The following is a 72089-nucleotide window of genomic DNA, read 5'->3' as shown; positions in this document are numbered from 1 at the left end:
AGATCAGTATTCCTTTTTAAAAGTATTTTTAAAAATAGTATTATTTTCTGGTTATCCTATTGCAGTCTGTTTGTGCCTATCCTTCCTTATGAAAATGGACAAAAAGGGAGTTTGTACAAGAAACAAAGAATGATTCTCACTGACTTCCATTTCAGTATTTCAATTTTCAAACCGCAGGCGAAACAGCAGTGTGTTTTGTATCTTTGTTAGTCTCCTTGAAAAGAAGTGCAGGGTCAATCTGGAGTTTAAACTTAAAGCTTCCTGAACAGGAACACCAGCTGCAGATAATGCAGTATGTACTTTCCATTTCCCTTCCCCAACCCTGTTGGGGGAGAAATCGAAAGATAGATTTGTATCCTGAGTTTGTGTGCCAAATTTTATTCCAACCCATCAGCATGCAAGAGAATGTTACCATTTTACAAACAAACCGAATGCCAACTGGACTAGCTAAACCAGTTATAAGTTGTGCTTAGCAAGAGGAAGGTGTATGTTTGACAACCTTCACCATAGTGGCTGGGGTCAGTCCACCACCCCCCCCAGCAAGTAACAGGTAAGAAAATTGGAAAAAGTGATTTTTAACAGAAACATGTACAACTTGCAACCTTTTCTGAGGAATGCTCAAAACCTTGCTGCTGAAAAGGTGGAGCTTAAAGATGCTCAGCTTTGGTTTGGTTATGCCTCTTGTTTGTCCGTGTGAAAATCAGTTGTTTAGAATAGCAAAAGCCACCTTGTTGGGAAGGGGGATCCTTCCATTTGGGAGCTATCTGCTGGCCAAATGAATTGCCCACATCAAACTGGGTTTCTTTCAATATTCATTGCTATCACCCTTAGCCACAAGGCATCTCTTCAGGCCCTCATAAATTTAAACTTTATATGTGTTTGTAGTATATAGCTGATATTATTGGCCTGACCTTTCTGTCTAGTTGAAGTTTCCTCACCTGTAAGGTGGGGTTTTCCCCACAGGGGACTTGGAGGCCTGACCTTTAACTCTTCTTCCAGACATTCTTTAATACACAGAACAAGTGAACCCATCTCTAACCTTTTTATTCTGAGTCACTCTTTATGTTTTGACAGGCGTATCGTTACCATCAGAGTGCCCAAGACTATAAAGGCAGCATCTTCACTGTAACATTTGTAGAATTTCTGACATAGGTAACATGCCCTTGGAGGGGTGTATAACTTCATATGTCCATTTGACCTTTTCTTCAGCTTGAGTCAATAAAGTTCATTTCTATAGATCACTTGCAAGTCAAGAGCTTCTTTTGCTCTTTAATTTCAGTGCTTCTTTCGTTTGGTTTAAAAAGTATCTTAAATACAGAAGAAGAAGCTGGGGACCTGCTAAGACTTTCAGGAAGCTTCTCATTTTCCCCTCCTCCACTATTTGGAGCCAGCGTGGTGTAGTGGTTAAGAGCGGTGGTTTGGAGTGGTAGAGTCTGATCTGGAGAACCGGGTTTGATTTCCCACTCCTCCACGTGAGCGGTGGAGGCTAATCTGTTGAACTGGATTTGTTTCCCCACTCCTGTGCATGAAGCCAGCTGGGTGACCTTGGGCTAGTCACACTCTCTCAGCCCCACCTACCTCACAGGGTGTCTGTTGTGGGAAGGGGAAGGGAAAGATGATTGTAAGCCAGTTTGATTCTCCCTTAAGTGGCAGAAAAGGTCAGCATATAAAAACCAACTCTTCTTCTTCTTCCTCCTCCTCCTCCTCCTCCTCCTCTTCCTCTTTCCCTTTCCTGAAAGCTACCATGGCCTTTTCCTCTTCCCATAGCCTCCCCTTTACTTGCTTCCTTCTCTCCTTCCCACCCACCTGCCAAAATATCTATTTGAACACCCCACCCCCGTCTTCAACTTTCCATCCTTCCCTTTCATTGGCAGGCTCAACCTGGGAAAACTATGGCCCAGTTGCATAGGGCTGCCGGGCTTTTTTTTGTGGCAGGAAGCCTCTCACCGACAGCTATACTTGCCTCCTGCCATTTCAAGAGGTGGCAAGAGAATTTTTTAAAAAAACAACCACAGGCATTTTGTGTGCTGCTATGTCACTTCCAGGGAAAACCAAGAAGTGATGAAGGGTAGCTCTAGGAATCACTGGAAACTCTATGGCAATTCCTAGGGACACCCTACATCACTTCTGGGTTTTCTCTGGAAGAGATGTAGTGCCATACAGTACATTGCACCCTCCATGTCCCCACTCCTGAACCTCCTGCTGGTTGCCATGCACAGCCTTTAGTTTAGGGTTGCCAGGTCCCTCTTTGCTACTGGCAGAAGGATTTTGGGGGCAGAGCCTGAGGAGGGCGGGGTTTGAGGAGGGGAGGGACTTCAATGCCATAGAGTCCAATGGCCAAAGCAGCCATTTTCTCCAGGTGAACTGATCTCTATCGGCTGGAGATCAGTTGTAATAGCAAGAGATCTCCAGCTAGTACCTGGAGGTTGGCAACCCTACTTTAGTTGCATGGTCCCAGTTGCAAGGCTGGGCCCAGGTGCATGGTGGGGAACCTTCCAGGACATGTGGGGGGGAGGGGTAACTAATTTCCCTTATAGCTCTTCCCCACACTATTTCCTCTTTCTCTCTTCCTGGCAACCCCCAAATCCTTAATCCTCCTTCATTGACAGGTATGAGTGGGGATGAGGGGTCAGCTCTTGGACACAAGAGTCAATGGCTGTTCCAGCTGGCTTGTCCTGGCTAGGGGCAAAGCTCCCAGAGAGAGGAGGCTATTCACTATCAGGAATTGGTCCCTCTCCCTTCCCTACTTTATTTGAATAGGGATCTGGCACATTCTTTCTTCATGACGTGGGTGCAGAAACTGGTTGCTTGTGGCATTTAAAATGCAGTCTCCAACTTGTCTAAGTCAGGGCAAGCCTTTTGTTGGTCTCAGTCAGTACCCCACATAAGAAAATCACATAAAGGGAATTTAAAAAACACACAAGAGGAGTTCCTGTTCCTGGGGTAGATCTTATGAAACAGACAGAGGGTTGGATCCAACCAAAAAGCCAACTGGTGGTGTTAGTGCACAATAAGGAGGATAAGTTGGGCATGATTGAATGAAAAAGCTGGCTGGATTCAGTCAAAGCATCCTCCATCCTCCTCTTCCTCATTAAACTACAGTTCCTCTAGCCCCTCCAATGACTTCAAATTCTGCTACAAAAGTCAACTGGGAAAGATTCCTTTCTCTTTGCCATGCCGCATTGATAATGCTCTTGCTTTTTTGCCCTCATTAAGTTTTGTCTGCCTCTACGTATGTCCCTCTTAATAAGTCCCTAGCTTGCTGCAATCTTAGAGCTGGATGTGTTTTTATGCCAATAAGAGTCTGTATACTTTTATGACTTGATGAGACTTGGATATTAATATGAACGCTTAATCGTAATGCACATGACCAAGGCACAAGAGCTTCACAATATGAAAGGATCTTGAATATAATGACACTATAAATAGCAAAGGATTTAAAGAGGCTGTAATAACAGGCCATTTTATGGTACTTTGCGAAAGGTTTGCAAGCTTTTGAAGCCATTTCGACATTATGTTTCATTTGTCAGTAATGCAGTAAATTATTGTCAGGAACTTATATCAATATTTTTAGCTAATGATCAGGAAGTATCTGTAACTTGGGAAATTCCTCATGGACATACGGTACAATTAGTGATCTCAGAGCAAGATTCAAGACCAGTAGCACCTTAGAAACCAGCAAGATTTCCAGAGTGTACACTTTTGAGAGTCAACATTCCCTTGGTCAGATACAACAGATTTGGGGAAGAGAGCTTTGACTTTCGAAAGCTTATATTCTGGCAATCTTGTTGGTCTCTAAGGTGCTACTGGACTCGAATCTTTCTCTTCTACTGCAAACCAACATGGCTACCTTATTGATGTTAGAAGATATTTGAAACATGTGAATATCTAAAACCAGAGGCTTTCTATGCCATTCTTGTTTTCTCTGCAGGATTAGGGGCCATTGTCTTGAATTTCCACATGCTCGAGGGTCCATGCTTAACCAGAAGTGTGAACAAACTTTCATGCTGGCCCCTTGCGCTAAGTGAAACAGAGTATCCCAAGGCATTGTTCTGCTTGCTTGAGATATCATGCAAGCAATGTCTGGCAACTATAAGATAAAGGACGGAGAGTGCTTGGTGTTGTGCAAAATCTTGCTCAAGCAGAACTATGCTAAGCCCATTGACGTTCCTACTTGAGAATCGCTGGATCCCAGCCATTAGTTGTGACCTACAGTTGGGAAAGATTTTAAGGCTAGCCTGTATGTTGTTCCTTTAAGCAGATGCATATTTTGTAACTGAATTAATTCAAGAATAATTTCTGAAAACAGATTTTACACTACTTTACATGAGTAAAGTGATTTCTTTAAATCTTAAACACAGAACCAGATAGCAAAATTATTTTGGGAATTTATTCATGTTGTGTAAAACCTGAATAGGTTCCCAGTTCTGCAGAGTAATTGGTTGCTAAATGTTTCTTTTCTCTTGACTTACCACAGAGCCTAAATTACAATACAGTATTTATGACAGTTTGTAGAAGCCACAAAACACTGTCAGTGAAACACACCTTTGGCACAAATTAAAAAGGTAAAGGTCCCCTGTGCAAGCACCAGGTCATTCCTGACCCATGGGATGACATCACATCCTGACGTTTACTAGGCAGACTTTGTTTACAGGGTGGTTTGCCAGTGCCTTCCCGTCATCTTCCCTTTACCCCCAGCAAGCTGGGTACTCATTTTACCAACCTCGGAAGGTTGGGAGGCTGAGTCAACCTTGAGTCGGCTACCTGAAACCAACTTCCGTTGGGATTGAACTCAGGTCGTGAGCAGAGCTTGGATTGCAGTATTGCAGCTTACCACTCTGTGCTACGGGGCTCCTTGGCACAAATTACGTAGCATTTTTTCCAACCAAGCGAGGATCTAACCCAAGGCCTGCCTCTGTCAGAACACTCTTGCTTTGTTACAGTGACAGACCACTACTCACAACTGATACAATTTTCCTGATCCTCTCTCAGCAGTAGAGGATGAGAAGGAAGTCACTGAAATCAGCAAGAGCTCAGGAGTCAGAAGAAGCAAATTCTATGGGTCTGTTACACCTAGGATTGCCAATCTCCAGGTGGGGTCTGGAGATCTCCTGGAATAACAACTGATATCCAGACTACCAAGATCAGTTCCCCGGGAGAAAAAGGCTGCTTTGCAGAGTAGACTGTGTGACATTATACCCTGCTGAGTTTTCTTAACAAGCTCCACCCCCGAATTTGCAAATATTTTCCAACCCAGAGTTGGCAACCCATAGTAACATCACAGTTTCTCTGGTTATCTGCATGTAGGTTTGTCTGATTTTCTGCTTCATTCTTTAACATTGGGAACTACTGGCTTCTGCATATTCTGGCATAGTAATGAGAGAGAGAGAGAGCGAGAGCGAGAGAGAGAGAGAGAGAGAGAGAGAGAGAGAGAGAGAGACCATTGTATAAATAAATATGTATTAACGAATCGTTTCAGAGGTGGTGAAACAAGGAGTGCAAAAAACTCTCAAAAAACCACACATACAAACACACACACACAGCCAGATCTGTTTTGATGTGTAATGCCAGTAAATAGACAAACAAATATGATGGGGATGTTCAGTGGTTGAAAATCATTAAATCCCTAGTTCAGTTGACATTGGCCAAAAAGTCCCTACATAAAAGAATGAATCTTAGGGCGAAAACACATGGTTGCTTTAGCCTCCTTTATTCCCTGTTTCAGCCAGGATTCAGCCAAGATAGAACGCATGCATTTCGCCAAACGTGCATTCGATCCTGGCTGAATCCTGGCTGAAACAGGGAATAAAGGAGGCTAAAGCGACCATGCGTTTTTGCCCTTAGTGTCTGCTGCTGCTGCCAGCTCTGCAGAATCAAGGAAAGTGCGTTGTCTGCACAGGAAAATCTGTTTTGTGTCAGTGTGGCCCCAATCCACAGATTTAGATACCCGCATATGGGGCCCACACGTCAATATTAAATATATAGATATACAAGGATTCAATAAAAACAGCCAGGGAGGAGACCCAGAACAGTTATTGGGGGTATGCCAAACAGGAAAAAAAAGTATTTGCCCCAATGGTGGAACACAACAATAGAGGGAGACAGACAAACTTCTCTGGGGTGGGCCTTCCAAAGTTATGGCACTATGGCCATGGGCAATGGGACAGAGAATCATAGCTTGTGATGCACGTCGTAAGTAATTCTGCATATCATAGGAATAATTTAATATTGAAAGACTGTTCCTATGAAACATAAGACATGAACCAGCACTGAGTAGTACTTTAAAAGATGATATGTTAAAATGTACAGATGGGGGAATCCTGAAGAACTAAACCTACCAGCAGCCATGTATTGGATAAATTAAAGGCAGCTTTTTGTGCAATCTTGAGATTCTTTGCCATCTTGTAGCTCACTTCTTTTAGACTCAGCAATGATTTCTTTCTAGGTAGATCCATCATCAGAAGTGAATGAATTTTCCAATGTGTGTTGAAATTAGTTCTGCTGCTGCTGGCATGTTTGCCTGTCTATGTGCTGACTGATGCTGTATGGTTGGGAGCTCATTTTTGTATCTTCTGTATAATATGCTATACTGGGAATGGAGGGAAAAGTCTATTATAATATGTCTTACAGCTGGGCAAAAATAACGTTCATTCTGAGATCTCTCATTCTGAACAATTGAATGCTTACTCTGTTCTGTGTACAATTATGCAGGTTTTTTTAAAAAAATTACATATACATAAATTAGGCATGCCTATTTGTCACTGACTACAAAAGCACTGCCTGAAGGAATTTTCAGGCTTTTCTATAGAACAAGAAATGATGTTTGTAGTTTGTAATCCTTGACGCGTGTATTATGTGCAAGTAAATAATGCATTTCTATCTTATGTTTCTCAATGTTCCCAAGGTTCATAAGAATACACTATGGATTTTTGGGGATGGTAATGGTGGTAGTAAAACCAAAATAACTCCATTTTAATGGTGTTGGAGGCCCATATCTGTATTAAGGGGCTGAACTCTTGTTCCCTTTGTCTTCCACAAGACAGAAGAATGGCTTTATGTGTACTTCTGTTAGAAAAAAAAGATTAATAAAAGCAGCCCATTAGTACAGTGGCTTTTCAGGTTGATATGTTCAAGGAACCCCTTTTTAATACTGGTTTTAGTCCTACATGGTTTAGAGCACTCATATACTCTGTTCATGTGAAACACTGGCTAGGCCTTATGAGATTCAGTGTTGTCACATGTAAACAGTATAGCATAAAGATCAAGCAGTTCTCCATTGCAGCTGCAAATTTGAAGGGAAGATCAGTAGTAGTGATCAAATTGTCTTTCGGGGAAGGTCAATTACATGTCTTCTCATTGAGGACCCCCTGATAAATGTCCAGGTTTCAAGGCCACCATTTTTTTAAAGGCTTTTTTATTTTTAAATATGAACACATGAACACATGAAGCTGCCTTATACTGAATCAGACCCTTGGTCCATCGAAATCAGTATTGTCTATTCACAGCAGCAGAGGCTCTCCAGGGTCTCAGGTAAAGGTCTTTCACATCACCTACTTGCCTAGTCCTTTTAACTGGAGATGCCAGGGATTGAACCTGGGACCTTCTGCATGATGCTCTACCACTGAGCCACAGCCCCTCCCCTCATAATACAAACAAACAAAACAAAAACATAAAAACATTTAAGCATCAAATGTGGAGCTTTCTTTGCATCTACATTTCAGTCATTAGCTTCTTTAGACTACATCATTCGATATATTCCCATACATAACAATATACTTGCTCATAGACAGAAATCACTTTGCTCTGATTCCATTCTTAGTTTTTAGCTATATTTTGAAATTGATCTATTATGTACAAGAGATGTTAGTTTTGCCATAGTTTCATATTCTGTTAATTTGTTCAACTGTTCCGTCAGCTCTGGATATTTCTCTGCTTTCCACTTTGTTTCATACATCACTTTTGCTGCTGTTACCATATATTTAAATGGTAATTGTATAGTTTTGATATATTGCTTGGCAAAATGTTTAATAGCATATTTTTTGGATCGAACACAAACTTAAATTTTAGTATCCTTTGCATTTCATCATGTATCATTATCCAATATCTTCTTGCTTTCTTACATGTCCACCACATATGATAAAATGTTGCATCCATATTCTTACATTTTCCACATGCCCAATTAAAGTCTTTGCTAGTTTTTGCTATATCTTTAGGTGTGATATACCATCTAAAAATATTTTGTACCAATTCTCTCTTAATATTTGACATTCTGTAAACTTAATTTCTTCCATCCAAAGCTTCTCCCACTGGCTCATATGTATGCTTCCTCCAACATTTTTCATCCATTTTATCATGCAATCTTTTACTTGCTCTGTTTCCATATCATATTGTAATAACAGTTAGTAAAATTTTCCTAATAAGTGATTAGTTGTTCAAAACCAAACCACCATTAACTGTGATGATGACATGGAAACTCTATGGTTAAGGGCAGAGTGCCTCCTGAATTTTAGTTCCTCAAGGGAAGGGCTTGCTTGTAGACTTCTGGAGGCATCTGGTTCACCAACCTGGGAAAAAAGTTGCTGGATTAGATGGAGTTTTGGTCTTATCCAACAGGTGTCTTTATGTTCTCATGAACACACTTTGAAAACTACTGAATTAATAAATTGGTAGGCTTTATTAGAATATGGAGGGGAAATAGACCTACAATACATAGAGCAAGGCAGAAAAATAACTTTAAAATGGTTAGGATTGAGGACTCCTGAGTACGTCTTAGAGCCTAATATAGCCTCCAGTCCCAAGAACAAACTTTCTGGGAACTTTAAACTTTTTTTTCCTCATCAAAGTCTGGCTGAATCTTGGATCTTAAAGGGGTCTCAATAATTTCAGTAGCGCTCAGTTCAGTTGGGGATGCAAATACTGCTCAGGTGGCTGGACCTCGGATGTTGTCATCACACTGGGGATAATTCAGATCAAGTGTTTTCTTCATTCCCTTGACTGGCCTTCTGGTTGAGTTGTGGGGAACTGAAAACTCTCAATTCCCTTCTCTGGCCTCCTTGACCTCTGTCAACCTCTCTGCAACCATGGAAATATGTGGCTAGTTTAGGAGATGGCTGATGTCTGCTTGACAATTCTTTCCTCACTTGATCCATTAGCTCCTGTTGGGTTTTGGACTATTCTGATTTGAAAGTCCCATTCTTGTTGTTCTTGAACTTTGATAATGTCATATCCACTTCTGGTCTGGGCATGCCCACTTTGCCCAGCTGTGGTTGAATGATTCCATGCCACTCCGCTGGGGCTTTCCAGAGAGCCATATGATAAACTGTGCACAACAGAGAAGTCTTCTGTTTGGTCATATGGCAAACCAAAATTCATTCCATAGTTTCTTGAGTCGTGTGTAAAGTAAACAGAAAGCCAGAAGTGACCTATGTCCACCATGAAGACACTTAATAAAGTTTATGTACATAATTCTGAATGCCTTGATTAAAGGCATCTTTAATGCTGCAGGAAAGCTCATTAGAATGTAACAAACTGTAATAACCAGTTTCCAAAACTACCGCATGTAACTTTTGTACTGGAGATAATTCTCCTTCGTTTACTGTGTGGAAATTTACAAGCTTCTGTAATACTATTTATTTTAATAAGAAAATTAGTCTTGGGAACATTGAAAGAATAATTGGAATGGGACTTTACTACTCTGCAATCCAAACTGTAAATTTGAGGACTGAAATTGTTTAAATTATTTGTATGGTGTGGGTTTGCTTAGCATTAACACATATTAACAGAGGAGCACAGATAAGACTCCTCTGGTAATCCAGATCATAAAATATTAAAATTTCTATTAAAACTTTGGTTTTCTGTTCGGATTGATGCCTCTGTCTTGACTATAAAATTTTAGCTGATCACTCTTCTACATTTTAGTAGAGAATACCAAAACATTTTATGCCCTCATATATGAACCTGAAGATATTAACATCAATATATTGTCGAAGTCTTTCACGGTCAGAGTTCATTGGTTCTTGTAGGTTATCCGGGCTGTGTGACCGTGGTCTTGGTATTTTCTTTCCTGATGTTTCGCCAGCAGCTGTGGCAGGCATCTTCAGAGGATTAACACTGAAGGACAGTGTATCTCACTGAAGTACACTGTCCTTCAGTGTTAATCCTCTGAAGATGCCTGCCACAGCTGCTGGCGAAACGTCAGGAAAGAAAATACCAAGACCACGGTCACACAGCCCGGATAACCTACAAGAACCAATTAAAATCAATGTTTGCATCCCAGAACTATCTTGAAAGTACAAAAAGTACATTGATTATGACATTCCATCTTTTTTTGTCACACTCTTAACACCACACTGTAGCCCAGTTACCCCAAGTGTCTGTAGGTGTCATGGTGCCCATTTATATGTTTATATGTCCCAAAGCAAAGAGTCAGTGCTGGTTTTCCTCCATTTCACTGAAAAAGGATGTGCTTCAGCAGATCCTAAGAAACATCACTTTTATGTCTTCAGGAAGCATCCTTTTGGAAATCACAGAAGGATGCTTGGCTTGAACCTCTCAACTGTTTGCGGTTGGCTCCTATCCCCATTACAGCTGTTTTGTGGTGGTGCCCACCATTCTGTTCTTAAAATACCAAACTTGCCCATGGGCGGGACTCCTGCTGTAATGTGACCAAGAAAAGGAATCCAACCACCATTAATCCATAATATTGTCCTCCTTCTTCGCTGTTCTGAATGCAGCTCCTGGTTTATGTGAGGAAGTTTTAATTCCCAAGGCTTGGAGATCAAGTGAAAGCTGTTCATTTCCTAGCAGTGCTGTTAATCATCATCATGATTGTGGGTGGACCAAATGGCTGGGGTCATCAGCTTCTCTGCTTAGGGAGAGGTGATGTGAGTGGTAATATGACACCTGACCCCACAGGTATCTGTGTAAATGTTACAGCTTTGTGCAGAAATAATATTTAATTTGCGCCATTAAGCATGCAATCCTGAAGGGGGGGCAGAGCCGCACATAGAATCATAGAGTTGGAAGGGACCACCAGGGTCATCTAGTCCAACACCCTGCACAATGCAGGAAATTCCAAACTACCTCCCTGCACACACACCCAGTGACCCATACTCCATGCCTAGAAGATGGCCAAGGTGCCCTCTCTCTCATGATCTGCCTAAGGTCATACAATCAGCATTGCTGGCAGATGGCTAGTGTGACCCCTATGCTGGCGTGCATGCCACTTGTGACATGCAAAGTAGATGTCAGTGGCAGCGAGGTGTTCGGATGCCAACACATTGAATCATAGAGTTGGAAAAGACCACCATGGTCATCTAGTCCAACCCCCTGCACAATGCAGGAAATTCCAAACTACCTCCCTCCACACACACCCAGTGACCCATACTCCATGCCCAGAAGATGGCCAGTGTGACTCCTATGCTGGCGTGCGTGCCACTTGCAACATGTGAACTAGACGCCGGAGGCAGCAAGGTGTCCGGATGCCAACACAGCCTCCTGGAGGCATTCCAACCGCACAACTCCCCACACTGGCATCCTGGGAGGCATTCCCAGGGTCATTCCCGGGGGTGGAGCTGCCTTTTGGCAGCTTCCTAACCCCTTTTCGCCCCAGGAATACCCCTCACACAGCGGCATTGCTATGCCAACTTTTTTTGTTGGCACAACCTCGCTGCAATCATTAGGGGCATTTTCATTTTGTAATTTTTTTAAAAATGGATATACATTTCCTTTTGATGGCCAGGCAGCCTCTGAGGGGGCGGCGCAGCTGCACCGCTCTCAGCCCCCACGTTTCTAACCCCCTTTAGGAATGGGTTATAATTAGAATCATAAGAGTTGGAAGGGACCACCAGGGTCATCAAGTCCAACCCCCTTCACAATGCAGGAAATTCACAACTACCTCCCCGCCACACCCCCAGTGACCCCTACTCCATGCCCAGAAGATGGCCAAGATGCCCTTCCTCTCATGATCTGCCTGAGGTCATAGAATCAGCATTGGTGACAGATGGCCATCTAGCCTCTTCTTAAAAACCTCCAGGGAAGGAGAGCTCACCACCTCCCGAGGAAGCCTGTTCCACTGAGGAACCGCTCTAACCAACAAACCCCCAGTGACCCCTGCTCCATGGCCAAGATGCCCTCCTTGTCAGGAGCAGGCCATGTGGTAGTGCTGTTGTGCTGCTTCCAGGTGCTGTTGCGCTATTCTGTCCAAGGCCAGTCTAAGCCCCGTGTTTAGTCTTCATAGATTCCCATACTGTGGGAATCACCGAGTGCTCCTTCCTGCCTGTTGGAGTGAAGGGGGGTTGCCTGGGTAACCTGTTATCTCATTTTGCTCTCCCATATATGCTATGTGCCTTGCCTTTGACCCTTACTAGTGTCCTTTTGAATATGGCTTCTGAAACCTGTCGATTCTAACCAATAAAACTGCTTTCGTGGATTTGCTGTCTGCTGAAGTCTGTTTATGGGTTTGCCGCAGGACTAGAGCTTATACTCCCTCTCATGATCTGCCTAAGGTGATAGAATGAGCATTGGTGACAGATGGCCATCTAGCCTCTTCTTAAAAACCTCCAGGGAAGGATTGCTCACCACCTCCCGAGGTAGCCTGTTCCACTGAGGATCCTCTCTAACTGTTAGAAAATCCTTCCTAATGTCTAGACGGAAACTCTTTTGATTTAATTTCAACCCGTTGGTTCTGGTCTGACCTTCTTGGGCAACAGAAAACAACTCTGTACCCTCCTCTATATGACAGCCCCTCAAGTACTTGAAGATGGTTATCATATCTCCTCTCAGTCTTCTCCTCTTCAGGCTAAACATACCGAGCTCCTTCAGCCTTTCCTCATAGGACTTGGTCTCCAGACCCCTCACCATCTTTGATGCCCTCCTCTGGACACGTACCAGCTTGTCTACATCTTTTTTAAATTGCGGTGCCCAAAACTGAACACAGTACTCTTGGTGTCAGAGGCTAGTTCAATATAGCCCTCCCAGTTAAGCAAGAGAGTACAGAACTAAATCAAGCTTTTTTTCCAGGTAGTTGTCTGTTTGCTTGGCTAGGACATTGCGTATTACTGATGGCAATATAATAGGGCTCTCCGAAAACGCAGGCAAAAAAATTTCTTGCCTAGGGTTCTTATTTTGGGAAAGAGTCTTTAAAGAGAGAAAAATGGATGGCTTTGTTTCTAAAGGTCAAAACAGGCTTATTTATAAAAACTCTCTGGTGGGGTGGGGGTGGGGGCAAAATAATCTCATTTCTGTAGGGGGGAAGTGGATAGGGTTGCCAACCTCCAGGTAGTCCAAAGAGAATGTCACCTATGCTGTAAATCGAATAGGATCAAGAAAAATGCAACAGCGCGAAGGCTCATGTAACAATAAACACAAAGTCAATATAATCTCATATAATAATTGATGCATATTTGATTATTATATGACATTACATTGACTTTTGTGTTTATTGTTATGTGAGCCTTCATGCTGCTGCATTTTTTGTAACCTCCAGGTAGTGGCTGGAGATCTCCCGCTAATACAACTGATCTCCAGCCATTAGAGATCAGATCACCTGGAGAAAATGGCCGCTTTGGCAATTGGACTCTATGGCATTGAAGTCCCTCCCCTCTCTCCAAACCCCATCCTACTCAGGCTCTGCCCCAAAAACCTCCCATAGGTGGCAAAGAGGGATCTGGCAACCCTAGAAGTGGAACAAGGCTGGATAGGTGAACTCATCACTGAGGTCTAATAACTTGATATTTGGGCCAGCTAAGTACATTCCCTGTGGAGCAGAGTGGTAAGCTGCAGTACTACAGTCCAAGCTCCGCCCACTACCTGAGTTCGATCCCAACGGAAGTTGGTTTCAGGTAGTCGGCTCAAGGTTGGCTCAGCCTTCCATCCTTCCGAGGACTTTAAAATGAGTACCCAGCTTGCTGGGGGTAAAGGGAAGATGACTGGGGAAGGAACTGGCAAACCACCCTGTAAAACAAAGTTTGCCTAGTAAACGCTGGGATATGACGTCACCCCATGGGTCAGGAATGACCCAGTGCTTGCACAGGGGACCTTTACATTCAAGTACACTCCCCAGTCCACATGACATAAAAGAGGTGCTGCTTCTTCCACGGGTTGAGGGTAACCTGTGGATTTGGTTCTGTGTGGGTTTGGGAGGAAGGTTTAGACTTATCCATTCCATCCCCTCGCCGACCTGGGCCATTATTTAGTTATTAACAGTGATGTTTCTGGAACCAGAATTTCAAGGACATTATTGGTACATTTCACTTTTTCTAAAAATTAAACTTTGGTTTTATTTCTAAAAAAAAAATGTGACTGGGTAGTTGATATTACAAGACTACTGTTGGCAGGTAATGGAATGCAACCCCTGGCCCTCTCTCATTTTTCCCACAAAGGGTAATTGGGTTAAACGTAAATAGAAGCACTATGAACAAAGAGGGGGTCTTCAGTTTAGCTTGCTTTTGGATTCTGACCTTGGAAACGGGAACTGCATCCAGAAAACAGTAGCTGGATTGATTATTTTGGATAGTTGCTATGGAGACTCCTTACTGATACAACTGCAATGAAAGGGTTAGGGAAGAAAAATAGGACACCAGGTTATGAAAGCGCATGGAATGAAACTATATTGTATGGTGTGCGTTAGGTAGCAATGAAGAGAATAGTTTTTAGAATTATATCTATTGATTCAGTGTAATAAAGACCAACAACTTGAATGATGAGGAAGCCACTCTGACTTTGAGATAGATCATAGTAATTAAACTGTTCCATTATGATTGTGAACCATTTGTCAAGGCGCTACTTCCCTGTAAAAACTCTAGTGCCCATCTAAAACAAAGGCACAGCTTTATTCCAGCCCACAGAAATGTAGGACTTTTATGACAACCCTCTGAATCCTGTATACAAGGCTGCCATTGCCTTTGTAACCTTCCCGCCTCATCCTGCTCAGGGGTTCCATTTCAGCTTTAGTTTGAAGGAGAGAGAAGGCAATGAGGTTGCAGTGTGTGTAAGAAAAAGAGAGAAGGAGAAAGAACATGGTGGTAAGATTCACAGCAAGATTCTTAGGTCCAATTTACAGCCCAACTAAATTGCAAAAAACAAATATAGTTCATAATCTCTCATGGCCCGAAGTAAAATATCCCTCCCTCTGTGTTCTATGTTATTGTACCTTGTAGAAAAGCACAAGTGGGGAACTCACAAGACTCAAGGGGTGAGCCCACTCCCACCCACCCCAAGGATGCTGTAGGAGAGGAGAAACTATGGATCCCACAGTTTAAGGCTCTAGGATATGCATGGAAGCTGAGAGGCATGACTTTGGCTTGCCAACTTCCAGGTGGTGGCTGGAGATCTCCTGGGATTACAACTGATCTCCAGTTGACAGAGATCAGTTTCCCTGGAGAAAATGGCCCGCTTTGGAAGGCTGACTCGATGGCATTATACACCATTGAAGTATATCTCCTCCCCAAACCCCACCGTTTTCAGGCTCCACCCCAAAAATCTCCAGGTATTTCCCAACCCGAAGCTGGCAATCCTACTTTGGCATACCTACTAGATCCAAGCATAGTGTAACTCAGCTTTAGCCAAATTAGACCTGTACATTTCAGGGAGGCTTCAGACTGCTGACCCTTTAGCAACAAGGTGAGATTTGGGGTCAGATAGAAAAGGTGCCCATCACTGGATTTTTCATCCAATTGAAATATAGCAATGTATCAACTTCTCATCTTTTAACGTGTTTGCATGCCTAAGCATTTAAATAATTTGAGAGAGGCTCCAGGGTAAGAAAAACAACCACTTTTTATGTGACAAGTTTGTGATCACTCTCATGGGCCTGTTTTTCTCCCTCTAGAAATTGAATGATGAATTATTTACTGCTGAAGGGTTATAAATATCCCTTTTAAGGCACCAAGTTCCAATACATGTTGCAACACCAGGCGGTAAACCAATCTGCTATCTGAGAAGTAAATGATTTGTTTATACCAGCCTAGTTTCCATTTAAATCACCATTCCATTTAAATCGCCACACTGGCATCTTTGTGATATACGAATTATAGGGCCTGTTATAGAAGGGATAAGCATTTCCACTGAAGCAAATGCATGCTAAGTAGCTACTGTATGTTAAAAGTTTTGTTTGGAAGTAACAGGTTACATTATACTCCGCTCACTCCCCTCCACTGAAGGTTCAGCGAGAGAACTGTGATTTGCCCTGTTACTTTGAGTTTATTGTGCGCCCGATTTGCTTCACGGTGGTGTATTTCTACGCTCAAGGGAAAGCATGTATAAGTAATATTAAATTCTTTTATTCAGGATGGGGGAGAAAAAAAACCTCCGGGTGAGCTTTAAGCATGCATACTTTAACCAGTGTGCCTGCCTGTGTGCAGGAAAGCATAAATCAATAGTTTAACTTTACACTTGGGTGTATTTTTCTGTTGGTAATTTTATTCCATTGTATTTGTGTATAGGACACAGGTCAAGTAAGGAAACTTAGTTTAATGCCCCAGTAAATAAAACTAGGTTTCTGTTCTATAATACAATCAAGCAGAATAGATGTCTGCCAAGGTTTTAGTCACCTTGGTTTCCAAATCTGTAGGAAAGAGGCTCCATTCTATACCGAACAACATGACAGTTGGTCAAAGGAAGAAATTGCAATGATTCTGTTTGGTTGGAAATTCAGGTTCTGGTGGCTTCGATATGTTGCTCATTATGTGAAATTTGGCCCCTGTAAACCAGTCTCTGCTCATTGGAGTTGGATGGAATAAGTTGGATTGTGGAGCTACTGCCCACCTTTCTTCAACGATTGCTGGTATTTATCTTACATGTCTCTGGTACCTAACTGTTCTAGTTCATCTCAATTGTGAGGCACAATTAACTGCTAAAGCAGAAAGAAAATACAAATAGATACACACAGAAGTACCATCAGGTCACAGCTGACCTATAGCCACCCCAGCAAGGGGTGTTCAAGGCAAGTCATTAGACAGAGGTGGTTTGCCATGGTCTTCCTCTGCAGTTTTCCTTGGTGGTCTCCCTTCCAAGTACCCAGCCCTGCTTAGCTTCTGAGATCTGAACTGATTGGGCTATACCCTCCACAAACAGATACACAAAGGATAAAGAAAAGCAGTCTGTGGCATTATGATCACTTCCAAATCTTTCTTCCCGAATCCAGGGAAATGTTAATAGAATTCTTTTTTTTTAATAATTTTTTTATTATTTTTCCAAAATTATTAATCAGATAGTTTAACAATAACATCAACAATAAGAAGTAAAAACAAATAGGTAACATTGTTAAAAATATTTATATATAATCAAAAATTGTTGACTTTCCCTACACCTCCCTTCATCTTGTGAAAAATTAGTAATCTCTTTTGCATAAAATTCTAATCCTGATACTATTGTTAATATTTATTGATCTCTTTGACCTTTATATTTTTCAAAGAAAAAGAAAGAAAGAAAAAGATTAATAGTTAGTAATATCATATAAAGGAAATAAAAAGAGAAAGGAGATAAAAAAGGAAGAAGAAGTGAAATAGTAAATCTCACTAATAATAAATGGATTAGTATAATAAAAAGCATTTGATTATTTCCATTAAAAATTAATTATTTTATAAGTTCTCCTTTTCTCCCTAACACTCATTTAATACATATTGTTTTTCTAGTAAATTGATATCATATATAGTTTTATTTCCATTATAACCAATCCTTTTAACCAGTCCCTTTTCAGTCTTATCCAGAAAATGAACTAGACTCTTTTAAATTAGTCCCTTTGTCCGGAATTTCCAGCATTTCTTTCTTTTCCACATTAGCAGTGATCGTCGAAGAGCATCCTTGGAGATTGTTGGTAAAGTCTCTTCTGCAGGTAGATAATTTCCATAGTAAATCCATGTTGCAATATCTTCCATCCCAAATTCAAAGAAAAAGATACTGACAGCCCCAGTTTTTCTACTCATTAAGTCCTCCAAACAGGTATTGAAAAGTTCATCAGGCAGATTAAGGAGACAGAGGTCAAAATCACTCACATTCAAATCCATTGTTGTCAAATGGGCTATTGCAGATTGTTTATTGTAATTCCTCGTTTCCTTTGCAGAGTTTTTCTGCTCTCCATCTCTCTTATCAACTAGAGGGCCCTCTAGTATCTCCTCTGATCTCATTGTGATAGTTTGGGTTTTTATGTCTTTAAGATCGTCTAAGATGATGTCCAGTTTTTGATTAATAGATTGAAATGAAATGTTCATCAAAGCAGAGAGTTGTTCCATCTGTTTAATCAGATATTCCATGGTTGCTACTTCTGAAAATTCCTGTTGAATCTCAGTTAATAAAATCCAGGCAAATTCCAGTGTAGTAAATAACAAGAAGGGGCTGCAGGAATCAGGGTCGTAGACCTTCCGTCTTCTTTGTAGTCAGGAACTTGGGAAATATTTGCCAGTTACACACTAATACCACACTTCCGATTCCAAGTTCTCTGGCTCTCTCGCAATGATAGATTGTTTCCAGGAAGGATGTGGCAGGAAGGCTTTGTTTAGTTAGAAAGACTACTCTTCGGGGTGAGGGGGATTTCCACTCCTCCCTCCCCTTTATACGTAGTAGATCCTGATTGGTAACTGAAGCGTCTTTCAAAAATCTTAGTTGTTATGTCTTCCCACTGATCAAATTGATAAGATTCCTGCCGGGTTATGTGATCTTTTCTTGTTTTTAAAGTCATTTAAACATTGAGTGGGGAGATATGGATTTGACAGATGTATTTAGCAGTCTCCTGGGACTTCCAAATCCAGGTAAAACAAAAGAATTCTTTTAAACTTACTCAGATTTTAGGAGAGTAGGTATTCTTGCTTTGTGTAGTTGCTAGATGGTAGTAGATAGGGGAGAGCGAAGCCTAAATTCCAAAGAGACGTCTGCGGCGATTTGTTACCCCTCAAGGTGGCGGGATTGCTACTGAGTCTCCGAAGTCGTAAAACTCGGAGAGTTCAGGAGTCAAACCGCTCTTCATCGGCTGCAGATTTCCTGATACCCGTTCCACTATTTAGGAATCGGGAGGGGCGCGTTGACACCCCTATTTAAGACGTTTCTTGGTTCCCCTCCGGGAGCTCCCGGGGAGACGAGTGCTTCGCTCAGCTGCCCTAGCGAAAGTCCCGTTAATAGTATTCTTAACACTCAGAACATGTCTTACCCATGGCTGCTTTTGAAAAGCATAACATATAACCAGGATCTGTCAGGAATTCTCATGACCCACTACTTCAAATGGCATGTTTTCTTGTCTCTGTAAATTCCCAGATCTCTTCACCTCTTCTGTTTGAGCTGCTTATTGTGAGGGATTGATAGATTTGCTAAAACACAGAGCTCTCTGCTGAACCATCTATAGGGTTGCCATCCACCAGGTGGCATCTGGAGATCTCCTGCTATTACAGTTGATCTCCAGACAACCAAGATCAGTTCACCTGGAGAAAATGGCTGCTTCTATGGCATTATACTCTGCTGAGGTCCCTCCCTTCCCTAAACCCCACCCTCCACAGGCTCCACCCCAAAATCTCCAGCTATTTCCCAACCCAAAGCTGGCAATCCTAACCATCCTTTATACTTCCATCTTACCTTGAAGTTCTAACCTCTCATTCATTGCTTGGCTAGGGATGGACTGTCTGTCATCTACTTCTTGTCTCATCCTGGTCTTCCACCGTGTACCTACCATCTGCTTCCATCAGCTTGGAGTTCTGGCCCCGGGTCTTCTAATAACTGGGCTTGCCTCAGCCCTGCATATTCTTAAATCCCAACAGGCACCTCACATGCATATTTTGTGGCTCACTAGTCTGTATTATGAAAATCCTGCAATAAAACAAATGAGTCAACATGGGGAAAAAACATACAACGCAGTAACTTTTTGAATGAGTTATCTGTAAATCTGTAGTCCTAGTGCTAATTCATTTACTCAGAAGATGAGAAGCTCAAATCATTAAAATAATTTAAAGTGTTCTTTCCCTCCATGGAGTGATTAGATTAAAGGGTATCAATATATCTATGTAGTGAGAATATCAAAGGCTTTCTTAAGTGAGAAATGTTTTTCACTCTGATCGCATTTTGGAACAAATGTAAGAAGAAGTTATTTCAATTCTTTTCCTAGCTGGACTTCAACATTTTTTTGCCTTGAAGGGAGTTATAGCCAACCATTAAAGGCTCTTGTTAATTGTGTTGTGCATATATTATTCATGGCAACTTAAAACAAGCGCATAGGTCTATAATGATATGTCTGGAAAGTGTTAAATCCTAACAAGTAATGAGAACTTCATATTTGAGGAATCTTCATTGAAGTTTGAGGAATTCAGATTTTGGACAGGAAAAAATGAAAATGAAGCCATGACAATAACATTCTGTTATATTTAGCTGCTTTGCAAACATTTTAATATAATCTTTATGGTGCTATCGAAGTGTTGTCCCCAAAGTGGCAAGTAGATGAGCTTCCTGTTGGCAACATGTCTATGGAAATAGTGGCTTTGGTCATATATAAATAATAAACAAATATAGCCCATGGGCAGAAGCAGTATAAGGGTTAATAGGAGAGGCTTCTAGGAAACTGGCTACTCTATTCATTTAGTAACATGAGTGTGTTAGGAGTCAAACATTATCAGATCGACTCATGTTTTTCTGTGCAAATCGATGGCATAATTTGCCATTTTACCAAGCAGGTATTGAAATACATATGCTGGGCAAGATTAGGTAAGCATTATAGCAGATTCTTATGGTCATCAAAATAATGAGCACAATCTCTGGGAAATGTTATTGTGCAAGGCTATTTCAATAAGTGAAAAATATACAAGAACACTGTTATGAGCTTGTGTACACCTGGGTGTTCATGCAGAAGACCTTATCAATAGAGTCTGTCCCACGTTTGAAAATAATATGGTATGCATGACATGCTAATCAACCATCTAATACTTTAAAAATTCCCTTTAGAAATTAACAGTTTTACCAGATGATCGCTCATTTAGAGCAAGTTTTCAGAATTACCTCTGGCGATGGGTGAACATTATGATGTGTTTGCATTTTTGCAAGCATACCTGTTGAATGCTCAAACCTGCTTGACATGCATTTTTGAGCATTCAGAGGAGATGCCTTCACAATGCACATGTCTGTATGGATTCCCAGACAAGAGGCGGCCACCCAGTCACTACATGTTATGTTCCTGTTAAGAAGTCACAATCATTATTTGTCCAAGTTGGGGGAGGGGGTGGAATTGGCTGTGGAGATGCATGGCTCTTTAAACAGAGAATAGGCTGCAAACAGGAGTTTTCTATCCTGCAAATTCCTCTCCCCAAACACCTTCAGCATGATATCCTCCCAAACTGAATCTGAAGTTTGATTAAATTACAGTTCCCATCAACACTGGTAGGATGTAATGATGGAGGGCAACAAAGATGGCGAGGGTTCTGGAGACCAAATCTATGAGGAAAGGTTGAAGGAGCTGGGTATGTTTAGCCTGAAGAGGAGAAGGCTGAGAAGGGATATGATAACCATCTTCAAGTACTTGAAGGGCTGTCACATAGAAGAGGGTGCCGAGTTGTTTTCTGTTGCCCCAGAAGGTCGGACCAGAAACAACGGGTTGAAATTAAATCAAAATAATTTCTGTCTAGACATTAGGAAGAATTTTCTAACAGTTAGAGCGGTTCCTCAGTGGAACAGGTTTCCTCGGGAGGTGGTAAGCTCTCCTTCCCTGGAGGTTTTTAAGAAGAGGTTAGATGACCATCAGTCAACAATGCTGATTCTATAACCTTGAGGAGATGATGAGAGGGAGGGCATCTTGGCCATCTTCTGGGCATGTAGTGGGGGTCACTGGGGGTGCATGGGGGGAGGTAGTTGTGAATGTCCTGCATTGTGCAGGGGGTTGGACTAGATGACCCTTGTAAATATTTTCAGTAAATAAATAAACTCAGCTGGGAGGAATGGTCTATTAAAAATGGGACCTATGTCACCATAAACACAGTGCCACCCTAAGCTGGGTTATACACTTTTAAGTCCACTGACAACGGGCCAAGTCTATGGGTTTATAAGAGTGCTATTCTGCTTAGGATGCTGCTGTAACAAGCTTATTGGCTTGGATCCCACCTATAATTTCTGTGGATCAAAAGATTTCTGTCCATGGAAGCCTTCTTACCTCCTCCCTCTGACTGCTGCCTGAAATGTCCCCTGAAATGTTGCTTGTGGGCGGGGGGGGGGGCAGAAATTGCTTGGAGTGGGAATCAGCAAAAATCTCCTTGTGGGTGCAGGTAAATTTTTTAGGGGTGATCCACCCCATTGTGTCAGTCGTCAAGGTGTCCCAAGTCCCCTGTTTGTTTTTTCCTCCACTGGAGGGTTTTCCGCGCTATTTACCATCTGAGGGTATAGAGAGGCAGGACAGTTGTGCCTTGGCAAATGTAAAAAGGTAGAAAAGGTTTGTTGTGCTATAACACAAATCTTATGTTTTATATGAGAAAAGAACACCCATTTGGTATGAGTGACTATATTATATAACTCTGGTTGATTTTAACAGGGCTAGTTTTGGATAGCCCAGGCTGGCCCAATCTCAGAAGCTAAGCAGGGTCGGCCCAGGCCAGTATTTAGATGAGAGACTACCAAAGAATAGCAGGGTTGCTATGCAGAGGCAGGCAATGGCAAACCACCTCTGAATGTCTCTTGCCATGAAATCCTTACAGAGCAGCCATAAATCGGCTGGGACTTGATGGCAAAAAAAAAAAGTTTCTGCACCTGAATCTGGTGGATGAACTTTTCTCAGCATGAAAAATATCACACAGCTTTTGTATTGAAAATCCTAGAAGAATACCGTTCGGAGGAACACATCAATATTTAACAGGTGAAGGAAAATAATGTTGCCCCTTCTGTCTTCCTTTGTAAAGCCCCCTCTTTTTCATACTTCAGCCAGGAGATGACCAAGTGCCCTTCTTTAATGGAGATATGCGAGACAAATTTTTTACTCCTTAGCCTCCTACTTCCACTGCTTCTTTTAAAATGTTCTCTCGCCTCTTGGCGGCATTAATTTGCACCGCAAAGTGCAAGCCAGGGGAAATCCTCCAAACCCATGGAATGCCTCACATTATCCCTGTGTGTTTTTATAATAAAATGGGAGAGCGCTAAATAATTTACATAGACAAATGAAAACTAATTTGCTAATTTTTAATTTTTACCCAGTTGCACGGACGGTGTGGTGAATAATTAACAACTCAGAAATGAATTTCAGATCAAACTCTTTTCTCTGTAGGGTCTAGTTTTAAATGTTATCATCTGCATATTCAGCCTGAATGCTCATTTATTATAAAAACATATTTTTTAAAAAAAATAAAACCCAGAGGAAAAGTGTTCAGCATGAACTGGGCTGTAATAAGACTGGCAGACTCTAGAGGGTTCACTTTGTTTCCACATAGACCCAGGATAATTTGTTCAAGGTTATTTTTTGAATTATTCATGGAAACCAATGCTCTCAGCTTCCAGCGGCTGCATACCACTAGCATCTATCATATGGCTTCTTATGCTGCTATTTTTTTGGGGGGGGAGGGGGCATGTAAAGGTTCTAGTAGGACATCTCTTGTTCAGTTACACGGCTGGATACCAAAGGATTCTTCTACCTGTCAAACATTGAACATTAAGAACATGCATTATAGCTAATGTGGAAATTTCACATAGTGTGCAAGCTGCCTGTGGGAGGGCAAACCCTTGAAACCTGGGATTGTAGGCACTGAAGAACTAATAAACCTTGACAGTTTATGTATTATTTGCTTTGACTCAGAGTTACTGGCACTGAGGAAAACGCAGCTTATAGCTTCAGATGAGTACTATTAGATCAAGTACACAAGTCTCTGGCGCTTTGACACATAACATTAGAGAAGATTGATAGGAACATGGGATTATCAAAGTGGGAAGAAAAAGAGTACTTCAAGAAGCAACTTCCAATTTACAGGAAGTGGAAAACTGTGTGCTTCCTTGTTTTCTATATCGGAGTGCAAGAATCAGCAAAGTCTAAAACCTTATGCTTGAATGCATTCATGGGTTAGATTTTGGGCAGCTGCTGTAAACTTTGTAGCTAAACCAGTGCCCTCTCCTTCCTTGCAGGTAACCTTTTAAAGCCTGAGCTGACCCTGTGGCCTGACTCTGTGGCAAGAGCCAATTTAATCGGGCCTGAGGGCTGTAGCCTGGAAGGAAGATCTGCCCTGCGCTTAGAAGAAGAAGAGTTGGTTTTTATATGCCGATTTTCTCTACCACTTAAGCTTGCCAGTCCAGTGCACAGATGAATGTCTGGGCCCCCTCCCCTTGCTGCTATTCCAGCCCAGTCCCCACGCACCATATGCCCTTGTGCAAGGGGGTGATGGTGGAGGAGGGTCTGGGGCTCCTGCCACCCCCACTCAGGTGCAGGAGGCAGCATTGTCAGGGTGACTCCCAGCCATGGATGAGTGGAAGGAGGAAGGAGGTTGGGGGATCAGTCCCCTTCTTACCTGTCAGTGCTCTGCAACTCTTTTGGTCCTGGCTAAGCAGATGGGGTACCCGTTTGGGTTCAAAACTGAGAGAGGTCGGCCACAGGGTGTGGACTTTGCTCTCTCTATTGGGTGTTTGTGCAAAGTGCTTGGCCAGTAGTGCTAAGTGACCATTCTGTGCTTTTCCTGACACCAAGGTGCCTCAGCGCTTGCTCTAAGGCCACATGGCAGGGAGCTGCAGTCAGTATCCTGTGCTGTGAGCCCTACCTCATGAGTTGTGGGGTGTCGTGGCTGTGGTTTTTGTAGGGCCGGGGCAGTGTGATTGAGTGCTGGAAAGGGGCTTGATTGCTGGAGGAGAGGGAGGTTATTGGTCACCCCTTTGCATCCAGAGCTGCCTGGGGCCTCGTGGCTGTGACTGTGGCAGTGGAGAGCACTTTTTTGTTTGCCAATCAGTGGCCACCTATGAGCTGCTCCAACTTTATTCTTGGCGCAACTTTGCGCTTCCATCAGGGGGCTTTCCTGGACTGAAAGGCATTAGGAAGCAGACTAACTCTGGCCACGCCCCATGATCTCCCCTCAACTATGCTGGCCCAGAGTGTCGCACCTGATTTGAGCCAGTGCACAGCTACCATGCAGCAGTATCGGCAGCTGAGAGTGGCAAAGCGGCGGTGGATGCCTCCCGTCTTGCAAACTGAGGGCCATGGCTTCCTTTATGGAGTCAATCCATCTCATATTAGGTCTTCCTCTTTTCCTGCTGCCTTCAAATTGTGCTAGCATTATTTTCTTTTTTTGTCTTGTCTTCTCATAATGTGACCAAAGTACGATAGAAGACACAGTAACTGCCCCTAAATAGTGCCTTTGCCTTTGCTGATATTAAGGAGGTGAGAGTAGAGAAAATATTCCTTTCTGAATTTCCACAGTGAATAGGTGTGTTCCCTTCAAGCAAGAGCTTTCTTTTCTCCCTTTTGTATGCTTTAGTACATCTACATGTTAGAAATCATTACACAGTGATGACACCCCACCTTATTGTTTACCAGTAAGACTATATCACTTGTTTTACCGTACTTCTAAATAAAAAGGTTATTACTGGCCCCTGTCAGACCATAGCAGAAGGGGCAGTTTGCTTTGATGGGTGTGCGGCATCTGTTTTACAGCATCTCCCAAACTCAGTTCCCTTTATAAGACACCCTCTTCATATTTGAGCTTGACATGTCCTGGCTTGAGCAGAGGCGTGGTGAGTCAGCACGGTGCAGTGGTCAAGGGTGGAGGACTCTACTCTGGAGAACCAGATTTGATTCCCCACTCCTCCACATGAAGCCTGCTGGGTGAGCTTGGGCTAGTCACAGTTCTCTTGGAGCTCTCTCAGCCCGACCTACCTCACAAGGTGTCTGTTGTGGGGACGGGAAGGGAAGGTGACTGTAAGCCGGTTTGATTCTGCCTTAAGTGGTAGAGAAAATCAGTCTGGGGAGAGTGCTGGAGCCGCTTTGGTCCCCAAGGCATTGCAGTGACCAGTGATTGTTCCAAAGATGACTTTTGAGTGGTAAGTGGACAGAGAGAAGAAGATAGAAAATTCTCCCTTTTTTGCACTATCGCACTTCTATATTTGTGAAAAGGTCAACATGTTTTGGGATCAGAAAACCGCACAGTAGTTAAAATTAAGAGCATGTGCTCTTAGTGAATATCCACATTACAGAAGTTTGAGGGAAGTATTTCCTAGTTGGTATGTAGCATTTCCCAGGAGAAATATTTTTGATCAAGTTGTCAAATACATAGCTTTATAAAAATATTTTAACTTCACACCCATGTTTGGTGGATAAAACTCTTTTGGCACATTCCCACAGTAGGAGCTTTATTGAAATCTTTTTGCATTGTTTCTCAAATAATTTAATAAAAGGTAGCTTCACGTCTGATATAACTTCTGTGCTGGTTCTCAGGTTTTTAAAATGTTTTAATTGGTATTTATCTCCTGTGGCTGAAAATCACAGCTGCAACAGGTAAGGCAGAACAAAGTTGCCATGCAACCATTTAAAAATCTTCCTTTGAAATACTGGCAGTGGGAGAGAGATCAGATAAACTGGGAAATTTAATGGGCCACAGCTATCATGGCGCATTTTCTTTTCCTTGTTGGTTCTTATTTGCAATATGACAGACTTCAAGTGTGCAGTTTTAGTTGTGGCTGGATATATGGATGACCAGCCTGTCATTTTTTAAGCCTATCAGTACATTTTTATTCTGTTAAACGTTTGATTGTTTTAATACTATTTAATTCTTAATAAAGCATCAACGGTATCTGCTTGTAAAAAGGAACCGCATTGTGATGAGCTTCTGCAGTAACTGATTTCTTGCCAGACTGAGATCTTCATCCACAACAGCTTGTGTGGATCCTGATTTCCTGAGTTGTGAAGCCTGCATCCAGCAACTGGAGCCGTGTGCATGTTTCTTGATGTGGTATGGATCCATCCATGCATGCAATGCCCAGAACATGTTTGATGTGGATTGGTTCCAGATGTTGGAGAGGTTTCATTTTAGTTTGTGATATTCAAATGAAGGTTAGTTTTTGCACCAGTGCCTGCATAATATTTTGCTTTTACAACATGTTTTTTAAAATTATTTTGGTGGTTCCAAACATGTGAAAATGATCCATAAAATCACTGATGCCCAGTCCTCATCCAGGGATCTATCATCAAATTGCATGGATGATGGAATTATTTTTACATGAGCCCGTAAGAAATATTTCAAGAGTTCTTAGACCTTTCCTCTATGATGGATGCTAACTAATTGCTCATAGTTATGTTATGTTTAAAAGAATATTTTTAAAAAACAGTACTACTTATCATTTATATCATGTTTTTTAGTTCAAAGGGCTTCACATACATGCTTCACATATCACCCTACAATATAGATCAGTATTGTCTCCGTACTTGCAGAAATGGGGAGGAAAGAAAGATAACAGCTGCCTAAAACTGCTGAGTAAGTTCATGACTAAAAGAGCCAGCATGATGTAGTGGTTAAGAGCGGTGGACTCTGAGTTGGAGAACTGGGTTCAATTCCTCATTCCTCCACATGAAGCCTGCTGGGTGACCTTGGGTCAGTCACAGTTCTCTCAGAACTCTCTCAGCCCACGTGGAGGCAGGCAATGGCAAACCACCTCTGAATGTCTTTTGCCTTGAAAACCCTATAGGGTCACCATAACTCAGCTGTGACCTGACAGCACACACACAAGTTCATGACTAAGGGGAGTTTTGAACTAGGGCCTTTTCCAGACTCTTAGCAATCACGCCATTGAGATTCTTGAACTAATGCAGCGGTTTTAGAAACACAGTGTGTTGTGTTTGCTGTGGAGGACATGGATGGCAGGGGAAGGTTAATTATGAGATTGGCAGATGTTGCTCTCCAACATGCCCAAGAGCTTTATTGATTTCATGGCTTATGCAACTCTTATGGTGGATTTTCAGGTGTGGATTTATCTATATAAGAAGATGCCCCAGACTGTAGTGGTGTTTTTGTCCATTAACAATAATATAGTTTAGCAAAAACAGTAATGTAATCTAGGAAGAACCACCGTGTGACTATGCAATCCAAAGCAGAGTCATGTCCTTCTAATCCTGTTGATCTCACTGAATTTAGAAGAGTGTAACCCTGTTTAGGATTACTCTGTAAATATGGTTATATTCCTGATCCACTTTGTCATTGTTCTTCTTAGACTGGTACAGATTCTATCTGTTCTTTCCTGGGAGAACAGTTCTTCATATAACCTTCATTTTTTTAAAGTTAAGAATGTGCTCAGATACTTCATAAAAGTGAAGCTTCCCACTGAGACCAAGAAAGGCTGGAATCAGAGCTTTCCGATCAGAAAGGATTTTCGCTCTTTTGTCCCAATAGCATCAGTAATCTGAGAGGCTATTAAAATGCTCCCTCTTGTCCTGTAAGTATCAAATCGCTTGACTGTCCAAGAACCTGTCTTTCTTGCAGGGACTGTTTCACTCCTGCACATTTCTTGTCACTTCCTTGTTAGCTCAACTTCAGTAGAATTGCACTCCAGGCTACAGTCTTTGAACCAGACTTGGGTCACTTAAGCCTAAAGGCTCTTACTTGAGACTTAAAGATCTGTTCTTGGCTTCTCATAAACTTCACCATCAAATTAAAAAGGATAATATGACTGGTAAGACTTGAAACACAAATCCCACTTACTGCTTCCCTGCTTCCCTAGTAACTCAGTTCTACACTAAAAGTGCTCTGGACAGGCTTTATTTGTGCCAATGGGATAACTCCCCAGTAAGAAGCTTGTATAGCAGCAGCTTTGCTTAGTCAGCATGAAAATTTTGTGTAGGTGTTTGTTTTTAAGCCATGAAATGCTTTCCCTGAACTTCTTGAAATGGCTACTGTTGCAGTATCTTGAATGAACAATTAGAATGGCATGTGAAGTAGCCCTGGGTGTGGAGTTGTTCATTTGAGAGGGAAGAAAAGAAGTGGGAAGGTGCACTTTTTATAGGAATGTGTTTTTGCTGTTTAGCGATGTAGTCGTTAAGAGCAGTGGACTTTAGTCTGGACAACGAGGTTTGATTCCCCATTCCTCCACATGAAGCCTGCTGGGTGACCTTAGGCTAGTCACAGTTCTCTTAGAGCGCTCTCAGCCTCACCTACCTCACAAGGTGATTGTTAAGCTGCTTTAAGACTCCTTATGGTAGAGAAAAAACAGGGTATAAAAACCACTACTACTACTTCTTTTTCTTCTTCCCAAAGCAGTTGCTGCTGCTGCTGCTGCTGCTTCTGCTTCATCTTCTTCTTCTTCATCCTCCTCCTCTTCTACCTCCTCCTCCAGTAGATGTAGGAAGAGTAAGGAAAGGGTATGTAAAATGAAATGGAAGAGATGTAAAGATATTTTAAGGACATCCTGGTCCCTTGGGGTCCAACTGGGCATAAACATAAATTAAAGGTTTTTTTAAAAAAAGTTTATTTAGCTACTTATACACAGGTAGTTTTTTTTCTCCCCAATGGAAACCAAAAATGCCTTACAGTGTTATTCTCGCCTCTTCTATATTATCATCAGAACAACAATCCTGTGGAGTGTGTTAGGCTGAGACAGAGTAACTGGCCCAGGGCCACCCAACAAGCTTCCACGTCAGAGCAGGGATTCAAACCTGAGTCTCCCAAATCTAGTGCAACATGCTAACTGCTGGTTCCTTTTATTAAGAAACAATTTGCATAAACCTGGGCCTTTCTTCATGAGGGTGCTCACTGGTACTGAGTACTAGGACCTTTCTTTGGGGCTCTTCCAAGTCCTGATTGTTGTGCGCCAGACCACCCCTCTCAACCAGAGAAGGAGAGAGTGGACCCTCAGGAACAGCCTAGAGGGGTCTGTAGAAAGAGGGGGGAATTGGTTGACCCTTATGTATGAGTACTGGACCCTTTAAAAGTATTTAAAAGCACTGTATTGACCTGACCTGGATGGCCCAGGCTAGCCTGATCTCATCAGATCTCAGAAGCTAAGCAGGGTCGGCCATGGTTAGTATTTGGATGGAAGAACACCAAGGAATACCAGGGTTGCTGTGCAGAGGAAGGCACTGCCAAACCATCTCTGTCAGTCTCTTGCTATGAAAACCCCAAAAGGGGCTGCCATAAGTTGGCTGCACTTGACAGCACTTTACACACACACACATACACACCCATAATTGCCCCAATGCAGAGATAGTTATGCACATCCTACTGAAATCGAGTCTTAAGATAGTTATATTTCATAACTACCTTAAGACTTGTTGATTTCAGTAGGAGCTGTATAACTTTGGTACTTTGTAATATTGGTTCAACGTTTCAAGGAATAGGTCCATCCTCAAGCTGCACTCAAGGGTTAGTTAAATAATTTTGTACTGTTGGATGAAACCCCGTAAAGGTCACACAAAGAAAACAAAAGCACATCCCCCTATGTTTGTATTTTAACTCTGATAGTGTTCTGAGCAAAAACCCCATGAATGTTCAACTTTAAGAAGACAAGGTGTGTGAAATAGCTTCAGTTTCTATAAGGTGAATAATGCTGAAAAAGAAGTATGCTGGAAATTTGTGTGTGTGTGTGTGTATGTGTGAACCTGCTTCATATCATACAGCATCCATTTCTTTCATTCTTTTTGCTTTGGTGGAGAGAGTGAAGTACCAGTGCTACAAATTGTACAATGGAAATTACTGGTCGATTTAACTACAATGGAAATTTACCCCAAGCAGTTAAGTTGCTACATCCCAGTGCTTTCAAAAAAAATCAAACAACTTTGCATACCTTTTGTACTATTTTAGTGCTCTTAATTTGTTGCTATTCATGGAAAGGCAACCGGGTACATAGCCTCTCTTCCACAGAACAGAGCGTCCTTCCAAATTACAATTAAATCCAATTTTTTGTACTGAAAATTAGACTGGCTCGCTGAAATGGGCATGTTACTTCACATAATGTTTCTTGAATCCATGTTGCCGTAGCTGAGATGTTCAAAGATGCGACTGAATTGTGCAGTAATTTGCTTCTGAGTGTAATCTCTGGCTATCTCTTTAAATGGTATAGTAAATTAAGCACAGGTTGTAAAGAGACCACAGTAGATCGAACAATGATGCTAATGACTGTTACCAAGTGATTAACTATGGAGTTGGAATGTAGTGAAGATTAGATTATTTCACCTGTGAGATTGCCATGCACTGTCTCTTTATGGCATGGCTAATTAGTATAGTTCCCTATTATAACAGGCCCCACTAGAGTTGCTAGAGTTACGAACTTGCCAGTACATTCTCACGTCCTTTAGATGATCACCTTCGCTATTGCTAACTGCTGTGTGAGGTGATCTATCTTGATGCTCTCCTGTGCAAGCACATGTGAAATGAATGAGAATTAAGCAATAGCATAGTAGGCTCATTCACTTCAATGGGGTTTGAGTGAGGAACGCTGGTCCATGACTACTACTACTATTACTACTACTACAACTTCCTTCTCTTCCTTCTCCTTTTTGCTGCCTAGAAGCAAAATTCAAATCCCTCCCTCCCCCATTTTATCCCATGCCAAGCAACGTAACACAAACACATTAAATTATCAGGAGTTGAATGTTAGAAAATAGTAATTTAACTGTCACTCTGCTGTGTTACATGTTAGTTAATTTGTACTGCTTCAGAGTACCAATACCATCAGGGAATAGATTTCTGTTTTCACTGGTAAGTACGCTCTGAAAACGTGGATGAATCCAGAAGCAAAAGCACCAGCTCTTCTCTAGACAGAACTGCTGCATAGCTGAGGCAGGTGTCTGTAATTTTGGCTGGACCAGCCCATTGTGAAGGAGAATTTCCTGGTGGGTCTTTGGGGACAATATTTGTCATTCTAATTATATGGTAGTTACAAATATAAGGAATGTACTGGTTTGGATCCAGACAACTGTTAGTGGAAAGTGCTTAGATTCCATCCCACCCACCCCAGTCATTTTTGTCCCCTGGAAATATTATTCCTGAATTCACCAGACCAACATGAACAAACCATTTCCCGCTCTCCCACTCACTGCATCCCCTCAGGTTCTACAGCTTTTTGTCCACATGGGTCCTACAACTCCCTAAATAATCTTTCTGTGGTAGAAAGGGGGGGGAGTACTTAAGGAAACTTCATATCTGCCATTGCCTCCCACTGGGGGTGAGTTGATCTAAGCCAGTTACTATAAAAAGTGCCAGTCAGAATCAGCCCTAGTTAAGCCCAAATTAAACATTACCTTTGCAACATGAGAGCTGCCAGTTCTCTGGATGGCTCCATTGCTCAAATTATGGATAGGCAGATAAGCAAACATTTCATCAGGAAAGTGTCTGGGAACATTATGCCCTTTTGAGTTCAGATTACAGAAATTTCCTACTCCTGCTCAACTGCTCTTATATGAGAAAGAAGGCCATATTCTTATGGAAATTATTTTTTTGGATCTTGTTACTTAAAAAAAAAATCTGCAGCACTAACCATCTTTCGCCTTTGTCTTGCTATGCTTGTGAGGTTCAAAGAGGGAAATACCCATCAGTGCTAGGCTCTCCCAAGAGAGGTGACACAAGGAACTGATAGCAACTGGGGTAAAGGGCACAGGATGGCAGCGATGATGCACTGTGGGTCCTTCCTTTCTTTGCTCAAAGGAAATATCTATGCAAATCTGGCTCCTCCTCCTCTGGGCTAGCAACTGTCCTCCTGCTACCTGCTTAATTCTGGACAGGAATTTTCAGGGATTTGTCCATTGCTTTTATTCCCCATTCTGGATCTTCACAAGGCAAACAGTTCAGCTGCACTGCTTTTTTTTTCGAGGCTTCTCCAGCAGATCCCCCAGCCCATATGAGTAGAATCATGATCTTCTGTTTGGTTCCTGATGTTCACTTCAATTGGCCTCTGCCCCAGTCCTCTCCTTCTCAGTCACCTGCTGGAGTTCAATATTGGACATGGCTTTTCTTGGGGCCAGGATTCTCCTGGATGTAAACAAAACTTTAACCTTGGTCAGTTATTACGATTTTGGCAATCTAACTATGTATAAGGGGTGATCATGCTACTAGTGATCTTCTCAATATATATGGGCACCATTCTTGGTAAACAGGGCAATGGACATCTTTCCAGCTCTGATATGTACGGTCAGAAACCTAGATTTTTGAGTATGCATTTTTGGGTACACATGTTGCTGTAGTTGCATGACATGGTGACATTGTGAGTCAGGAGGATTGTGGGTAGCGGGATCTCCCATTATGCGAGGTGGAACCATGGAAATTGTAATGACTGAATAGGGCATTTAAAGCAGTTAGTGAAGCACTTCCTCCGGGCTGGAAAATTACATCAGGCAGTATATGCAATAAATTCTGGGGCAGCTGGAAGGGACTCTTGTATTGTGGCAAGAGATACTGATGGACAACATGGAACATCTGACCAAACAAAGAGTGTAGGGAGGGAGAGGCAGGCAGGCAGCAAGCTGGTCAAAGAGAGATCCTACTGGAGGTAATAACATTGGTAGATCTGGAGAGAGTCAACAAAGCAATGTGAAACTGGAAGCTAGGATGTTTTCCCCAGCCAGGCACAGAGCTGCAGAGAGACATGGTGATAAGGCCCAGGCAGGGGAAAGCGCAGTGAATAGAGGGAAGAGGACAATCATGCCTCCTTTGAGTTTTCTAAAGCAGTAGGTGATGTGGTGGATAGTGCGACCCCATAGGATTTTCAAGGCAAGAGACATTCGGAGGTGGTTTGCCAATTGCTTGCCTCTGCGTGGACTGAGATAGTTCTGAGAGAACTGTGACTGGCCCAAGGTCACCCAGCAGGCTTCACGTGGAGGAGTGGGGAATCAAACCTGATTCTCCAGATTAGAGTCCACTACTCTTAACCACTATACCACATTGGCATTTCAGGAAGTACAGAACTGGAACACTACCTGTTCCTTGTAATTTGACACAAATGCCATGAAAGATGTGTAGCAACTTTCTTCCCATGTGTTTTGAGTGTCTTGCATGGTTCTAAACCATAGTAGTGATGGCCTATTGATCAGGTAACCATAATGGGTACACTCAAGACATCCAGGCCTCCTGGCTGTTAAAATTGCCCTATAACCCGGAACATATCTAGATGTTGTCAATTATGTTTGTGGGTTTTTAGTGTTATGCAACATTTCACGTCTGCAAATGCCACAGTATTTCAGATTCCAAAGTCAAACCACATCAACCAAGTTGTGCAATCTATTACTTAAGTCAGCTTCTATTTTCCCATCCAAGCAGCCCAGAATGTGAACAGTAAACTGGGATGACCTGGTTCAAATATCACCTTAACCATGGTTACTAGATGGCTGTACTTAAGTAATTGTTTCATGACCTCCACCTACTACCTTGCAGTACACTGTCTTGAACTGCTGCGTGGATAATTGTGAACAACACTTCAAAGTTAGGTAAAATGCTATTAATTAATGTAATGTATGGCAGCAAACAGGGATGTGGAATGGTACAGTATAGCTAGGGTTGCCAACCTCCAGGTACTAGCTGGATATCTCCTGCTGTTACAACTGATCTCCAGCTGATAGGGATCAGTTCACCTGGAGAAATGGTTGCTTTGGCAATTGGACTCTATGGCATTGATGTCCCCCCCAAAAAAAACCCATCCTCCTCAGGCTTTGCCCCCAAAACCTCCTTCGTTTTTCCCCATCCAGATACTAACCCGGGCTGACCCTACTTAGCTTCTGAGATCTGACGAGATCAGGCTAGCCTGGGCCATCCAGGTCAGGGCCGAAGGAAGAATTAGCTGTCTAGAAAAAGCCTCAATTAGCTGATGCACGATAGCATTCATTCACCGATGTACTGATTGATAATCATTCATAAACTGCCATATAAAGCCCTTGCCTAGCCCTTAGCTGAGGCTTGATGCTAAACTCTAGTCACCCATATTTCCTTCATCACCTAACTCATGGCCCCTTGTTATTTGTCCTTGGTCTCAGGCAAAGCAAGATTGCCAAGTGGTTCAGGTTCTAATAGGTTGCGACCCACCGATCACATTTGACATAGTGAGGCATCCTGCAAAGTACCTGACGACTGTCTAGGTGCAAAATACCTCTTGACTATTTTTAGCCAATGATAATTATGACTACCACTAACATTCATTGGCTAGATGTAGCATACTAATCTAGGCTGCAGGCACAGGGCCAATAAGAAGCTTTAACAGTGCTACACTGCTTGGCATGTTGCACTGACTAAGCCTCTGAACAAACTGGTATTTACCATCTACCATTAATTATTCTGTTATTGTTAATAATGGGAACATCATCTATGATGTCGATTTGACACCTCATCTATGTGCTCTAACAACCATGATCTTGTTTTATTTATTTATTTCATTTATACTGCACCTTTCTCCCTAATGGAGACCTAAAGTAGCTTACATCGTTTTCTTCTCCTCCGTTTTATCCTCACAACGGCCCTGTGAAGTAGGTTAGACTGAGAGCATTTGACTGGCCCAAAGGCACCCATCAAGCTTTCATGGCAGAGTGGAAATTCAAGCCTGTGTCTCCCAAGTTGTAGGCCAATACTCTAACCACTACACGAAACAGGCATCCTACCCTAATTACCCAGGACAGTTTGTTTGTTTGTTTTTTATCTTCTGAACATACATGAAGCTGACTTACATTGAGTCAGACCAAAGTCTGTACTGTCTTCTCTGACATGCAGTGGCTCTCCAGCTTCTCAACTGGAGGCTTTCAAGTGGAGATACTGGGGACTGAACCTGGGGCTGTTCAAATACAAAGCAGATGCTCTACCACTGAGCCACAGCCCTTCCCTTCAACCCGGACGAAGTGGCCTGAACTACTTCCTGCTGCTTTTTGACTACGCTTACCTTATTGTACTCTGGAAACTTTCTCTCTTAAAGGATTCTTTAAATTCTTTGTGCTGCATAGGCAGAAATAATTTTGACTTGGGGGTGCTCAGTGTTGCCAGCTGTTGTTTGTGAGGTAGATTCTGAATGGCATTGCTCAGCAAAGACACAGTACAAGAATACTGCTCCAAGCTTTTTCCATTCATTATGACTGCGTTCCTTGTTTCAGCACTGCTAGACTGGCTTCTCCTTGCATCTGCAGCTAAGCAGCTGTTAGACATTAAATTCAGGGCGTTTTCTATAGATTCACAGAGAGTATAATTCATTTGAATAAGAGAAGTGTAGAAACAGTAAGAGATAAAGAGTAAAAATGAGAAGTGAAGTGCTGATTTTATCCAGAACTGCTTTGGTTGACAATAATTAACTGATGGACAGTTCTTTAAGATATTTCTTAGTTTGAGTAATCCAATGACAGGAGGGCTTCATTACTTTCAAGATGGGGAGAAATGGTCTATCATGGCATTGTTTTTTTAAAAAGGTAAAGGTCCCCTGTGCAAGCACCGTGTCATTCCTGACCCATGGGGTGACGTCACATCTCGACGTTTACTAGGCAGACTTTGTTTATGGGGTGGTTTGCCAGTGCCTTCCCCAGTCATCTTTCTATTACCCCCAGCAAGCTGGGTACTCACTTTACCAACCTCGGAAGGATGGAAGGCTGAGTCAATCTTGAGCCGGCTACCTGAAACCAACTTCCGTTGGGATCGAACTCAGGTCATGAGAAGAGCTTGGGACTGCAGTACTGCAGCTTACCACTCTGTACCACGGGGCGCTTCATTGTTACTCAGTGAAAATTACCCTATATGTAAAGATTATAAGACCATCATAAAACAGTATGGGTTCTAGTTTAGATCATAACAACAGAATTCTAGGGTACAATCCACTATGAATTCTAAACTTACATTCCTGTATGCCGTAATGTGCCAGTGATTTCATTGAGACTTTTGTGTGCTTAGCTACCATCAGTGATCATATCGCACTCCAAGACTTTTGGTTGCATCTGGGCTCATCTATTATTTCAAGGGGATTGTCACATTATTTAATGTTTCAAGGGAGGCTCTTGGTTGCTGAAGGGCTCTTAATAACTGGAAATTGTATTTTGCCTGCTTTGCGAAAATGCGCAGAGGATTAAGCAGTATCATATCGATCACAAATCCTACGGTTTGTGTGTGTGTGTGATTTTACTATTAATCAGCTACTTCCATTCAATTACAGGATACTCTGCAATTCATTTAAAACAACTAGATCTCTGCAGTCTGCAAATTAAGGGAAAGTAACATTCCAAGAAGGAATGAAAGACTGTACAAGTAATTAAATTAAAAAAAAAACAATCAAGGTCCAATGTAATTTTTAAAAAGCCTTCGTCAGTATTGATCCAGTTGTTCTGTACATGTTACTTTGAGTAACGTAAGCAAAATCCAGGTCCATACACTAAGAAGTGTATATTCTATATTCAATCAGAGAGAGGAATGACTAGAATGAGTGTGGGGGAATTGAAGGGTTGCTCTAGAGTCCAGGTAAATAACCAAGAAACGTGTCAAGTACCCAAGATATGTTAGTAGTGCAGCACTGGATCTTCCTATTTAAAGATGTGTTTTGTGAAAAGGAAAACATGGTTTGTCATGACATAGTATTAATTCTGTGGGATTCTTATTCCAAGTGCTCAGTTGCTAGGACTCCTAGATACATGGAGGTTTATTGTGGCTGCTTACCAGTGTGCAGTGATAGCCTCTGCCGATGCTACTCAAAAGTATTTTCTCCTCCACCTAACTTGGAAGTTCGGAGAGAAAGAGAGAGAGAGAGAGAGAGAGAGAGAGATTTGATGTTATACTCAAAATTATCTGAATCCAGATAATTGTTCTTAAAGCTACTGTGAAATGCTGAATCCCATCCCTTTCAGCCTTGGTAGCTAAAAGGTACGCCAAAGCCCAGAGATCTTTGAATATCAGCTATTGGAGGAAGGGGACAGATGGTAAACCTAATGTTCTGCTTCTGGACATCCTGGAAGCAATAGGCTGGTCATGTATGAAACAGAATCATAGAGTAGATGGACTGTCTGATTCAGCAGAGGTGTTCTTAAATTCTTCTGTTTCTTGATGGCTGTGACTGTGAAAACAGATAAATATTGAACCAGATGATAATTTCACACCTCTGTGTAATAACCAAGCTATAGAACATTGGTAGCAGTTTCTGGAAAAGATACAAGCCAAAGTTATAGAGAATGTCCTTCTCTAGTGGAAGAAACTCCTGTACTTACAATACTCTATTTGTAGATTCAAAAACAAAACCCTAGCAAATCCTGCATCAGATTAATCTTTATTAAAGTTGCACATGATCAAAAGAAACTTCATCTGTGATCCTAAATGCAATTCCTTGGAAGGAAATTCCATTTAATTTAGGACTGTCAGTTGCCTAACGATTTTACAGTTGATTAATCTCTGGGATTTTAATTGATTCATTCATCAATTAACTTTAATATATTTGCATATTTCAAATCCTTTAATATAGATGTCACCTTTTAAAATAAGCTATAAAATGTTTGTTTTATCGGTACCCTTCTGAAAGCCATTGAAGTGGGATAGAACTTGCAAGTTAATTAACTAAATCAATAAATAAATACTGCCACTCATTATTTAAAAGATCATATTAATGATTCTGTTAGAGGAAGACATGACAGATGTATTTTTAAAAAAGCAAGGGTATCCTCTGGCCTCCTTTAACCTTCCCTCCAAATTAATCTTCTGAAGCTTAATCTGCAAATTTGCAATGCCATCCTTAGCAGAGTTACACCCATACGTTGAAGTCAATAGATTTAGAGGGATGTGGTTCTGTTTAGGATTGCACAGTAAAATGGATTAAACTCTGCAACCCTATTTTAAACCTTTAGAACTTTCTTCCAAGTGAATAAATTCTGGATTGGGGTGATGATCAGATAAAGTTGTCTTCATAAAGTTCTGTCATGCATTCCCACTATCCGCACCTCTATGTAATCCCCTATGCACCCCTAGTATACTACTAGCTTTTGTTGTTCTTTATGCTCAGTACTCAAATAATGTTCCTTGGTTAAAGGATCACATTCTCTTTAACTGCAAATAGCTTGAATTCATGCAAATGAGAGCACATAATAAAAGCACCTTCTGTGTCACTGGCTGGGAAACTGTATTTGTTTGATGGCTCAGTGACCTTTATTGATAACAGAACAAGTGGCTTTTGCCTGTTAAAAACACTCAGTGAGGATATGTAACAAGGAAAGCTATTTTAGGACTTTTATTTGAAGCGATAATGTTTTGGGAATCTTACCATGCTGATTTTTAGCAAGAACTTTTGATGGTAACAACAAATATACCAAAAAAGCTCTTTAAAAGCAAAATGATGGAGAACGACGTGGCTTGTAGAATACTCAGCTCCAAAGTATAACATTCCATGCAGGTGCTAGGCATAACTGAGGTGACTAATTTTCATCAAATCTTTTGCAAAGTATACTCATCCTTTTAATGTGACAATTCAAAAAAGGAAAGTTAGTTTTATCATTGTACTGAGTTGTATCTGAGTTGCCCTGACCTGGATGGCCCAGGCTAGCCCAATCTTGTCAGATCTTGGAAGGTAAGTGGGTTGGCCCTGGTTAATAGCTGGATGGGAGACTACCAAGGAAGCCCAAGGTTGTTACGCAGAAGCAGGCAATGGCAAACCAGCTCTGTTTGTCTCTTGCCTTGAAAACCCTATGGGGTCACCATAAGTTGGCAGTGACTTAATGGCACTTTCCACCACCATATCAGAGTTAGTATTTTGAGTAGAACGAGACAGTTCACACATGAACTCATTCTTTCAGGCTTCTCCTTCCCATACTCCATGTATACAGACCAGCTAAATGTAAAATTAATACATACAATAAAAACCACTTTACAGTGACAAAAAAATTAACCAAATTTGGAGTAAATAGACTCAGGTATCAGACAAACAGCTGAGGGGGTTGCATTCCACAGACAGGATGCACCACAGGAAAGGCCCTCTCTCAGATGGTCACCTGAGTCACTTTTGCTGAAGGAAGCACCCAAACCCTCCATAGACTATTTCAGTTTTTGAGCAAGTTTATATAGGAGCAGAGTCTTTCATGTACCCTGGTTCCAAGGTAAATACCCTTTATTGCCCAATGATGTTGCTGTCCCTTGACAATGGCTTCCAAAAGTCAGGCCTATGTCAGGAACCTTAACCGTCTTAATTCACTCTCTAGATCTGCCCCCTAGATTGAGAGCCAGCATGGTGTAGTGGTTAAAAGAAGTAGATGCTAATCTGGAGAACCAGATTCTATTCCCCACTCCTCCACATGAAGCCTGCTGGGTGACCTTGGGCCAGTCACAGTTCTCAGAACTCCCAACCCACGCAGAGGGGGGCAATGGCAAACTACCTCTGAACATCTCTTGCCTTGAAAATCCTATGGGGTCACCTTAAGTCAGCCATGACTTGATGGCTGTGACAGACTAAGAGTTAATGTCTGTCAGTGACTGTATGTGAGAGGGACATACATGGAGTGGATGGAGTTTAAGAGAGAAGGCTCTGAGCGGCTGGAAAAATGGGTTTGTTTTTTACTCTGGGCTCTGGTGTGATGAGTTGTGCCTACTTTGACTGGGGGAAAAACCAGAAGGGTGACAGAAGAGAGAGTTTGGGAGGAAAAAAGTTCCCTACTCTAGTCACAGAGGGAAGGAATAGTCTCTGAGGAAAGAGGTATTCCTGGCCCAAGTTTTGTGAGAGAATTACTGTTAAGCGCTGCAAAGTAATTCCACAGAGAGAAAAAGGAAGGAAGAAGGGAGAATCTCCACACCTCCTAGTTTTAGACACCAGAGTATACACATGAACCTCTGTGTGCAGGTTCTGGGACTAAGCTACCTTAAAGAGTTGGAAAACTGGGTTAAGTAAAATAACATCTCTGCTGTACTTGTTGAACAACTCATTGTTTATATAGAAAATTTGTACCTTTCCTTAATACCTGTTTTTCCTCCAATACCTTACCCTGTGAAGTATAATAAAATTCTGTTATTTTATTGTTGAACTGAATAAAGCCTCTGGCATCGCAATGATCTCAGGTAAAACAAAGTAGGAGACAAGGGAGAGATTCCCCCCCCTCGTCACAATGGCACTTTCCACCACCAATCTGCATCGGTTGTTACATCCTCCTCGCTGAACACAAGAAGTTCATAGTGGCTGTCCTGACTTTTTCTTGTCAGCAACCCCCTCATGGAGGTAATGGTAAGCAATTGAAGGGACCTCAAATGTAGTACACATATACACCTGAGTGTACACATACCTTTTTTCATGTTCATATGGGCCAAACTTCTATAGCACAACTGTTTCGCTAACGCTTTGGAAGATTTACTTGAATTTAACTAGGATGGTAAAAGTTGGTATATTACAAGATAAAGAGCTGGTCGTGAAAGTTTGACCACAATGGCTAACATAAAAAGAAGAGCTTTTGTAAAGAAAGGAGTCTCTCCTGTACTGGAGTGGCTTTGGAGTAAGTTTTTAAAATGGTTGCAGAACTCATTACAATTGTAGAACAATAGGTCCTGTGGTTACAGAATATTCATGCAGTTGAAGGAGCGAAAGGCATGGAAGGAAACAACTGATTAGCAACCAAAGAAATGGGACAGAGCACAGTGTGTCATAACAGAGGGACACACGTGGGCGGTAGATCTAAATAGAGAAATGTTCTTTGGGTTTCCGTTCCATTGGTTCATCAAGTGATAACTCTCCATTGCCATGCCTACATTAAATGAAAGCTTCCTCCAAAGGAACTCCTTTCCTCTCTTTCCTTCTCCTCTTTACTTATTCATTATTGCTTCTTCCATTAATTAGCACTAAAAGATGCAGACGGGATCCCACAGAGTGAAGGAGTATATCATCTGATCATAAAAGCTTGTTCCTGGTGTTCTAAAATGAGAAGGCATGTCTTCACTTGGGTTAAGTTCATGTGATTGTTTGTCATCATCTGTGGGGCAACAAAGACTCTTCAGCAGGAGGTCACCAACATCATAGCCAGGATTCAAAGATTCACAAAAGTAGTTCCATGATCCCTAAAGTGAACTTTACTACTGTTGTTTTGCTAATAGCGGATCCAAATGCCATGGAACAAATTGCTTTTGAAAATGAGGGGAGTTTCAAAAGGTTGTGATACAACAAAGAAGGGGTCAGGTTTTCAAAGGAGAAAGCCAAGTTTAAGAAGTTCTTTGGATCTCAGATGATACGGAGGAAAGTTTTTACAGTGGCATTGCCTATGATGAACCAGGGCAGTTTAACAGAACCTCCATGTTCAGAAGAAATATATTTTTGGGTAGTGAGTATCTATGACATACAATAAAGGATAGCCGTCACTGTCATGTTTTGCTTGTGAACTTCCAGACACATTTGCTTGGCCATAGCATTCTCTACTACTTACTTAAATGATATTGCTTAAACAGCCAAAAGACCACAAGCAGCACCACACTAATATAATCCCCAAAATCAACCCTTTTTACATATAATTACCACCCACAAAAATTTAGCCACAAATAATGCAATTCTTTTATCTGTGCCAAATAGCAACCATTGAATTAAGCTTTGGGGGAAGAGATAAAATTTATAAAATAAAAGTTGCCCTAAATGATTTGCCTCAAATCATCCCAACAACAGCAGTATAGCAAAATATGCTCCAGGGTCTCTATATAGCCATCCCTACATACTCAGCTTCTATCTGAATAGGGAGTGCCCACAAAGCATCCATCGGTAACCATAGATGGGAACACATGCAGTCTAGATAACCTGAATGCTCTTCTATATTGATATACCGTTAAAGGCATACTGTGTAATGGACTTAGAGGGGATTAAACCATAAATGGCCACAGAGCAGACCCAAGATCTAGCATTCTCTACTAGATGTGACCTTGATTTGAGCCAGCAAGGCAAATCTTATGTTCTTATTGGAAGTGTTTTTGCTTAAAACACTTTAAGGGGATTGCACACATTCACAACTTAAATCTGTGAAATTTATATGTGGCTCTATGATTTTGACAATGCCATCAATTTTCTTTGTGTGGTGCCCTGTACCATGCTTACAGTTTTATGAGGTGAGCAGATTTCTGGTAACACTGAGGGGAGTGCCACCAAAAAGCCACAATGGGGTTACTTCTGGTGCTCTGATGTTTTAACATTTACGCCCTTCTAAGTCCACTGAAGTTTGCTTAGGAGTCACTGTAATTTATATTAATGGAAATGACAGGATTTGGCTGTTTGACATCTCTGTATGTATATAGTGCCTATATAGAGATTCAAGTCCATCGTTAATAGTGTGTATAGGACTTCCAGCTATCCCTTCCATGAATGGCCTTGGTACCAAGTACCTGCAGGACTATCTCTCCTGCTATATTCCGCCATGGCAGCTGTGCTCATCTGAACAAATTCTTATAAGAACATAAGAAAGGCCCTGCTGGATCAGACCAAGCCCCATCAAGTCCAGCAGTCTGTTCACACAGTGGCCAACCAGGTGTCTCTAGGAAGCCACAAACAAGACGACTGCAGCAGCACCAACCTTCCTGTGTTCCACCGCAACCAAAATAATAGGCATGCTCCTCTGATACTAGAGAGAATAAGTATGCAGCATGACTAGTATCCATTCTAACTAATAGCCATGAATACCCCTCTCCTCCATGAATATGTCCACTCCCCTCTTAAAGCCCTCCAAGCTGGCAGCCATCACCACATCCTGGGGCAGGGAGTTCCACAATTTAACTATGCGTTGTGTGAAAAAATACTTCCTTCTATCTGTTTTGAATCTCTCGCCCTCCAGCTTTAGCAGATGACCCCGTGTTCTAGTATTATGGGAGAGGGAGAAAAACATCTCCCTGTCCACTCTCTCCAAACCATGCATAATTTTATAGACCTCTATCATGTCTACCCTTAGCCGCCTTCTTTCCAAGCTAAACAGCCCTAAGCGTCCTAACCGCTCCCCATAGGACAGTTGCTCTAGTCCCCTAATCATTTTGGTTGCTCTTTTCTGCACCTTCTCAAGCTCTGTAATATCCCTTTTTAGGTGTGGTAACCACACAGTATTCCAAGTGTGGTGTCACCATAGATTTGTAGAAGGGCAGTATGATATCAGCAGTTTTATTTTCTATTCCTCGTCTAATTATGGCCAGCATAGAATTTGCCACCCTACAATCAAGTAAAATTGCTCACATACGTTCTGTGTGGTGGACCCACATTATGGAATAGCTTGCCTGATGGTATAAGGAAGGCCCCCATACTTCTATTGTTTTCAAAATGTGAAAACAGAAATGTTCAGAGGGACATTTTTATAAAGGGATCAAAAGAGAGCAGCTCAGGAGGCTGTTTATTTAAGGGCAAGTATTGTAGAAATCAGAAGGGTAAAATAATTCCTGCGTCACTTCTGAAAAACTCCTTGTTTATAGAAAAGTAGGGTGCCAACAAGTGGGATAGCCTACAGCCTTTACCTTGGCAGGCTAACTTTTATGAGTAAGGTCATTTTTTTTAAAATGATGTTTCATGCAGTCTTTTAAATTGTTGCTGACCAGCAACAGAAATGTTACATGAGGCTATTTAGGTAGCCTCCTGGATCCGTACCATGATATCATCAAGACTAGACTAATGTAATGTACTGTATATAGGTCTCCTCTCAAAGTCAACTTGGAGACTCCAGTTGGTGCAGAATACCACAGATTGGTTATTATCAGGAGCTAGGGGAAACATGCATATTACTCCTAGTGCAGTCCCTTGACTGGCTGCCCATCAGTTTCCAGGTTCAGTTCAAGGCATTGGCTATCACATACAAACCCCTTTGTGGCCTTTGACTGTAATATCTTTGGGACTGCCTCTCCTTCTATGATTCACCACAACAGCTTTGTTCATCTGGGCAGGGCCTTCTGCAGGTGCCCCCCTGCAAATCAGCAAGATCAACAACTGCTTGTACACATGCAGTCCTCCAGTCAGTGCCTGGGCGCTGTGGAGATGCGCAGGGCTCCCCCGCTGGCGCAGCCTCTCTAGGAACTAAATCTCAGAAGAGAACGGTGGTGCCAGCGTGTGTGTGAGGGTGTTCCAGGATGTTCCCAGGGGCGGAGTTTACTTTAGTCAGCTTCCTAACCCCTTCCAACCCGGGAATGCCCCTTGCTGCTGTGGCGGGGCTATGACATCTTTTTTGGTGTCGCAGCCACACTGTTCTCTATGGGGGCATTTCCCCCATTTTTGCCTTTTTATTTTAAAAAAGGCATTTTCATTCACCATGGCTGCTGGGAAGCCTCTGAGGCGTGGCTGTGCTGCTCCCCACCCCCGGAATGAGCTGTCCATGAGAAAGGCAGACTGTAAAATAATGCAATAAATAACCCTAACCCTAACCCTAACCCTAAACAGGCTATGAGCTCTCTGGCTGCAGATCACATCATTTCTATATTCTGCCCAGTGCATAGCTTGTATTGGTGCTAAATATATGGTTTGACATGGTAGCAGGAGCCTTGATCATTGCTCTATTAAAAAAAATTGTGGGACACACATTGAACTTCAGCACCTGCTAGAATCTAGAATAATGAAACAAAGAGCAATAAATAGTATGAGTTAATTGCTTAGTGGCTATTGCTCCCGTAAGTGCATTCCATTTATCGGGTAGGTATTTAGAAATCTAGCTTGCAGTGCCATCACTTAACCATTTCCACTAAGCATCCACAAAGCTGTAATGTTTATCCCGGTGGTGTTCTAATTAGCAGTTGCATCTTTCCAGTTTGAAGGGCTCCAATTATTCCTGCCCTCTAGCTCGTGCTCTTGGCTTGATTTCTGTTCAACATGACACCTTCCTCTGCTCTGACTTTCGTTGGTGTCTGATTGATGTTTATTGTTCAGAAAGACAGATGCACGCATGAAAGCACACCAAAGCACCTGGCTGTATATTCCTATCACTAATAATAATTATTATTTTTATTATGCAACAAATAGGGTTGCCAAGTTGCTTCAAAATAACTAACCGATTAGGGTTGCCACGTTGATTCAAAAGCATCAACTAAATCAGAGACAAGGGGATAACAGCGGCATCTGCACATTCCCCCCCCCCCACCGCCTATTCCACCTGTAGTAGAGAAAACACTTGTTACTTCAAAAGGATGGTGGGTAAAAGGACTGGGAGAGGAATTCCTGGTTACCTCTTGAAGCAATGTGCTTTGAGATAAGTCTGGCACACTTTGTTTCTAGGGGAGATGTTGAAAGCAACTCTCAGATATCTAGGTGATGACCATGATCAAGCCACAACTGCATCAGAAAAAAGAGCGTTCAGGAGACATTAGAAAAAGAAGACGAGTTGTTTTTTATACCCTGCTTTTTCTTTAGCTTTAAGGAGTCTCAAAGCCCCTTCCCCTCCCATAACAAACACCTTGAGGGGTAGGTGAGGCTGAGAGACTTCTGAGAGAACTGTGACTGGCCCAAGGTCACCCAGCAGGCTGCATGTGGAGGAGTGGAGAAACAAACCCGGTTCACCAGATTAGAGCACTCTGCTCTTAACCACTATACCACACTGGCTCTTATTATTATTCTAAGAAATACTGGTGTTATTGATAAACTGTCCTTTCCACTATTTATACACAAGGACACTGTACAGCGTCAGAGGAATAAAATGGCAGAGATGAGAACCATCCAAATAGGTCCCCTTCCTCCAAGCCCCATATTCACTCTATGGGGACAGTTCACATGCTCATGATCATCGTCTGATGACTTCCGCTTACGGCAGTGCACCATCCCCCCCCCCCCCGGATATTTTTTGGGTTTGTTAAACCTAAAAATGTTTGAAAAATCTGGAAAACCTGAATTTTTTGAAGAATTTTGTGTTTGATAAACTTGAATCCGAACCCCCCCCCCAAAATGGCAAAGGGTTCCTAGTCCCATTGTGTGCTCTCCGTGAAGTCAGAATGCGCAGGCAGCAAGACTAGGAGGAACGCTCCCGCCTCCCTCTCCAAGCTGCATGCCAGATTGAGCTTCCAAGCTGCCAGCTTGGAGGGCTTTAAGAGGGGAGTGGACATGTTCATGGAGGAGGGGGGTATTCATGTCTGTTAGTTAGAATGGATACTAGTCATGCTGCATACCAATTCTCTCTAGTGTCAGAGGAGCATGCCTATTGTTTTGGGTGCGGTGGAGCACAGGCAGGATGGTGCTGCTGCAGTTGTCTTGTTTGTGGCTTCCTAGAGGCACCTGGTTGGCCACTTTGTGAACAGACAGCTGGACTTGATGGGCCTTGGTCTGATCCAGCAGGGCCTTTCTTATGTTCTTATGTTCTAAGCCCTATCTTGCATGCAGCTTGGAGAGGGAAGCTGGAGCATTCCCAGCCCCGGTGTTTGTGAGCTCTGTGGAGTGAGAGCATGCAGGCAGCAAGGCTAGGAGGAATGGTAGGCTACTCCAGCATGGACTTGGGTGCTTGCATCATCTCACACAAGTATTTAATTTCTTTCCAAATTAATTGATTACAATATTTATACCCTGTCTTTCATAGTGACTCAAGGCAGCTTGCAAATCATAATGAAAAGCATCACCATTTAAAACCAACAGAACGAAACCCCAAATAACCCCAAATAAGTAATATCTGCAGTTTATACCACTTTTAAAGCCCTGGCAGATAGAATGGCCTTGCACCGCCTCCTGGAAGTTTCTAAAGATGGTATCCCCCTCATCTCTTCCATACGCCCGTTACAAAAAGTAGGCACTAGATGAGAAAAGCATGGTTTCTCATTAATGCCCAGTAAGCCACCTTTAATGGGGGAACAGCCAGAGGGTGGCAGTCTAGGATACTAGTTAGCTCACAGGGACATATGTGAGGAGGCGGTGCTTTAGATATGTGGGTCCTAGCCCATAAGGAGCTTTAAAGACCTTAACCAGTACTCAGAAACAAACAATGTAGCTGTAGTAAGTTGTCTTGGGGCTTACAGGGAAATGAGCAAGGTTTTGATCCTTCAAGTTCTACCCAGTTTTATTTTTCAGAAGTGGATTTGCCATGTTTAGTGATTTTAAAGGTCATGGGCTTCAGTCCACTGGGAGATTTCTTCATGCACTAGGGTGTTAGCTGAAATGCTCTTTGAATGGGGAATTAGTGAGCAGATGGCAACTATAATATTCCTAAAGCGGGATGCAACCAACTATACCAGAGCCCATATCTGTGACCTTAGAATAACGACAGAGGCAAGGGATTCTGAATTAAGAGAGTTTATGTTTTTCAAGCATTCAGTGGTGCAACACAAACATACATAGAGAATCTAAGAATCAAAAGGGACGAGGAGAGAGACGATCACCAATGTGGCAGGAGTTCGTTGACGGGTTATACTGCACCTTTCCTGTAGAGGAGTCATCCTGAGTTCCATAGCTTAAGAGTCAGGGAGAGAGGGGGGCGAGGAATAGGGGTTCCCGTAGACTCGGCCAGCGAGGCGGGAGGGAGAGCATGACCAGGCTGTGCAAAACCCAACTCACAGAGGGACGGCAAATATGCCAGGGAAAGACCTAAGGTACCTTATGGACTGTGGGAGACCCCAGTTATACTGTTTTTCTGGGGGTGGGTGATTGGATTACCCCTCCGTGGTCCCCTTGTGACAAAAGGTGACAAAAGACCCTAATGGTCAGCTGCTGGGGTGGGGTGAGGGTGATTTGGCAAAGACTATTCTAATTCCAGTGACTCGTGCAATACCGGGAGAAACTGGGAGTCTCGCTGATTGGCTTTGACGATCTAAAACAATAGGTGCGATCTTGCTCCATCCGGGGATCGTCAATCTGCATTGCTGGAGGAACGATTCATCGTTGTTATCTCAATGTCTCTCGATAGCTCGCTACTCAGGCTGATGATGCAAGGGAGGGGGGTGTTAGTGCAGGCTACGTGCTTGTCAGCTTTCTGCGAAATGGCTCCTGCTGGAACAGAGGTAGACACAGGAAATTGAGTCTCTCTGGTTTACTGGAGAGGTTGACAGGGCCTCTGTTTCTCAGCTGCTGGCTTTGCAGAACACATTGGAGTTTTCGTGTCAGTTTCACTCGTGTGCGAGAGAGCCTTCCCCGAAGCGCTTGGGGCTAGGCGCGTGGCGGGAACAGCGTGCGCATGTATGCCTGGGGTTGCCATGACAGTCCGGGAGATGGACACCCCGTTTGCTAACAAGGGTCCTTGTGCAAGTGGACGTGTGGAAAGACCTCACGCCAGCCTCTTGCACTCTGACGATCCCAAGCCATTTTTCTGCTACTGCAAGGTGTTATGTAAGCAATTTCTGCTTGTTATCTGGACATAGCAAGGAAAGGGCCAGGTTTTGCACAAGACGTTGTGCAGGCAGAACTGTGCTCCGTCCGTTTATGGTTACGCTTGTGCATCGCTGGATCCAAGCCATGGTTTTTAAAGAGCAGACCACATCAGACAGTTAAAATTCAATATACACTATGAAAAACTGTTATTTTATCTGCTGCATTCTAATGTATGATAATGGCGGACACCATTAACTGAAAGTTAAAGTGAAGGTGAGTTAGATGTATATTCACCGTGAGTTGGGCTGAAATTCTGAGCACGTTTACTGTAAACAAGGCTCAGTGAAATGGGTGAGACTCGCTGCTGTTATTTGGCATGGCTTCCATGTTTGTTTCACTCTGTCTAAATATTCTTAAGTCTTGGTCTTGGAAGAAAGTAGTTATGAACAAAGAAAATTATTTGGGAAAAATAAATTTTCATAACTTATTTCAGATCTGCTTGCAGATATAACATGCCCTGGTTACATCTAGATTAGATTACTGCAATATGTTCTATGTGGGGCTGCCCTTGAGAAGTGTTTGGAAACTTCAATTGGTAGAGAATGCTGGATGTTGATTGGAGTGGGTCATAGGGATCATATCACTCCAATCTTGGCCCATTTATACTGGCTAATTTGTTTCCAGGCACAATTCGAGGTACTGGTCTTGATCTTTAAAGCTCTGTATGGTTTGGGACCAACATACCTGAAGGACCACCTACTCCCTTATGAACCTGCCTAACCACTATGGTCATCATCAGTGGCCCTGCTTCGGGTGTCACTGTCTTCCGAGTTTAGACAGGTGGAAACCCTGAAGAGGCCTTCTTGGCCATGGCACCAAAGCTCTGGAACTCTCTCCCCAGGAAGAGTCGTCTGTCCCCTTCTGTTGCTGTCTTCAACCAGCGGGTGAAGACTTTTTTTATATCATTTGGCATTCCCTCAATTATCCCTCCTTCCTAACTAATGTTTTAATTCCTGTTTTTATGGATACATTTAACTTTGTTCTTTAAATGTTTTAATGATGTGTGTCAGGGGATTAATTTTGATGGTTTAAAACTGTTATTTTATCATGTATATTTTAAATTGTTAGCTGCTTTGGTGGCCCTTGTAAGGGCAGAAAGGCAGGATACAGATTTAGTAAATAAATAAATAAATAAAATCACATTGATATTCTTAGGCTGTAATCCTAAAAACACTGTCATGGGACTAAGCCCCATTGAATTAAATAGGACTCTCTTCTGACTAGACCAGTTTAGGATTGTTCCTGTACTCTGTTAATTCAAATGTTTTGCAACAGGTTCAGATATTAGTGTTTTTTATTTTAGGGGCTTTAGAACAAAAGAGTTTTAACGTACTGAATTTAATATATATATATAAACATTGTCTTATACATTTTATTACCAGAAAAATCCCTCAAAATGGATTTCAAAATTTAACTTTGTCAGATAAACTGAAATTATACACACTGCAATTAAAATAAATTCATTCTAAACTATGAGTGCTGACACCCTTAAAATGCTGGATGATATTTGAAAAAAGCTGTGAGTGAATAAAATGTACTCCTTTTATGCTGTCTATCCAGGGAACCTGCCTGAGGTGGCTTCCAAAATAAAACATAAAAATATAATGCTTGGAGCACTAAAAGGGGGGCTGATTATCATTTGAGATGATGGATGAGTATTGTGCAATGATTGCATTCATTTTTGAAATTCTTTCAAAACATGTATCTGGTTGAGATACATAGTGTGTGTGGGGGGGTGGGGGAGGGGGCTGAGTTCCTAAATGAAAAAGAGCTATAGGTCTATATCCCAAATTTGGGATTCCATATAACACCATTCAAACCTCTAGCTGTGGTAATTCCTCTGTAGATGTCTGTGGTTGTAATACTATGCACATACACTCACCCAGTTCCAAAGTATTTTAAACAGTTCTCTCAAGGGATAGAATATGAGAAGTGCATTCACAGTCCATTATCTCACTAGACGTCAGAGGTGCTAGTTCTCAGCCTACAAGTATTCCCATGCTTTTGATAGTTGTGTGACTGGCAGATGATTGATAGACACTGTTTTTTCCCCATCAGTCATTTTCCCAATGAGGAAAAATCGCTTGTGTTATCCTCATTGAGAGTACCTGTAACACAGACCTATCCATTTTAAAGTACCGGTAGTAGAACTGTCATGTCTTCTCTCCATAACCCTGGAGGTTCAGACCCATAAGAAAACAGAGCATTTTCTGTTAATCTCTTGCCTACAGTACAAGGGAGGGTGTGTGGATCATGAGTAGAGTGTCTTCTATGAGCACAGAAGTCCACAGGGTCTACCCTGGGGTCTTCAGCTAAAAAGATCAGGTACTAGGTGATGTGAAAGAACTCCACCTGAGATTTGGGAGAGCTGCTGCCAGCAGAGTAGACAGCATTGGGCCAAATGAGACATGACTGCATCCCCAGGTTTGACCTGGGACCACCACCACTGTTTTAAAGTATAATGCAGGCAATTTTGAAATTCTTCAGGGTTGGATTGGGCCTGCAACACAGTGGGATAAGGTGCTCTTGTCCCCCACCCCCCACCTTTTAATGTGACGAAATGTGTATTGGGGGGTGAGTTTTTGGCACTTGAAAAGGTGTTGGGGGAAACAAGAGCATCTTATCCCAGTGGGTTGGAACCAGGGACACCTTCATGTCTAGTTTGCCCTTCAGTAAAAGACAACTTCTTGTGTGGGTTCTCTGGGGAGTCAGGATGGCTTTAAATCTGCCTTAAAGAAATGCCCTTTGATTGCTTACATGTGGAGACTGTCCACTCAAGAGATGGATATTCGCAGAGAAAAGGGTGGAAAGTGAGAAGAAAATGCCTCTTTCCAAGTATGGGCAACCCCTGACAGGCTGTGTGAAGCTGCAACACTGTTGTTGGGTGCTCTCAACGAGTCCGTCCATTCTAATACTTGACCATCACTATGGCAACTGGTCCTTAAATATGAGGGGAAATTAATCCCCAACATGATGCAACCTGGATAGAAGGATAGAGGCATGAAAAAACAAACAAATTTAATTTGTGTTTGAAATACATGTACATTTCAATCTTTTTGGCTTGATATTTGTATATTTCTTTAGACTGAAAAGCTAAATGGTTTTTTTTTTAAAAAAAAAATCCTGGATAAATGTATTTGCTTAAATTGTTTCTACTACAGGCTCACACAGTCTACACATAGTTCCTGAACCAGAGCTTAAAAGTCCACCAGAGTTGCCATCTCATACCGGTGTCAAAGGGACTTGCTTATCAACTACATTATTCCTCCAGGGACCTCTTTGCTGGACAGTTAGTCGGGTGGCTGTCTATCCTATTCCTTGCTAAAAGGAGGAGTTCTGCTTCATCTTCATCTGTGGAGCTGGTACAATCTTACGATCCTAAGCAGTATGATAGCAGGGGGCTAGAGCAACTGCCCTGTGAGGAGCAGTTAAAGTGCTTAGGGCTGTTTAGCTTGGAAAGAAGGCAGTTAAGGGGAGACATGATAGAAGTCTATAAAATTATGCATGGTATGGAGAGAGAGGACAGGGAGAAGCTTTTCTCCTTCTCTCATAATTCTAGAACGTGGGGTCATCTGCTGAAGCTGGAGGGTGATAAAAGGAAGCATTTCTTCACACAACGCATAGTTAAATTGTGGAACTCCCTTCCCTAGGATGTGGTGATCTCTGCCAACTTGGAAGGCTTTAAGAGTGGAATGGACATGTTCATGGAGGATAGGGCTATTCATGGCTACTAATCAAAATGGATACTAGTCATGATGCATACCTATTCTTTCCAGGATCAGAGGAGCATGCCTATTATATTAGATGCTGTGGAAGACAGGCAGGATAAGGCTGCTGCAGTCTTCATGTTTGTGGGCTTCCTAGAGGCACCTGGTTGGCTACTGTGTGAACAGACTGTTGGACTTGATGGACCTTGGTCTGATCCAGCATGGCCTTTCTTATGTTCTTAAGCAGAGTTACACCCTTCTAAGTCAATTAAAGCCAGCGGGCTTAGAAGTGTATAACTCTGCTTAGGATCACATTGCTTGATGTTGATATCATAGGAGCCTTATTCAGGATCCAAGCTGGCAAATAGGTTGCCCATGTCCCTACTGTTTAACTTAAAATCTGGGATTGGGGAGGGGGCAACACAATGAGGTTCATATATCATAAAGATGTTAAAATACCCTGAGTTAGTGACTAATTTATAATAGATACTAAGGATTTGTTGATGTGGTCCTTACATGATATTAGCAGCCAGGATGGGCAAGGATCCAGAGTACAAGTAGTGGCCTTTATTGATCCCAGGATCTTGATGAGATCAGGCTAACCTGGGCCAAAAAGGTCAGGACAAAAGTATACATAGGTAGTTGTAATATGCCAGGAGAATTAATTGGTCTTCTGCACTTTTTCTGTTAATAGACTTTGTAAGCCACACTCTAATACAACAGCACAATGACATTCCTTATCTGTAGAGACCTACAAACTCCATAAACATTGTGTACACATAGTCAAGAGATGAGTAACATTTCTCTGGGTCGAAAAAGCAAGCTTGCATTTTGAGCCCTCCATTTCTTTAACTATTAATGTCCATTCTCACCAGTGGGGATGGGAAGAAGGACTGCTGCACTGGATTATACAGTACATTTACATTATAACAAGTTTACAGGGGCATCATAATTCACTGTGTGTTTTAACAGAAGTTTGGATTGCTTCCAATTTAATTTTCGAAGTTAGAGTTTGCAGCTGGGTCACTCCTGGCATAATCTGTGAGATGTATCTCCTAAGGCTGTGAATTGGAACAGCAGCATCTGAGCTGTCGCCTGTCACCAGGAGACATCATTTACGGCGCTTGAGGTCTGAGGGCAGAACATCAAAATCACTTTATGTGGACACAGCAACATAGCTAGCTTCATAAATTGTGTTGCAAGGAGCAATAATCAATACTTCATGTTTAATGACGCAAAACTGAAATTAGTATAGATTTTATGTCTTCTGCTCTTCCAAATTATGCAAACTTTACTAGCCCCTTTTGTAGTTGTCCTACTACAGCTTCCATAAAGAACATCCGATGATATTTAATTGAATGATTGAATGACCGAGAGAGAAAAAAATCACAGACATTTTTTTAGTTAAGTCTTTACCCTTAGGTTAATATGAAATGATGTCAAACACACACACAATGATTTATGTAAGTCATGTAGGTTTTGTTACCCTTGGCTATATATAAAGTCAATTGTAAATTGTTTCCACATTCTAAATTACCTTATGTTGCTTTGGGATACACCGAACACAAAATTGACTGCCGGAATGCTTTGGAAAATGAAAAAGGTTGTCTTGTAGATTCAAGCACACTATAAGCAAGTAATTTTCAGTGAGATTTCTGAATTTTATACATGACTGAGAGAGAGAGAGAGAGAGAGAGAGAGGGTGCTTTTGGGAGGGAGAAGGGTGGAAATGAAAGATCATTTTAATGATTGGGCTTCTCTGGATGTTTCTTAAATTGGTTAGCAGTGGTGAGCGTTTAAAATAATCCCGTAGTGTTTCAGCCATTTTGCTGAAAGTGGACTTTTGATATTGACCACAGAATGAGAAAAAGTTGGGGATCATTTTATCACAGCTTTTATGTAATACATCATTGAGTTACAGATCAATGTTTCCAGTGTTCATGGAAACTGAAAATTAAGAGTAGTACAAAGCTCAACATTAATTCTCAGGATTAAAGATATTGATCTAAGCATCCTGCTTTTTCACAACAGGTACTTTAGACTAACTTGCACCTTCATGAGGGGGGAATTTTCAGAACTAGTAGATTTCAGACCATTTGCCAGGTTGTGAGTAGGTGAGTGGGTTAAGGGAAAAAAACAGTCAAAAGGTCTGTTGCTAAGGGCTCCTTCTAAGCTGTCATTTATTCTTCGCAATGAATATGTTAAGCATGCTCAGAGCCCTTATCACTGATGTGAACTTTGGGAAGTGTGTTATTTTTATTAATCTCGATTCCTTGACCAAAAGGAAGAGAAAACACAGTTCCCAAGTTCCCAGGAGAAAAACAGGCCTTGAGCATGCTCAGAAGGCAAGGAAGCCATGGCGCTTCCTACATGTCCTCTATACTCTTTTCTCAGCTATTGTGTGGTGTGAATTTATGAGTTCTTCTCACCAAACAAGATGACAGGGAAGACTGAAGAAGCTAATTTTCACAAAGCAAGGAGAAACTCTGCCGTTAAGAAGGGGGCAACTGTCTCTTGAGAGGAGTCAGAATCGTTCAGAAGCAGCCATTCAAGGAGGGGTCCCTTTCCCCGGGTGGGTGTAGGGGATCTCCCTCTAGCTCCTGTTGCCTGCCATTGCTCTGTGTGGTGGCAAGAGAAAAATAATTTTTAAAAACACCACAACATCATGTGTGGTAAAACCATAGTGTTTTTCTGGAGATTCCTATAGCTACCTATATCACTTCCCAATTTTTTTTACCAGAAGCGGTTGGTTCTGCAGCTAGCATCATGCCCCCATACCACAGCCCTCCCAACAGTTGCCTGGCAACCCTACATTCAGGATGGGTATGTTTTAGAGAGCAGTCATACACAGGAAGTGGGTTGGCAGCAGGAAGTGGATTGAACACAGATTGCATGTTCGCACTTTAAGGCTCCGGGTGAGGAAAACGTTTCATTTTATTAATTCGCCGTATAAGCGGATGCTCTTAACGCTGAGAAATTGTGCTCTGGAGACGTCTCCGGAATCCTTCAGTTGAGATGGTGCGAACATGCAAGGAAAGCCCGCAGAAATCGGAGCTGCAAACACGAAGTGCGGACATGGCTTGTTGAGGTCTCTCAGATTAAGACCAGGGCCAGCAACGTAAATCCCTCATTCCCCATGGTAACATGGGTTGTTTTACCACAGTCCTGTTGACCCTTCTGCTCTCATGACATATGCAAAGACCAATAATGTTATTCTGCTAAGTGATGTGGTTATTAGTAATTATTAGTAATTGTCCCGGGGCAACTCAGATTCAATTCCCTGCTTCCCTATGAAGTTTACTTGGTTTCCCTAAGTAGTCTAGTTATGCTATCTCTTTGCCTTGCTTATCTCACAGGGTTGTAGGGCTGCAGCCAGCAGATGGCAACTAGTGATAGTCTGAAGGGGGACATGGGGGACATCAGTGTGATGGTGTTATGTTACTTCGGGCGTTTACCATGGAGTTTCCAGTGATTCCTAGAGAGACATGATGTTACTTCCCAGGAAGTGATGGAACTCTGTTTCCACGACTGTGATGTTTTAACTTAATTTTTTTCCTGCTGGCAGCCAGAGATGTGGGGTTACGGGAGCTGAGAGTAGGAGATCTCCCACCCCCAGTAGGTACCAGGTTGGTGTGAAGATTAAAGAGGGAAAACCTCCAGTGCATCTCCGTTACCTCCATAGAGGATAGGTGGGATTAAAAAAATATGCTAGCCACTATAAACATTCCACCTATGTTGCTGTACTCTGTGGCCATTACTGGAGTGGCTCCAAATTAGATCAAGATATCCAGTGATTCAATCCTAGATCAACCCTTTATTTTAGGAGGTAGGACTGTAGTTTTCCTGCCGACAAACCAAAAACTCTGATTGATTCCCAGGTCAGCAGTGGTGCCATGTACAATGCAAATTTCCTCATTTTGTCTTTTTAATTATCTTAACCTTGCTGACCTTGAAGATTTTTTTTTTTACTGTGCAAACTGGCAAGCTAATTTGCTTGAAGTCTTGCTTAGCTCTGATTGGCTTTTGTTTTTACATTACATTCTGAAGTTAATGAGCTAAAGGAAGACATAAAGCAATGCCTGAGCTTCTTAAATTGCCTTCAAGTCCACCACATGTTAAATTAACATATGATTGATGCACAAAAAGGAGCTGTGCAATATATTAAGCTGCAGATGATGTGTTTGTTTTCTAGTCTCCTTTGCTGCTTTGATTTTTTTTTTTTTTGCTGGAATAACATTATGTTATGTTAAATCTAAGACTAGAACATATGTAATAATAAGTATGCCAACAAAGGTCCCTTGACCCTGAAAGATGGTTGCCCAGGGATAGGTAATTTATTGTTAAGGTCTTGGTAGGCAAGGGGATTCTGCTACTGTTCTTTCAGGTCCTTACTGCAGTCCTGCGTTGACTTTGCTTGGCCTGCCCCACTTCCTCTCTTTGTTTTCCTTCACTGTACCAGCCTGGTCCTCTTATTTATTTGTTTCAAACATTTACCTGAAGCCTGCCTTTTTGCCAGGCAACGGAGACCCTACGTGGGTCATGGATAGGGTTGTCAGGTGGGTGGTTTCAGCAGGCAATTGCTCACTAATCCACCCAGCTGCTCTGGAGCAGCAATCGTGTATGCGCACATGTGGCCACCCCAGTCCCACCCCCTAAAACCTCCCGTTGATTGAGAGGGGGGACCTGGCAACCCTAATCATGGATTAAAAACCATGGTGGTGGAAAGTGCCATCGAGTCACAGATGACTTATGATGACCCCTTAGGGTTTTCAAGGCAAGAGATGTTTGGAGGTGGTTTGCTGTTGCCTGCCTCTGCATGGGCTGAGAGAGCTCTGAGAGAACTGTTACTGGCCCAAGGTCACTCAACAGGCTTCATGTGGGTGGAACCTGAAAAGGCGGGGTTTGGGGAGGGGAAGGACTTCAATAGAGTATAACGCCATACAGTCCACCTTTCAAAGCAGCCATTTTCTGCAAGTGAACTTGTCTCTGTTGTCTGGAGATCAGTTGTAATCCCAGGAGATCTCCAGCCACCACCTGGAGGCTGGCTACCCTATTCATGTGGAGGAGCAGGGAATCGAACCTACTTCTCCAAATTACAGTCTGCAGCTCTTGACCGCTCTTACAGCATTCTGGCTCTAATTTTTTATTAAAATTCTCATTCTCATTAAAAACCATACGCACGACCAAAAGTTTAAAACATCAAATTGATGCCAACTACTAAAACTGCCAACAGAAACCATATAAAAATCCATAAGAAATCCCTTCTCTAAATATATATGTATATCAGCAGACTACAGAAGCCATTGAGATGCTCCAAACGCTCTTTTGAAAAGTCCTGTCAGACAGGACTATTTTCTATAACGGGAGAGATAGGGGCCTTCCTGATTTGTATAGGGAGTCTGTTCCATAGGGCAGGAGTGGCTACAGAGAAAGCCTGGGAGCAGGCAGCAACAGAAGGTACCTTCGCAAGGTTTGGCATAAGCAGCAGGTGCTGCGAAGTTGCTACATGGCCTTATATACAAAAGGTGGAATTTCCCCCTGCGTCATTGTTAAGGAAGATTGGGCATGCTGGCATTTTTCTCTCCAATCACATTTCATACCAACCTGAGGGAAGCAAGCCCTCTTACACTGAGGCACTCTGCTTCAGATACACAGCCTAGGCCGTTGCTCCTGGCTCCCCAACGTCAGTTTTTAGCCCTTATAATGCATTTCGTATTGTCACCCTCTTCTAATTTATAATTCAAGGAGTTAAGCTGATGCTAAAAATTCAGTGACAGCAACCAGGCTTAAGGGCTTATCTTTTGTATGCTATCTTTTAGAACTAATTTTGTCCCCTGTTACCAAGAACATTTTAATCCTCTTAAAGGTGGATTTAAAATAAAAACCACCAGCAGTACCCCAATTCATCGTATCATTTGCCACGTAGGCTTGCCTTACTTTTGGTTAATGAGGATAGGACTGTTATGTTCAGCCACTCCTTGGAATAAGACTCCTGGGTGGGATGCTGGGAAGACACAGCCTGAAGATCTCTCTGACTGCAAATCTTGTGTGTAAAGAAGAAGAGTTGGTTTTTATATGCCAACTTTCTCTACCACTGAAGGGAGCATCAAACCGGCTTACAATCAATCACCTTCCCTTCTCCTCCCTAGAACAGATACCTTGTGAGGTAGGTGGGGCTGAGAGCGCTCTAACAGAGCTGTGACTAGCCCCAGGTCACCCAGCTGGCTTCATGTGTAAGAGCGGGGAAACAAATCCAGTTCACCAGATTAGCCTCCGCCGCTCATGTGGAGGAGTGGGGAATCAAACCCGGTTCTCCAGAATAGAGTCCACCGCTCCAAACCACCACTCTTAACCACTATACAACGCTGGCTCTCTCTGCCATTTACCCTTGCTAATTGGCTATAGAATTTTGGTTTTATTCTATTGGGTAAGAGTCATCCCCCCCAGTCAAGCCTCCTTCCTGACCAATGTTTTAATTGCCTTTGTATGTATTTTATCTCTCTTTTTGTTTTAATGATGTATGTGGAATTTTTTTGGGGTTGCCTTTGATGGTTTAAAAATGTAACGTTGTCACGTATGCTTTAATATGTTAGCTGCTTTGGTGGCCTTTGTGAGGGTGGCAAGGTGGGAATTTTTTTTGGTAAAATAAACAAATAAACAAGTAGAAAACAATAGCACTTTGGGGCTAGAATTTCACAGCCCTTATATGCCTGAGTGCTTAAATCATAAGGGCACTGGAAATTTTTTATTTATCAGTTTATTTTATTCAGATTAGCAAGGAATTACTCCCATCTAAACTCAGAGGTTCCAATGGACTTTAATTGAAGTAATCTGGCATAGGATTGCATTGTGGGTGGGTGACCTTGAGCCCTTCAATATTTCTCAGCCTGACCTACCTCACAGGATTTTTGTAAAGATAGTGGGGAAGATGATGGTAGGATGTCTTGAGCTCTTCCAAGCAATGGCAGGTTTATGAATAAACTATTTTAAGGCCATATTAATACCTCTTTTAGACCAAGTGCACTAGGTACCTCTGAAGAAAGGGAGGGACTGTGGCTCAGTGGTAGAGCATCTGCTTGGCATGCAGAAGGTCACAGGTTCAATCCCTGGCATCTACACTTAAAGGAACCAGGCAAGTAGGTGATGTGAAAGACCTCTGCCTGAGACTCTGGAGAGCCACTGCCGGTCTGAGTAGACAATACTGACTTTGATGGACTAAGGGTCTGATTCAGTATAAGGCAGCTTCATGTGTTAATGTGTTCAAGATGCTTGCTATTATCTTTAGTTCCTTAAGTGATCTGGGTCCTGCATTCTTATAGTCTGATTTTCTTCATGTGAGCTTCCTAAAAATTAGGATCATGTCAGACCTTGCAGATGGTTGCTGGCCAGTACATGAGGGTTGCCAGCCTCCTGGTGGGCCTGGAGATCTCCTGGAATTACAACACAGCTCCAGATAATGGTGATCATTTCCCCTGGAGAGAGTGGCAGCTTCAAGGGTAGATTCTATGGCATCACATCCCTGCTGAACTCCTTCCGCTCTCTCTGTCCTCCCCAGGCTCCATCCCCAAATCTCTAGGAATTTCCCAGTGTGGAGTTGGCAACCCTACCTGAAACACTGCCTTTTCAGTACTGGCACGAAACTGTGAAACTCATGTCAGCCCACCACAGTATAGTCACAATCATAAGCAAGTCTACTTGAAAGCAAGACCATACACCTTAGGCTTGCTGGTTGAGTTTATCTATAGTTTAAAATAGATGGTTTGTGTAAACCTTGGTTTAGAAGAACATCGTTGGGTTTTGGTGTGCTTTTAAAACTTTTCTGTCACTATAGTTTTACTGGTTATATTTTCTTGTTCTGGCTGTTTGCTTTTTAAAAAAAAAACTGCTTGTATCATGCTTTATGTATTTTTGTGGGAAACAAGTAAGAGAGTTTTTAAAATCAAGTTGTTCGTAAGCAGAGATATGCATCTCTGTCACCCTCCTATTCAGATTTTTAATTTTTAAAAATTCATTTTCAGAATAGTTGTGAAGGTGGTTTGTGTTTTGGTGATTCAGAGAATTTCTAAACAACAAGGAAGGATCCAAAGGCTTTGTTAGCCATTGGGTTGCCAGGTGCCTCCTGGCCACTAGTTGGGGATGGGGGTGGGCAGTCACAGTTGACAGTCATAGCGACAGACTTTTAAGAAATTATAGCATAAGCAAGAGTTAAGATTTCCATCTTCAAACAAAGACAGTCAGTTGTTCAAACTAAAGAGCCAGGAGGTTGGAGTCTGAGGCTTTATAAGGACAGATGGGATTTGAATGGCTCCCTTGTAAATTTACCATTCTCAAGCTGGGGCCTGGAGTTCACCTGAAATTATAACTGATCTCTAAAACTACAGAGGTCACTTCCCCTGGAGGAAACAGCAGCTTCAGTGGGCGGACTCTGGTATACCATAGAGACTAGGAGAAACAGGAGTCCTAGAATGATATCACATCTCTGCTGAACTACTCCCCCTCCCCAAACTCTGCCTTCCCCAGCAGGCTTGCCATGTTCCCATGGGTGATGCCCCTCCACCAGTGGGTGTTTCTTACCACCACTCAACTAGGCAGCAGGAGAATAATAAGCAGGAAAATGGGGGTGGGGAGTTATAGGCAGCATCCCAATGTGCTGACATCATTCCCTGTGTACTCTCAAGTGATATTATACTATAGAATTGTGCCTAAATGCTAGAGCGTCCCCAGTGATGATCTGTCACTTCTGGGTGCATGGGGAGTGGAGTCAGAAAGTCGCCAGTGATGTCATTAGGTTGCCTGTGAAGGCCCCCCGCCTGATCATTCTCCCACAAGTTGCCAGACTTGTGCTGGTAACCCTATTCCTGAGGAATTTCCCAAGCCTGAGTTGGTAGCCCTACTCCCTTGCATCACTCAACAACTTCTGAACAGCAGAAACAGCACAACTAAGCAAAGCAAAGAGCAGGCTAGCAGCCGTTTCACACAGTAAAATCCATCTGCAAAGTGCACTGAAAATGGATTGAAAGTGCATTATTCGGCATGTGTGAAAGAGCCCTAAGTGTGGCTGGCAGAGCTCCTAGATCAAAGCACGTGGTGCCTCACAGTCAAGCAGCGAAGTCTTTTCAGAATATAAAGTGAAACAGTAATGGCAGCTCTCCAGCTGCTGGGCTTCCCCATCCTTCTGAAACCCTTAAATCCCATTTCAATGAAAAAATATTTAGCAGATTAAGCTCAAATGTCGACTTTTGCTCTTTTTGTCTCACTTCAGGAGGAACTCAAAAGATTACAGCATACCTTGGAGCAAGTTAGTGATGGAAAATATTTACTTGAAAAGTAAGTACTAAAGTTTCTGGATTCCCAGTCTAATGGCTTGCAGAGATTTCAATAGGTGCCGTAAGCTTTAGGCTGTTTAACCAGTAGATTAATCAACTAACATGGCTTTATTCAGGGGTGGGGAACCTTTTTCCTGCCAAGGGCCATTTGCTCATTTATTACATCATTCGGGGGCCATAACCAGGTCCAGATCTCCCGGCGTGGGGGGGGGGAGGCTAGGGTTGCCAGGTCTCCAGCCACCACCTGGATGTTGGCAACCACAGGGGAGGCCATGCAGAGAAAGCCTGGAGGGCACCCCCACTCTCCCCTCCCTCCCCCCTCCCAGGCGGGAGGGCTGCCAGCAGTGGGCCCCAGCAAACAAGGCGCCAGGGGGGCGCAGCCCGCAGCCGATCCTCAGGGAAGGAAGGGAGAAAGGAAAACAGAAAAATGGAGGGGGAGAAAAGGACGGAAGGAGACAGACAAAGAAAGAGACGAGGGAGAGAAGGAGAGAAAGAGTGACAGAAAAAGAGTAAGAAAGAAAAGCCTCCCCCCCCACACACACACCCGCACACGCCGCCCCCATGCAACCGGGCCCCAGGCTCCCCGCCTCCCCCAACACACAGGGCAGCACAAGCAGCCCTGCGCAGCTGGGCCCCAGCCTCCATGCCCTCCCACCCCGACTCCACAAAAGGCCCTCCAAGCCTGATTGGCTCCCACGCACATGTTCCGCCGCCTGGAGCCACCGGCCTCTCCCCCCCCCCCCACCGCTTGACAGGCGGCGAGAGGGGCTTACAGTGTGCCGCGGCAGCCTTGGGGGAAGCGTCCCTCCCCCCTCCTCCCTCCAAAGGGCACCGCGGCCCCAGGTACACTCTCGGGGAGGGCCGCGCTGTGCTGCGCCTCTGCGGCTGGGCCCTGGAGCTCCCGAGGGCCACTGAAAATGTCCTCGGGGGCCGCATACGGCCCCCGGGCTGGACGTTCCCCATCCCTGCTTTAGTTGGTTATTCCATAGGCTGGCCTGGAGCCAAATGGATCACTCTAGCTTTAAGATAATTTAATGGGACTTTTCTTTTGTGCAAAACATTTTTCTTCATATCACATCACTGTTTTCACAGCATAAGGATTTTAGGATCATGCCTTTCCATGGCAATGCTGAAGGCTAAACTGCAGCCACATAAAGTTTTTCTGGTGCTGCTGCAGGAAGGTTTAACCATTGCATAAGGACCAGGTACATTTGTTATACTCTTGAGGAATGTGCTCCAATGGTGTACTTCGAAGTGACATCAAAAGGTCCAGTGAGGAAGTTCACAAAAGGATATCTGCGGGACTGGCAATCCCTTGTCTGAATAGGGTTGCCAGGTGCCTCTTCACCACTGGTGGGAGGTTTTTGGGGCGGAGCCTGAGGAGGGCAGGGTTTGGAGAGGGGAGGGGCTTCAATGCCATAGAGGCAAATTGCCAAAGTGGCCATTTTCTCCATGTGAACTGATCTCTATTGGCTGGAGATCAGTTGTAATAGCAGGAGATCTCCAGCTAGTACCTGGAGGTTGGAAACCCTATGTCTGAGGGAAGCACATGTGAGAGCAAGAAGCTGGAGCTTGTTCCATTTTAAACGAATAGATTGTTCACGATGATGATAGAAATGTCATTGCAAAATAGGTTCTAATGGATAACCTCTTTTACAGCCACCAGCTTGCGATGGATGTGGAAAATAATATTGAGAAATATCACATTAATTTACAGCCCCTGGAATTGAAAGTGAAAGTGTAAGTGATCTCAAGTTGACTCTTTTATGTATGCTTTAGAAATATAGCAATGTTGCCCAAGCTCTGGAGAGATTTATTCATTTGGTTGATTGTGTTGTGTCTTTAAGTTATCTTTATGCTTCCTCCTTAAAGATTCAGTATCATCCAACAGGACCTTGGGCTGGATCCAGACTAAGTGGGCAGTTTCAACCGATTTCATCCTTCCCATTGAATTTTGTAGTGTACCATTGGAAATGATTTTAAAATTTGATTTTCCGCAGGTTAATGTATTTATTTAAATTGTATTTTATTGGTTGTTGGCCACCTTGAGCCCAACTTTGGTTGGGAAACGTGGGGTAAATAATTAATTAATTGTGGGACCCCCCCAATGTCATTCCTTAGAATGCCCTATTCCCCAGGAGCAGCAATTTGTGGAAATCAGCAGGCTGTAGAGGAAGAGGGGCAGGAAATTTCCATCCTACTATTGGAAAATTTAATTGGGATCCAACCCACAGTATTGAGTATATTTGAGTCCATCTGCATTTCATAAACCAAGAATCACCATGGATGGTAAGTGCAATGCAAAACTTAAGGAGCATGTTTCACATATTTCAACCTTAAAGATGCTCATGAAATTCTGAAGGGAGAAAGAGAACAAAAGGAACATGATAGTTTGTATTCTTTTGGTAAGGATGATGGCTTCACATCATTGTTTATGGCTATTGATAGCTTTACTAGTTGCTGAGATAATTTTATAATATTTGGAAACTTCTTTGCCTTCATAGAGATTATGGTAGAAATGAAAATTTGAGGACTTTGTATTATTTATTTGTAATTACCTAAAGCAAAATGAATAATTAGAGTTGTCATATTTATTGAAACCCATAAGTGGCGTCAGCTACTTAATGGAAAATAATGTGAAGGAGTATAAATACAGTTGGTAACCTAAATATGATTTGTTTATATATGTGCATACACTCACAGGCAGAGGACCGAGGAGACCTCTACCTGGCTCCTGCAGTGACCCTGGTCCCTCCTCCCCCGCCCATCTCTCTCAAAATGGCAGCTATCTTGCAATGTAGTGTCATATGGTCTGCCTCGTTGAAAAATATTAATTTTTCTTCATTTTTGTATTTTTCTACATGTATTTTTCTTGGGGGCAGGACCCAGTTATGTATAAAGTTGAGGCTCCAATTTTTAAAGCAAATGGGCTTCATAGATTAAAAGAGCCAAACCCCCTTGTGTCCATCGCTTCTCTTTCTGTAGCTTCCTCTTACCCTGCTGAGAAATGTTATCCAATATTGGGTGCCAGCTCACATCACAATGGGAGTGAAGGGGGAAAGTGGAGGAGTAAGATTGAGTTGTGGTTGAGGGAAGGTTTAACGTTTCCACCATCTCTAAATCTAAAAATTGCAGGCTATTGTACTGTGAAGCTGGAGTGTCAATATGGCTTTACAAGAACTTGAAGCACATTTACCAAGCCAACTTTTTCATTACTGAAGTGAATTCAACTTTCAGCTAAAAAAAGATGCAGCGAAAGCATTTTAGAGAATATTAAAATATTAATAGAATATTTAAGGCACTGTAAATTTCAAATTAAGACTGAGTGTGTGCCTCTTAGTGTGGAAAATATTAGTAGATGTTCTAATTTTAATTAGGATTTGTTAGGAGAGGGCAGTATTAATACTACTACTACTACTACCTGTTAAGAGTAAACAGCCAATCTATACCAAATACATCAGAGTATCTATTATCTACACTTCTTAAAATTATATGAAATTGTTGAGGCTTTAGTGGCTGATGTGATGCAGTTGTATACTAAGAATGCACTTTAGGCTTACCAGATGACTTGCTCTAGCAGGCAATCCCTCATCCCCATCTGCCAGCCCCAGCTGCCATTCTTTACTCCAATGGGAACAAAAAGGGGGTGGCTGTAGGGCTGTCAGCTCCGGGTTGGGAAGTACCTGGAAAATGGAGCCTGAGGAAGGCGGGGTTTGGAAAGGGGAGGGACTTCAATGCCATAGAGTCCAATTGCCAAAGTGCCCAATTTCTCCAGGTGAACTGATCTCTAGCAGCTGGAGATCAGTTCAAATAGTGGGAGATCTCCAGCCACCACCTGGAAGTTGGCAACTCTGGGTGGGTGGGAAGCAACAATGTTCTAGGAATTCCTGAAATCCATATGGTTTTTACCATAGATTTCAGGGAATTCCTACAACACTGTGACATCACTTGTTGCTACAGTCAGATGTGACATTGCACAGCATTGCTCCACTCCTTGTTTTTTGTTCCTACTGGAGTGAAGAGGCCAATTGGCAACCCTCGTGAACCTCATTATCTAGTGGACAGGCTGAGTAAGATAAGCCAGATCAGGAGAGTGTGGGCCTATCAGTAGGTTTGCAACTGGGTTGTGTTAAAAGGCTGGTGTGTAAACGCCAAGTAAGAACTGCATGTGCATTTGTACAAATTGTAGCAGTTGGGTATCCGATCCCAGCCTGAAAGCCCTAGTTAACACCCAGGATATTTAGATTCCACTCATAAGTGTTAACTAGTCTTATGAAACTGATTGCTTGCTGCTACTAGTCCAGAGTGTCAAGATTTACTAAATGACTTGGAGGAATGTGGTTTGTTTCAGGATCATAAGCCTACTTTGTCCTATTAAATTAGTGTGAGAAACAGAATGTTGTTAAAGTGCAGCCTAAGATGTCCTTTGGGGATAAGTTTGGGCTGTGGAAGGTCTTCTTGTTTCCTCTGCGAACGTTGATAAATTATCTGTAATACGTTTATCATTAATAAAGAAACTAAGAAGGAAAAATCCAAGGACAAGTTTGTAAACCAAGTTTATAATTGCTGGAGAAATCTGTAGAACATATGTAACAACACAGTAGAAATTCTGACTCCAAAATATTATGTAGTTGGTGCTCTATCAATGAATAAGCTCTATTAAAAATATGCAAAGTTTGTGAATCTTTTGTGTGTGTGTGTGTGTTGTGTTGGAAGAAGCCTTGTGTCATACTAAGCATGTAAAAAGCAGCCCACACAGTGTCTAGGGAAAAAATCCAAAGCACAGGCTGTTAGTGGGTGCATGGTTTTCCGGGATGTTGTGGGATATCACTGAATGTTTCTTTTTTCGCCTTCTGAAGTCATGCCCTGCTGCCACTCTTTTCACATTATGCTGGAAAAGACAAAATAATTGTCATGATAGTTCTAGGTGCAGAATATTTATAAGTAGGTCTGTTTCTATATAGAATAATCAGGGGATCATTCAGAAGATTCTTATAGATTCCCTGATTTCTCTTAGCCAGCTCCATGCCCATAAAATAGGCTTAGAACAAAAGAAAATGGAATGTATGGGATTATGCAAGGAATATGCTCTTCCTTTTGAAAGAAAAGGAATTCAACATGTTGGATTCCCTCATCCTCTTTAGATCTCAAAATAGTTGATTGCAGATGCCCCCCCCCCACATGTGGAAGGCACTTCTGCTCAGGCAAGGGGGGGCTCTGTGGTTTCCACACTCCCCAGGATACCCCAACCTTGAAGAACAGTTTTTCTGAGGACTCAGGGAGCTACGGCAGTAAAGGGGGAGACAGAAAAGTTGTCTTCTTCTGTGACTGCATTAAGTGCCTTGGATTTCCTAAAGTAAAGGGTGTGCTCTTTTTTCCTGCATCGGCAATGAATAAGGTTGCCACCCTCCAGGTACTAGCTGGAGATCTCCTGCTATTACAACTGATCTCCAGCTGATAAAGATCAGTTCACCTGGAAAAAATGGCTGCTTTGACAATTGGACTCCTGGCATTGAAGTCGCTCCCCTCCCCAAACCCCTCCCTCCGCAGGCTCCACCCAAAAAACCTTCCGCCAGTGACAAAGAGACCTGGCAACTCTAGCAATGAAGAAACAGAAAATCAGTAGTATATAGAAAATGGAATAAAGGAATGGCACGAAAGCTTATGGACTTTGGCCTAAATAATGTGTGACAATAGGCGGTCTGTGACTGGATTTTCCTGGCATTTTAAAAGGGAAATAGCCTTGTGAGCCCCAGATCCATATCAGGCAGTAATGTGAAAGGATTTCCCTTTCATAACGGATTCATAATTTTGAAACCAATCACACCCCTCCCCCAAGGCTGCCATTAGCCCTGAAGATGCAGAGAAGGAACGAACAGCCGCAGAGGCACTTTGAGATCTCCAAATAACCTTGGATAAATCTATGAAAAAATTCATTAATTTGAAGTTTGAAAGAAACACTGAATTGGAACTTTGGCTGATGAAGCTACGCTATAGTAGCGAAAACATGATAGTTAATCCAGACAACATTCCCTTCTTTTTCCATGTTCCATGTCAAAAAGTCTTAGGACTGATATTGAATAAGCTGTGATGAATTGGAAATACCTGTAACGAAGAAGAAATAATTAAGTACAAAGAAAGAAAAGTATTCATACCTTATAATTTCGTTATATTTCACACTTGTCTTGCTTGTATTGTTTTAGTATACCCTATACATAGTTGTTGTTTCACACTTATTGTTGGTTGTTGTTATGTTTAGTTAAACGTGTTTCTGACACACACTTATTTGTTTGAACTTGAATTATAGTACCGGAAGGTTGGCAACTCTACCTGCTTCCCCACCCCATCATAGCCTCAGGTCAGCCGCCCCTTTGCTATTTCCTTTTTTTAAAAACTCTAAAAATCGGATGATGCATCTCCTGATGTCCCATATGGGTTGGCTCTTTGCCACATCATTTGACAGTTGTTTTCTGAACACAATGTGTTCATCTCAACAATACATTTTCTGTTCGCTTCCTTGTATTCACTACTTTGCTTCCCACAAGTCCATTCCAACTCAAAACGTGATCGGGCTTATTTGGTATCACACTGCCATCTGGTGACAAAACAACGGTATACAGATGTAGCCCAGGATATGATTTCTGAAAATTTTTCTTTTTCACATATTTGACTGTGATACCGAAACTTCTTTTGAGGTTGTGAAGTCGTTAATACCTGTACTGGATAAGGTAGAAAATAAGAGCAACCCCCCACCATGTGTGCATTCAAGAAGTATGTATGTTCTTCGACATCTCACACAAATTAGGTCGCCCCACACAAGGGATAGACACATTAAAATAGCTTTTAAAATAATATATAAAATAATTAAATAAAACGTATGAAAACATAAGCACACAACATCGAAACCAAGGGCCAATAACAGTTATTGAGGGTATGCCAAACCAAGCAAAAAAACCCTCTTCATTCGCTTGGGTGGGTTGGTGAAGGAGAGAAGGAAGCAGGGAAAAGGTGTCAGGAGGAAGAAAAAAGGAAACAGTGTGTAGAGGGAGTTACAGGGGAAAGTGAAGTGCCTCCTCCATGCCCTGCAAGTCCTTGCAGGTTCTCCGCCATGCAACTGGGGCATTGGAGGCACTGGGCAACCCAGTTATAGTTTCCCCAGGGAGAAGCTGCCAAGCAGAAGAAAGGAGGGAAAACTGAAGATGGGGGGCAAATAAAGGTAGGGTGGGTGATGTGTGGGAAGGAGAGAAGGAAGCAAGAAAAGACTATTGTGGCTTTCAATAAAGAGAAAGAGAAAATAGTGGGGAAGGGAAAATGAACCACCTGCAAGTCCTTGTGGGTCCCCTGCTTGTAATATATCTAACGCTGAACCTTCTCCCGTGTTGATTTTTTTGTAAAGAGTGAGGGCAGGTACGGATAGGGGATTTTTTCCTACAGGCCTAGGGCCCTGCCCCCAAGTTTGCAGAAAAATACAAAAATGAAGAAAAATCAATATTTTCCAACAAGGCAGACCATATGACACTACATTGCAAGGTAGTTACCATTTTGAGAGAGATGAGCAGGGGAGGAGGGACCAGGGTCATTGTGGGAGCCAGGAAGAGGGGGGCAGTGGCCCTGCAGGCAGGGAGGGGGGAGGTGGAAGCTGGGAGTCCCCCCTCGGTCCTTTGCCTGTGTGTGTATGCACATATACAAACAAACCATATTTAGGTTACCAACTGTATTTACATTCCTTCACATTATTTTCCATTAAATCAGTACATTACTGCTTCCATTTTAAACAGGCACTGAGTCAATTACATGGTGATGTATCTATAAGATTAATAATATAATACATGTCAGAATTGGAATTAGAATATGTCTGAAGTTGCCTACGCCCAGATCTCAAGGCAAATCCTTCTAGCTCGCATTTTTGCTGTAATTCTAATTTCTATTATTCTAACGTGTAGTTCCCTCCCCCAACATTCAATGTCAGATTTAGTATTGAATTTGGCAATTTGATACTGAGCATAATTGTCTCAAAATAAATAATCAAGAAGACTTAAGGACATGATCCAGCAAAGATAAGTACTTTGATGTTTCATTGATTACAGCTGAGAGGGCTTAAGCATATTGAAAGAAGAAGAGTTGGTTTTTACACCCCACTTTTCTCTACCTTTAAGGAGCCTCAAAGCAACTAACAATCACCTTCCCTTCCCCTTCCCACAACAGGCACTTAAGTGTGGTTAGACTGTGTGCGTGCAGGTGTCTTTTAAGTAGGTGTAAAGGTAAAGTTCAAAAGAGAAGAAGAAGAGTTGGTTTTTATATCTAGCTTTTCTCTACCATAAGGAGTCTCAAAGCTGTCACAAACACCTCCCCCCCCCCACAACAGGCACTGTGTGGGGTAGGTGGGGCTGAGAGAGAACTGTGACTGGCCCAAGGTCACCCAGCAGTCTTCATGTGGAGGAGTGGGGAATTGAATCCAGTTCTCCAGATAAGAGTCCGCCTCTCTTAACCACTACACCACGCTGCCTCTCAGGCGCAAATATCTGACAGTTGAAAATATCTGAAATTTAACTGCTGCCATTTTGCACAACATTGCACGTGGGGCACAATCTCATTCCCCCTCCAGGCTGCATCCCTGCTAAGGTCCTGTCGGAGAGAAATTTTAGTTTTGTGCGAACCTGTGAGATGGACCTCTGTTCACCCCTATTTCAAATTGTGCCCAGCATTCAGAGAGCCTGGCGTGAATATCTACAGCGTCAAGATGTACAGAACCAGGAACAGCTGGAGAAGCGCAGCCCGTCTCCTCCTTCCTTATCGTCTGACAAAATGAGCAGTTCTGTCAGTATGAACACCTTTTCAGACGGCAGCACTCCTGTAAGTCTAGTTTCCCCTTCCACAGTTACCTTTTGTTGCAAACATCAATACTAGAAACCTTGGTATGTTTCAAGGTCTGTCTTTACAATGTGTAATTCACTCATTCAGCTGTGTGACTCTTTGCTACACTGAGGGATGGCATGAGCTGAGGGGATATCTTTTGGTATATGGGTGATGGTGTGAGGCTGGGGAAATGCATGCCTGGATATTGAGTACATTTCTCTTGACTGGGTATTGTGTTAATTGGTGTTTCAGTCTGAATGAGTATCTGTTACCTCCCTGTCTGTTGTGGCTCTCAAAGGTCCCGCCATATTAAATGCCAAGCCAGAGATCTCCTTCCACTGGCTAAAAAGAAGAAACGGAGGGCTTTTTGTGGGAATGGAGGATCAAACGTGGAAGCTGGTACTTATAATGTAGGGCTCTGGTGATGCCACTAACTATACCATGTTATGTGAAACTATTGTGGATTTTTTAATACTAAAAATAATGTGCAAACGTAAACCTTTTTCTTGAACTATTGTGACTCTGAGTTTGCACACGTAAAGAATGTAAGATCAAGGGGTGATCTGCATGTATGAAGCGATTGCTGCAGATCCATAGTCCAGAGCGTGCTTCAACACTTCAGTCATTGTAAGTAGAACAATTCACATAATGAGGCACAAGAAACAGAATGATGAGATGTTGATTAAGCACATGCATGTGAAAATTAGCTGTTAAGTAAATAAGAGTAAGCAATTTTGCTGTTCTGCTGTTAAGAGGGTGACCCAGCCACCAAGCTTTTCTTTCCATGTGTGGAATTAAATGCAATGTTGTGGGTTTCTAGTTGGTTGAAGGAGAAGTTGAACATCTAGAGGAATCAGGTTGGGGACCAAAAAGGGCAGAATAAAGTAACCATTTGCAAGCAGTGCTTCTGGGATGAGATTTTTTGGCCTGTTTGCACCCACCTATGGTGAATATTAGAGCTTCACCATTATATTAAGGATCTGGAGGCAGATTAAACATTAAAGCAGAAATTAAAGCTGGTGATGATGGAGCACTTTTTGGATGGAGTCTGTGCAGGTACAAGCAGGAATCGTACATATGCTCAGAGACGTTCAGAGGTTTAGGCTCTAGTCTCTGC

Source organism: Euleptes europaea, chromosome 5 (genome assembly GCF_029931775.1).
Source record: "Euleptes europaea isolate rEulEur1 chromosome 5, rEulEur1.hap1, whole genome shotgun sequence".
In the NCBI taxonomy this organism is placed as follows: domain Eukaryota; kingdom Metazoa; phylum Chordata; class Lepidosauria; order Squamata; family Sphaerodactylidae; genus Euleptes; species Euleptes europaea.
Note: the sequence above shows the minus strand (reverse complement) of the source record.